Raw genomic sequence first — 60,948 nt, forward strand, 5'->3', positions numbered from 1 at the left:
TTTGGCATCAAAAGCTGCTAGAGTGGACCCCCAAACCAGGTTCATTTAAAAATCTTTTAATATAACCCCCTATGGTGCATCAATAAAGCACAATGAAAATTTTAGAGCTCTTATGTTGATTATTTCAATTATCTCCAACCTTACTATGGGTATCTCTTAATGTCTCTTGTTTCATTTTTCCACCATTACTTCTCACATTCATATTATCTTATTTTTCAATCCTGTTTTCAAACAACTGAAGCATGAAGTGATCAAAATGATCTACCTTAAGTAACAAAACAAGTCATTCACTGCAGAAACCTGCTAAAATACTGATTAATTAAAGAAAGGTTTTTAAATCCCTAGAACTTCATGAATTCACATATCCAGGAAAGAATATGCCTTTCTTTGGCTTCCTGCAAATGTTCCATCTTTATTTTCCAATTGTAAAAATTATTCAGACTCAAGAATATGAAAGGTGAGTACAAAATAATGAAACCAACTATCCTGTGGCTGGTATGCACTTAGCTTTGCAGAGGGATCATGGTTATACTTGGATAAAACTTAGAATAAAATCTATGTGACAAATAGCATTATGTCCAGTACCCCTGCCCCAGGCACAGCCACTCTTCCCCATGTTTCCTGACCACTCCGCTAGGCATTCAGTCTCCTTCCTGGTCCTCTCTCCTGCCAACTCCCCACTCCCTTGCATTCGACCTTGAGAAGGTATATAGTTGTCTACTTCCCCTTGGGTTGAGTGTTAAAGATCTAAGACCAAGGGAAAATCTGGAATTTGGGGTTTGTGAGTATATGCTGGGATTATCAGCAGGATTTCCATGTTGAAGGGAAGAAAGGGACATTCAGGGAAGAAGAGTGCAGCAATGTTGGCTCTGGATCCTTAGGATATGATGATTCTTGGGTACAAGGGATGGAAGGGGATGCAGTGGGACCAGTCAGTCCTTAAAAGGATAAGAGTCCAGCCTCACAAGCAGGCAAACCAATAATACTAATACTAATATTAATAAAATCTGTTTGGTGCTTCAGAACTTATATGTCTTCGAGAGTAAAGCATTTGTACCTCAGGAATAAAACAATTTCAAAGAAAGCTTCTGTGTTTTCTGAGTAAATTTCCACAAATCTTCCTGATAGAGCATGCAATTCCTTTAACACAGGAACAAACTGTTATTCCCACTACAATTAAAGATAAAAGGCTTGACAATGTAAATATGCAGAAAAGGTGACACACTGGTATTGATTTGCTTCAGTAATTGTACAAATGATAGCATCCGGAGCTTTCTTGGTTCCCTACTCTGCCCTGCTTCCTAAAATAAAGATTTAGTATTGTTTCGTATCTGTCCTTCCATATGTTCCCTTCTGAGCCGCCATCCATCAATAATCCCTCTGTTCTCCAGTATTATCAATATCATTTATTCAGCATCTTAAGTGATAAGCATTGTCCTAGACACTGGAGAAATCACAGTGGATAAAATGTCCTTGCCCCAAACAAAAAGATAAAGCAGGGAGGAGTAAGTGATGCATCAAGGAGAGAATGCTGCCATTTTAAATGGAGTGGTTGTTGCCACCCTGAGAAGGTGACATTTAAACAAAAACTTGAAGTAAGCGAGGGAGTAAGCATTCCAGGCAGGAGGAGCAAGTGCAAAGGCCCCGAGGTGTGACATGCTTAAAACAGCACATGTGCTCAAGGTATATCAAAGAGTCAATAAAAGGAGATGAGTGATGTTGTTAGTTCATAGGAACTGGCTTTTATTCTGAATGAGATGGAAAGCAACTGGAGGATTTTGACCAGAGGAGTGATAGGATCTGAATTACATTTTAATAGGAGCATCCTGGCTGGTGTGCTGAGAACAGAGTGAAGGACACAAGAGTAGAAACTGGGAGGCTGATGAGGCAAATCCAGGTAAAAGAGGACGGTGGCCTGGGGAGGCCCTAATAACTGGGCAGTTCACAGTGGATTTGGTAAGAAATGATGAAATTCTGGATATATATTGAAGGGGAGCCAACAGTACTTTCTAAGAAATCAGCCGTAGGGTCCAAAAACAAGAGAAGAGTCGAGGATAACTGTGAAGCACTGGGCCTTGGCAACGGTAAGAATGGAGCTGTTGTTCACTGGGATGAGGAAGATTTTGAAAGGATGAAGCACTGGGGTAGAATATTAGGGGCTCAGTTTTGAGTGCTCATTAGACATCCAAGTGGAGATGTTGAATATGCAGCTAGATAAACAGTCTGTAGTTCTGGGGGGGAGGTCCAGACTTTTATTTAAAGTGATGACATTAAGGTGAAATCACCAATGGCAGTGAGTATAGATAAAAAAAGACAAGAGGACTGCCCTGGCTGGCTTGGCTCAGTGGTTAGAGCATCAGCCCACAGACCAAAGGTTCTCTGGTTCGATTCCCGGTCAAGGGCACATACTTCAGTTGCAAGTTTGATCCCAGCCCTGGTCGGGAGGCAACCAACTGATGTGTCTCTCTCACATCAATATTTCTCTGTCTCTCTCTCCCTCCTCCCTCATTTCTACTCTCTCTAAAATTCAATAGAAAAAATATCCTTTGGTGAGGATTAAAAAAAAAAAGACAAGAGGACTGAGGACTGGAGGTCAAGCAAAGAGAGTATCTCTAGAGATAGGGGTGATCAAATGTGTCAAATGCTGTAGATAGGTCACAGAAAGTGAGCACTGTTTGTTGACCATTGAATTTAGCCACCCAAGGTCTTTGATAACCTTGACGGGTAATTTTCAAAGAATGATGGACACACCACTCCACCCCTCCACCACTCACTGGAGTTAATTGGGGAGAGAATGAGAGAGGAGAAATTAGGGATAACTAACACAGAAACCTCTTTCAAGGTGTTATGTTGAGAATGGAAGGGGGGAAATAGGCAATGACTTGAGAAAGTAAGTTTAAAAGATTTTATTTGTTTAAAAGATTTTGTTTTGATTTTTTGTTTTGTTTTCAAGATGACAGAAATCTTAGTGGATTTGTATGCTGATGGGAAAAATCAAGTAGAAAGGAAAAACTCATAAAGTAAGGGAGGGAGAGAAAATTACTGGAGCAATGTCCTTGAGTAGACAGAAATGATTGAATGGAAGTAAAGAGATTGGCCTAAGCTAGGAGTATGAACAACAGCCCATGCTTTCAACTACTTCCCTTTAGCCTCTTTGAGCAACTTTGGCTTCCCTGTTGCAAAACAAAAGAAGCTTAAATTGCATCTAGCTATGCCCTATATCTTTCCTTCCTTCCTCAATAGTCTAGTGTCTTTCAACATTGTTTACGCTTGCTCTGCTCCCTTAGCTTCAATCTGGCTCTGCCCACAGTGGCTCCTGAATTGCCTATTTCAATAGATTATCTTCTTTTTTTGTTGTGTTTTTGGTTTTTTAACTGAACCCCTCTGAATAATAACTGCTTCCCTTTTAGAAGCCCTACATCCTTTACTATGTGGCACACATCTACTCTTTTTCTTTTTAATCCTCACCAGAGGATATGTTGGGGTTTTTTATTGATTTTAGAAAGAGAGGAAGGGAGGAAGGGGGAGAGAGAGAAAGGAGAGAGGGAGAGAGAGAGGGAAACATCAGTTGCCTCCCATGCATGCCCCAATTGGGGACCAAACCCACAACATTTTAGTGTACAGGATGATACTCCAACCAGCTGAGCCACCCGGGGAGGGCCATACGTCTACTCTAGGCCTAGCCCCCTGGTGCTCTCCCAGACTCTTGTTCCTCTGACAAACACTTCAAATGCTAGTGTTCTTTTGGGTTTCCCAGCCTTCTTCTCGTTTGACAAAAGAGTATCACATCTTCAAACCCAGTGGAGATGCCAGAATTTCCCTACAGGGAGAGCTAAGAGCTTTGTCCTAAAGTTGAGTTTGTAGGGTATGCCAGCTACTTTTATTTGCAATCTCTCTTTGAGACAGCTTGTTGGGTGCTGATGTAGGTTCTAGGAGGACATAATCCTCCCCCCCGCTCCCCGCCTCCAGTCCCCTTACTCTTCAGGGGTCAAGTCTTCAACTGCCACTTACACAAGGGCTGTTTTACCTGGTAAGTATTAAAGTCATACTAAAAGTACCATATCTTTTCAAAGGCTAAAGAAATTTTTGAGAAAGCAAGGAAAGAAGGGAGGAAAAGAAAGAGGAAGGGAGGAGGGCTGAAAAATGAATTGAATAAATGTTTAATCAACTGCCTACAAATCATGTCAAATAGTCATCTGCAATTTAACTCATATGATTATCTATTCAATACGTTGTACATAAGATATTTTGGTATATTTTATATGATGTTAAGGGAGGAGCCTCCAAAAGTAGGAGTGCTTAGGGCCTACCAAAAAGAGTTATTTACTGAAAATCCAACCCAAAACTTCTTCCTGAGCTCCATACTCTCTTTCCCAATTGCTTAGTACATGCATTCACCTTAATGATCACAGGAATCTCAAACACAACATATTCCAAAATAAAATCTTTTTTCTTCCCAAATGTGCTTCTACATTTTACGCAATATAAATAGCATGGGCTTGAACACCAGCCAATTTTCTAGGTTCAAATTTCAACTCTTTAAGTTAGTCGTGTGTGGAAAACAAGAATTTAAAATAAGACTGTCACTTATTAAAAATTTCATTGCAGGAAGGCAAGGAAAACAGTGCTCACCAGGCAGAAATGTAAACACATGAGTGCAATAAACTTCGGTAGGGGCTGCGATAGAAGGCTGTCAGGATATAGTGAAAAACAGGTCAGAAGAGGTCAAGAATGTCTTCAGTGACGGAACAGGAGGGACTTCTCAGAGGGGGTAACACTGGGGCAGTGGGTAGAACAAGAAAGACTTGTGCAGCCCAGCACGTGGCTAAGGGGGGACAGGATTAGCATGAAATAACAGGTTTCTGAGCACAGCAGAGGGAGTTGGGAGAAGGGCTTGCATGGGATTGGGGATCCTTGTTTATCAGGAGCCAGATATGCGATTTAGTGCTGAGGATAATGGGAAGTCACAGAGGAAATTTAAGCAGGGGACAAATGTGATCCAATTTGCATTTGAGAGAAATAACTCTGGTAGCCATGACAAGGATAAATTAGGACCAGATTGGAAGTGAAGAGAATCCTAATAGAGGATTGCAAATATCCAGACCGGATGATGAAACTGAATTAATATAGAGCAGTTAGGAGGAAAGGAAGGGAGAACTAGGAAGGCATTAAAGGGTAAACCTGACCCCATGACTGGAGACTAAGCAACCAGGGGTTAGAAAAAAGGGGGTCTCTGTCTCAGAGGTTTGTCTTATTATTGAGAGGACTAGATGAAATCATAAATGCCTGGCACATGGTCAAAGGGAAATAAATATTATTTCCTCTCATTTTTCTCCCTTATCACTGGCACCATCACCTATCCAGTGACTGCGGCCAGAAACATGGGAGCAATTCTAGTCGCCTCTGTCCTTTACTCTCCACATTCAGAGTTACCCAAAGCTGATGCCACCAAGTGAGGAAATGAGAAGATTAGAGACCAAAAGAGGGAAACAATCCTCATGGAACTTACAGCCTACCTCTAACCTGGGGTTATGTTTTGGAGGAGTGGGCAAACAGGAGCTCTGGTGAAAGGTATTTTGTGACTTGCCCACCTTCAGCAGTTGCAGGAGGATGGGTGCTCCCGCTTCACTTCCGGTTCCCTTGCCATTGGCTAGCAGCTGGGACTAGAAATTAATCTGAAAGGTTATCCATGCTCTCCCCAAGGGAAATGGTTGATAAACTAGATTTTAAACAGAGCTGAATACAGCTTAAGTTTGTTTTTTGAGGAGGGAGTATCCTATTGTTATAAATAGTAAAGGCTGAAAAAGGCAAAACTATAGAGACAAAAAAAAACCAACAGGTCCATTGTTGCCAGGGTCTGGAGTTGGAAGGAAAGGGGCTGAGCGAACTTTTGGGGGCTGATAAAAGTGCTCTATAGCTTGATTGTGGGCTTGGTTACACAACTACCAAGTTTTTTCAAAAGGCATGGTACTAACTATACATTAAAAAGCATAAATTTGACTGTAAATTATACCTTAATAAACCCACCTTTAAATAAACAAATAAATAAATAAGCAAACAAATAAGTAGATGGTAAGAGTCAGTAAATGTTTGCTAAAGTGCTAATGATGGATGGTGATAAGGTGTATTAGCCATCAACGCAGCAGATTTTACTCCTTCTTTACATGTTTGCATTTTAACAGAGTATTCTTAAAGCTAGAAAAATCTTTAAGGCCCAAAGAACTTCATCTCTAATAGGATATTTTTTTTTCAAATGCGAAGTGTTTTATTACAATTTAGAGAGGGTGTTCTAGATGAAAGGAAAAAGCTGATTGGAGAGCCAGGAGGCAGGGAGTAGGGAGAACTTACCTGTCTCAAAATTTACAAACCACAGAAAGGAGATACTTTCTCTAAGTAAAGGCATCTTCCTCCACCATTTATCCAACATTTTCATCAGAGCCCTGACTTCCTTAGATTACTATTTTTGCCTATGATGTGGATTCTTATTGGAAGAAAAATCTGTATTTACTAGAGGTAGAAAGATTAACTACATTTAAGTTCAGGTTGGAGAATGAGAATCGTGCTTGGCAGCTGGAGCAGGAGCTATTTAAAGTCAACTCAGCCCTGCGGGGCATAGCTCAGTGGTTGAGCATTGACCTAGGATCCAGGAGATCGCAGTTCGATTCCAGGTCAGGGCACATGCCCAGGTTTCAGGCTCGATCCCCAGTCCAGGGGGCGCGCAGGATGCAGCCAATCAATGATGACCCTCTCACCATTGGTGTTTCTATCTCTCTCTCACCCTCTCCCTTCCTCTCTCTGAAATCAATAAAGATATATTAAAAAAAAAGTCAACCCAGACTGAAAGTTGTCCCTGCCTTACCCGACATGGACCAAGGCAAAAGGTGACTTTTGGCTGACCAACTTTCTAATGTCAGGTTGACCTTCCAGTCAGATGGCACTTGCCAGTAAGGTGCCAGAGGAGGAGAATTGATTTTAGTGTTGTTCTGCCACTCAGGTTCTGCTGATAACCTAAGGAACTACCCAAAGAGCTTTGAAAGGGAAATTCTGTTTTTTTCCTAAGGATTGTTATCAGTGTAGTGTCCTCTGTGCTTCCACTTGTTGCTGGTGGAAGCGGAGCTTTTGGGGTGCCATGGAGACAAGAATTTCCTGAGTCCCCCACAGGAGGATGAGGTATAATGAAAAGTTTTATATCTGTGGAATTAAACCCCTGAGTTTCCAAAGTCCCATCTTCCTCTGTCCCACCATGGAAAAAATCCCATTTTGTCTTCAGCAGAGTTAAGATCAGAGCCATTGCCCAGAGTTTCCTCTCCATATTTGCACAGTCCAGTCCAACATCTGGCTAGCTTGGCTTATGTCCCAGCTGCAGTTCATTGCTCATGGGGTCTGCATGGCCCTGGGCCAGGTGGCTTCTAGAGCCAAATGGTTGGCTAGCATGGTTCATGGAACAAGAGAGTGCAAGGGCAGGCAAGGGGGCAAGAGAGGGAAAGTTTCTTTGGGGATTTTAACTTTTTTCACGTGCTTGCAGTGGTTCCATCCCCTAGCCAATTCATTTTGTTCCCCAGGATAGACTAGAAGGCAAGCACCTTCCTTATGCTGCCCTGACTTCACTGTTTATGCATCCATCTTCCCCTTTGTTTGATTCCTTTCCCCAGTGATTTGCAGGAAATGGACTGGTGGTTCCCTGTGGAGGGCAAAGTTGCAGCTTCCTGGTGAAGCTGCTCAGATGGCCATGCTTACAATGCCTGGCCTCCCTTTGCTCCTTTCCTATTATTAATATTAGCTAGCTAGTTATGACAGTAACAGAATCACTCTGCAATCTTGTAATACCAAAACACTTGGCTTTTCTTTTTAATTCAAATTCCTTTATCTGAGATGACAAGGATCCTTTTGTATATACCATTCAGATAACTAATGTCTTTCTAAACAATTCAAAGTTCCAAATCACAAATTCTTGATTTTACTGCCACCTTGAAAAATTATCCCTGCCTCATTTCCCTTGAGTGCATGTGAACACCTGTTTGAACTGATGAGATAGCATCTGTTGTCCTTGGCAACCAAAAGTGGAGTAGCTGGAAGAGGAGGGGTATTACTACTGCTTGTCCCTGACACTCCACCTTGGTGACCCAGGAAGGGACGGAGTACTGCTCCTTCTTTGGGTTAAGTTCATAGTGTTGCCAGAACTATCTATTTCTCATCCTCCCTGGGTTGTAGGTTCAGGAGAAGGAGCCATTTGACCACTGTGTTGGAGAGGAAGTGACCAATGACAGAAGCCATGGTTGACTCCTCTTCTTTTCCCATGGGCCCAGGTGTCTGGAAGGCCCAAGAGCAACAGTAGTTCCCACATCCCATAATTGATGGCCCCTAAGATGGTTGTTACCTAGCTCTTTCCACTTCTGTCCCCAGACTGCCACTCTAAAATTGAACCCTCTCTTGCAACACTTGATTTGTTGCCTCCAACCCTGTATTTCCCTAGCACAGCCCTTTTGGGGATTTCTGAGCTTCTCCTCCCTCCCCACCCCCAACAACAACAAAACATAAGACCTAGTCTGTTATTTGCTTCCTTCTTACCATGAAGGCAGCTGGTGGACTATGCCTGCAGAAATTGTTCTAACTCAGGCCTGCAGAGTAGATAAAAGGGTTCTATTTCTTTTGAAGTTCAGTAGGAACTAACTTTTATTGAGTGCTCACCATTGGACCGGGTATTGTGCTAGTAATATCGGTTAATCTATGTATGGAAACTAAGCTGGGATTGAAACCCATGACTCACCCATAACCATTAAAACACTAAGTTTTGTGCACTAAACTGGGTCCCAAGTCCTCCCACTCGCAACCCCTGTCTGTTCTATTTGGAATTAAGCAGGACCTAATGATGAGAAACACCTAAGGTGCTTTACTAGTCTGAAGAATTTAGGGAACTCTTCCAGAAAGTTCTGTTGTCTGCCCAGTCAAGTGGACATAAAAATCAAGGAGATGAGTATGTATATGAAAGGGCCCAGGCAAGATTAAAAACTATCGAGCTCTGCTGAATAAGTCCTTTGTTTTTATTCTTTGAAGTCAGTAGAAATATAATGCTCTCAAAGTTTCATCATAATGTAAAAATTTGGCAGTATAATAACTATAGATATTGTGCAAGGTATGTTTAAAATAGTAATTTTTCTTGTTGTAAAATTTAAACATTCTCATTGCAGAAAATTTGGAAAATACAAAAGTATTAAAACAAAAATAAATCTTACATATATTTCTATCACCCATTGGTAACCTTAGTTAATATATTGGTGGATTTCCTTCCAGCTTCCTGAATATTATGTTAGCCAGGGTTTTTCCATGTAATTAATTGCTCTTGAAAATACCATTTAATGGCTGCACACTATTTAATAAACAATAATTTATTTAATCATCTTCCTAAAGTTAGGCTTTTGAGTTTTTCCCAATTTTTCATTATCATAAGAAATGCCATCTCATCCATTATTTTCTCAAGATTGTTTACTAAAAATGGAATTACTGAGTCAAGAGAACTTTTTAAAGTTCCTAAAACATTTTTCCTATCTACAATTTAATGATTCTTTCTAAGTTTTACTATAGTTCTTTATATGGTGGGCCAAAAGAAAATGTTGACTTTATACTAAATATGTCCCTGTTAACTTTTTATAGCTAAAGCCCTTTTAGTAAAATCATCACCTTGACTTGAATGACTAACTTTGAAAAAATAAGAAGAAAAGAAACTAGCCGGATATTATATCTATCTTTCTGGATAGTAGGTGTTTAAAGGCTAAAGAAAATCTTGAGTGAATTTGTTATGATTGAAAATAAAGTCTACAAGAATAAAAAAGAAAAGAAAGATTTTCCCCTAAAGTGAGCAATTTTAAGAAAAAGCAAGAAAATGTTGAATTTGAAGTGAATGTTAAATTTTAAGAGATTCTTGAGTCTTTGATTCATTACTGTCTAAGAGCTTTTTAAGATGTCAGCTTCCTACGTTCTCTGCTGCTGCAGGCCAGGTTAAATGTGGATGATAAAGACTGTTAGGAAGAACCGAGTGCTTCAATGAGTCACTCTACTTAACCTTCAATAGCTAGGGAGCCAATTATCTGAAACCTAAACTATGTAGACCCTTACTTTCTTTCCTTTTACTAATAGTTACCCAGATTTATGCTCATTTAACATCTCCTTAGGACTTAGAGCAAATGTGGGCAGAAGACATGAAAGAATATAAACCTGAACTCTATCAATTTTGTTATAGTCAATTCTAAGTGAAGCAGATGATCTGTATGACATGGGCAATGATGTTTAGTAGCACCTACTCCCCACCATTGGGTACTGGGGAGACAAATGAGCTTAGTAACTGTCAACTGGCCCAGGATACTGGGAGGTTGGGCCAGAGGAGGCATGGTATCCACAGCTGACATTGGAAACAGTAGTGATACTCACAATATACCTCACATTTAGGTAGTGCATTTTACAACTTTCAAAGGGTCTTCACATGCATGTGGTCATTTAAATCTCCTAACACTATAAAGAAATAATCACCCATATTCCAGAGACTGGGCACAGGCCCTCAGACAGCTTAAATGCCTCGCCCAATATCACAAAGCCTGTAAACAGCAAGACTAAATGGCAAAGCCAGGTGTTGTGATTGCAACACTTGTGAACTCATACACTGCCTTCTTACAACAAAATTTTATTGAGTACTACTAGGTGCCAGGTCCTCTACTGGAAAATAGAGGATGAGGGAAAAAGGTTGATGACTCAGCACAGGAATCCAGGTGGCTGCCCTCTGAGCTCTATCTTTAGATCCTGCAACCCTAGATTCTCCTCACACCACTCTAGTCCACTCTGCCCTCCCTCTGCTGGAGCCCAAGCACTTACAACCTTTTATTCTGTAGTTCCTGAGGAATTCCCACTGGTTTCTATCTGTATTCTACCCATAGTGCCTTAGCTACCTTGAATGGTCACTTCTGCCTTTCCAGTGACAAAATGGAGTGCTGTCTCTTAAAAACAAAAGCCATCATAAATGCATCTGAGATGGATATTCACAACATGCCTCCACCAGAAAAGGTTTCAGAGCTGAAAGAGAAAATAATATTAATGCATACTCACTTAAGTTCACTGATGAAAATGCTGAAGGAAGTGACTCCTGACCAGTCCAACCCAGAAAACTGATCTAGAACCAGAATTTGAGTATCAGGATCAGGCCTTACTGCCATCTTGAAAGACAGATGCTGTTTGATCATTTCTTGAGAAAGGTCAATTTCAAGAATGGACAGGAAATGTGGTTTATTATGTTTACATTCAGGTTGATTTTCCAAATGATATGTAAAGCTGTTTATAGAAGATGAGAAACCAAGGAGATTTCTATCCAGGTTTCATAGCTATTTGACTTCAGAAATTATTTTAGCTTTCTTATCAGTTTCATAGTAATTTCTGAAAACACATTTAACTGCATATTTAGGGATTAAGAGGCAATGGTACATTGCCATGAATGCTCTTATCTAAAGATGTATATGAAAATAAAGTTTATTTAATGTTGAAAAAAAGAAAAGAATAAAAAATGGTCTTATCTCAAAGAGTTCAAGAAACATCAAAAGGGACAGAAACAAACTGAAGCTAAAACACTAAATGATGGAATCCAGAACTGAGATTCACAGTGTAGGAAAGTGCTCTAGATTTCAAGTGTGGCCAAACTATCTTATGAGGAAGCCACCACCAATGTGGTGAGAAAGGACTTCAAACTTATCATATGCTTTCTCCCTTCTAGTTCTTGCCTTAAACTCCATAATTCCAGACTAATTCTTTTGACTGTAACAACATGGTGGGTTAAGAACTTAGGCTTTGGATCAGACAGGCTGGGGTTTTAAACCTAGCTCTGCCACTTACCAGCTCTTGAGCAAGTTGACTTTGAATAATTAACCTTAAGCAAAGTTGCTGACTGTTCTAAGCCACAGTGCCCTCCCCAGTCTAGTGGGAATGATAACAATAGTATCTACCATTTAATGTGGCTGTGAGCTAAATGAGATAATGCATTAGAAGTGCTTAATATCTTGCCAGGTGTACAGCAAGGACTTAAATATTAGGGTGATGATGATGATGATGTACCTTGATTATTGGAGAGGAGGAAGGAGGTTGGAGAAGAAGGAGGGTGATGGAGGCTTAAGAGAATTTTTATATAATTCATGCCTTGACGTTTTCAGGTAGACATCAAGGAATCTGCAACAAGCTGCGCAGCTACAGGTTTAAGGGGATGAAGGTTGAGCCTCAGTGTTCTTTAGTAGAAACAAAGCTGGGTCCCTGAAGTGTAGTAGGTTCCAAGGCAAGTTGAAGTCTCCTCATTGGGCAATAATGACATTACCAAACAGCCCAGTCACCCTGACTCTGTCCCCCAGAACAGACCAACATATTCTGAATATCCTCTCAGACCCTCCAGCCCTTCTCTGACACACCCATAGCCCCTCAGGGATTACTGACCAAATTGAAGTCCTCCCTTGAGTCTTAAGCCATATCTCCTTCCCCAGAACACCCAATCTGACTTTTCAATTCTAGAATTCTAATTTTCTTCCTATTATTTCCCTGTGGGATAATAAACTACAGTATTAAAGAGAATTGCTCCAGAATTTCTGAGTTCAAATTCTGGCTCTGTCATTTACTGGATGTTTAACCATGGTCAAGTTATCCTCTGAACCTCGGTATAAAATAGGAACAGAAATATTTATGACATAGGTTTTTGTGAAGATTAACTAAAAGCTTATAATAGGGGCTGGGACAGAATTTAAGTGCTTAATAAATGTTAACTGTGATTATGATTTTCTGCCTTGGTAAATGCCAATTCTGGTAAATGCTAAGTGGAGAAACATAACTATTATTCACATAAAATATGTTTGAATGATTATTTGAATATTTATTTAAATAATATGAATGATTACTTGAATATTTCAGTTATAATTTTTAATTCCATATTTTCTCAAGCATGGATAATTCTGTTTTGAAATTTTTATTTGTTTGAATTGGTTCGCCAAAATGGTACAAATTATGCCAGAATATCCATTAATAAAGAAGGGACATAATACACATTAATGACACTTTTTCTGGTTGCCAACTGTCCTAAACATCTCCAAAAGCCTAAAAGTTAAAAAATTTTAAGAAAAGGTGCATGTGTATGTGTTTCTGCCCTTTATAGCTGTCAGAGCTCCATATAAGAACATCTAGGTGAGATAAACAGAAAGGGATTTACTCAGCAGTAGCAGAATTGGATTGCTGAGGTTCAAACCAAGGAAGTCCTACTGTATGTGCTCTTGTCCAAACAGCCCCTCTGCTACTTGCTTATGTACAGTAGAAACTGGAAACTACTGTCTGCTCTGTGTTCTCTAAATGAACTTCCACATTTTTTATCATCATAAAAGTTACACTTGTGCACTGTAGAAAATGGGAAAATATAATTAAGGTAAAAGAAGAAAATAATCATCTATAATTACAAGTCTCAAAATAACCCAGTTTTAATATATTATTTATGTCATCCAGTCATTTTTCTGAATATTAGATATATGGTAACTTCTCAACATGGATATTGCTTCAAAAAGCAATTCTAGAGTTATAGAGGGATATTTCATAGTGATCAAAGGGTCAATCCACCAGAAAGACATCATAATTCTAAACCTGTAAGCACTTAATAACATAGCTTTAAAATGCATAAAGCAGAACACAATGAAACTAACAAAAACTTTCAAGTATCTTTCTCAATGGCTAGATAGTTTTTTAAAAGACAAATCTAGTAAGGATATTGAAGACCCAAACAACACAATTAAAAATCTTGGCCTAATTGACATAAATAGAATATTGCTTCCAGTAATGACAGATACACATTCTTTTCAAGAACAGCATGAGAAAAATTGATCATAAAGAAACCTCAACAAATTTCAAAGGATTAGAATTATGAAGAGAATATTCTCTAACATGAAACTAAGGTAAAATTAGTAACAAGAAGAACTAGACAATCTCAATTGCTTTGGAAGTAAGCCATACACTGGTAAATAAGGACAAACAAGAAATTACAACAAAAATTAGAAATATTTTTAACCAAATTAGAACTTGTGTGATATTCTGAACATATCAAAATTTATGGGATATAACTAAAGATGTGATAGAAAGAAATATATAGCTATGCTTAACACATATTTAATACATGTGTTAGAAAGTAAGAAAGACTAAAAGTTAATATTTTAAGTTTCTATATCATAAAGCTGGGGAAACACTAATCAAATGCCAACAAATGAGAAGGTAAAAAACAAAATAATAAGAACAGAAAACCATGAGATAAAGAACAAATGTGTATAGTGAAAATCAACAGAAGAAAAATTAGTTCTCTGAAAAAATTAATAAAATAGATAAATCTGTAGAAAACTGAGAGAAAAAAAGAATGAAAATACCAATTGCTAAAATCAAGAGTGAAAAAGTAGACATTGTCAACTTGATAGACATTAAAATAGTAAAGTATTCAAAATGTATTATATATTATGAAACACTTTATACCAATAATTTTGACAATTTGACATACAGAATAATTTTTTAAAACAAGTTACCAAAACTTATGGAGGAAGAACCAGAAAATCTTAAGTTCTTAAAAAACTTACAATTCAAAAACACACCAAAAACCCTAGGCCCAGAGGTTTTGCCTGTTAATTCTTCCAATTATTTATGTAAGAAATCACAGAAATTCTGCTCTAACTCTTCTAGAATATACAAAAGGACATTTTTATAAGACCAGCATAACCTTGGTTCTAAAACCTGATAGGACTCACAAACCATTTATTCTCAGGAACATGGGCCCAAAAATCCTAAACAAAATATTAGCAAATCAAATCCAGATATATAAAATGGTACTATATCACAAACAAGTAGGGTTATTCCAGGAATGCCAGCGTTGTTTAAATTTTAAAATTAATTAATGTAACTCATATTATTAACATATTAAAACAAAAAATATGATCATCTTGATAGATGTAGAAAAAAACCTTTGATAAAATCCAATGCCTGTTTGGGATAAAAATTTTAGCAAACTAGGAATTAATGAAACTTACTTTAATTTATAAAGAATATCTACAAAATGTCTACATAAACATAAAATTGAAATACCCATTATTAAAAACTTTCCTCCTCTAGTTGGAAATGAAAAGAAGGTGATTCAACATTTTTTTCAAGGTCATAGCCAGTAAAATACAAAAAAAATAAATAAAAGGCAAAGATCTGTGAAGACAAAAATACAGCTGTCATCACTGATAGATGACATGACTGCACATATAAAATCCAAAAAAATCTGCAAAGTATTAGAAACAATAAGTTTAAAAAGTTACATTTTTACATGTACAAAAATCAGTTGTATTTCTATATATCACCAAAAAAGGAAAAATATATTAAAACTAAATTTTTTACAGTTGTTTGGAATCAATCTAAAAAATGTATAAAACACCTATATTAAAAACTACAGAACATTATTGAGAGAAATTTTAAAAGTTCTAAGTTAATTTTAGGATATCTCATTGAAATATGAAATTGAATTGAAGTCAATACAATTATGAATTGAAATTGTGACTATGACAACTCTCTCCAAAATTAATCTATAGATTAAGACAACCCCAATCTCAATTCCTGTAGAGATTTTGTGTGTGTGTGTAAATTGACAAACTGATTCTAAAATTGATAGAGAAGTGTAAAAATTTGAGAACATCAAGATAATCTTGAAACAGAAGAACAAAGCTAAGGGACTTATACTAAAAGATATCAAAACTTATTTTAAAGTTCTAGTAACTGAAACAGTGTGGTATTGGTACAAGGATAGGCAAAGTCCAGTGAAAAAGAGTAGAATCCAGAAACATAAAAAGTTACCTAACTAAAATAAAGATGACTTTCTACTGCAGTGCAGAAAAGATAATTCATTTTCTAATGGGGCTGGGTCAGTTGGATATCCATATGGGGGAAAAAATGAATTTTGACTACTATCTACTATGTTGTATTATACCACAAAAAATATCAATTCCAGATGCATTATAGACCTGCCAAACAATTTAAATTTTAGAAGAAAATATAGAAAAACATCATCATGATAAAGAAAACATTTATTTTTAATTTATCTTTATTGTTGAAAGTATTACAGGTGTCTTATTTTTCCCCCCAAATTGAAACCCCTCCACCTCGCTCCTACCCCCACCCCAGGCCTTCACCTCGTTATTGTCTGTGTCCATGGGTTATGCATATATGCATATAACTTCTTTGGTTAATCTCTTTCCACCCTCCATCGCCCCCCCCCCCGAAATATGACCACCTGATGCACGCTTCAATGTCTCTGGATCTATTTAGTTTGTCAGATTCTTTTGTTCATTAGCTTCTTCTTAAAAAAGACCCTTCAACATTTCATGTAGTGCTGGTCTGGTGGTGATGAACTCCTTTAGCTTTTTCTTATCTGTGAAGCTCTTTGTCTGACCTTCAGTTCTAAATGACAGCTTTGCTGGGTAGAGTAATCTTGGTTGTAGTTCCATGTTTTTCATCACTTTGAATATTTCTTGCCACTCCCTTCTGGCCTGCAAGGTTTCTGTTGAGAAATCAGCTAGCAGTCCTATGGGTGCTCCCTTGAAGGAAACTAACTGCTTTTCTTTTGCTGCTTTTAAAATTCTCTCTTGTCTTTAATTATGTTAATTATGGTGTGTCTCGGTGTGGGCCTCTTTGGGTTCCTCTTGTTTGGGACCCCCTGTGCTTCCTGGACTTGTATATCTATTTCTTTCACCAGGTAGGGGAAGTTTTCTGTCATTATTTTTTCAGATAGGTTTTCAATTTCTTGCTCTCTTTGTTCACCTCCTGGCACCCCAATAATTCGAGTGTGGGGCTGCTTGAGATTGTCCCAGAGACTCCTTACACTATCTTCATATTTCTGTATTCTTTTTTCTTTTTGCTCTGGTTGGGTGTTTTTTGTTTCCTCATATTCCAAAGTGCTGATTTGATTCTCAACGTCCTCTACTCTACTGTTGAGTCCCTGTAAATTATTATTTATTTCAGTTTGTGTAGCCTTCATTTCTGATTGGTACTTTATTATGTCATTGATGGTCTCACTTGTTTTCTTAATAGTCTTACTAATAGCCCGGCCTGGCATGGCTCAGTGGTTGAGCGTCGACCTAGGATTGAGGCAATCGGGGTTCGATTCCCTGTAAGGGCACATGCCTGGGTTGCGGTCTCGATCCCCAGTCAGGGGTGTGCTGGAGGCAGCCGATCAATGACTCTCTCATCATTGATGTTTATCTCTTTCTCCCTCTCCTTTCCTCTCTCTGAAATCAATAAAGATATATATTTTAAAAATAGCCTTACTAATATCCTTGAGCATTCTTATAACCATAATTCTGAATTCTGTATCTAGTTGCTTGCTTGACTCTATTTCATTTAGATCCTTTTATTGAGATTCCTTTTGTTCTTTCCTTTGTGACATGATTCTTTGCCTCCACATTTTGGCTGCTTCCAGGTTTTTGTCTCTATGTATTAGGTAGAGCTGCTATGTCTCCTGGAATTTGTAGAGTGGCTTTGTGTAGTAGGTGTCCTGTAGGGTTCAGTGGCTCAGCCTCCCCAGTCACCTGAGCTGGGCCTGCTACCTGCTCCCCTATGTGGGCTGTGTACTCTCACCTGTTGTAGGTGAGCCTTGGTTGCTGTTGGTGTCACTGGGAGGAACTGACCCCCAGACCAATCAGCTTTGAGGACCAGCTGCAACTACAGCCAGAGAGCTGGTGTGCTGGAGACACCCCTATGGAGCAAGATTTACTTCAGTGGAGCTTTGGTGTTCACCAAGTGCACCCCTTGAGTGTGTCACTCCTGGATGTGGTGGGGTTGTAATCCAGTGTGGTGGAGTCTGACCACCAGGTGCACTGTCTCTGGGGCCTCCCGGGAGGTGCAAAGTCAGCCTGTGCCAGTGCCTTGTCCAGGGCCACCCAGCATGAGCTACACAGCAAACCGTAGTTGGCTGCTACTTGTGCTGGGCTTGGAGGTGTCCAGGAGAGGCCAAGCTATGAGCCAATGCAGGCTGCCGCTAGTGCCAGGCCTGGGGCCACTTATCAAGCCATATGGGCCCGCTGCTGCTTGTTTGAGAGATTTTAGGAAAGTCTCAAGCCTGAGGCTCGAGAGGCCACTTGCATAGAAAAGCCACTGAAAATGGCCTGGATGAGCCTGCAGGTGGGGAGGGGTGGGGTCTCCGGGAATCACCAGGGCAGGGCCAAAGGTGTGAGTCAGGTGCTGAAGAGTCAAATATGGCTCCTGCCTTCGGGTTCTGTGCGGGGAGGACTCGCCAAAGGAGCCGTGGTCTCTGCCAGCTCTTCTGTCTGGAGAAAGCTGCTCCTCCGCCTCTCGTCCCAAGCTCAGGAAGGTTAGTTCCTCCCCAAGTGTCCCAGGTCCTTTCAAGCTGCTGCCCGGTGCTGGAGCTCAGAGGGAGCGCGTCTGAGTGAGTCCGGGCGCCGGCCCTTTAAGAGGAGCTGCTGGGGCTCCTGCAGCCTCCGTGACCCTCAGGGACAGTCCCCTTGGTTTTCACGGCCCGAAGCTGTGAAAACAGCTTCCCAGCCCTAGAACCCTGGGCTGGGGGCCTGATGTGGGGCTGGGACCCCTACTCCTCCAGGAACCCTCCACCACCGAGATGTCCCTCCCGTGTTTAAAGGGTCTAAACCGCGTCACTGGGTGTGGGCCCGCGGCCAGGTCTCTGGGATTCAGCCCCGATCCGCCCGAGTCTCCGCCCCTCCTACCAGTCTCGGTCCTTCTTCAGCTCCCTGGTTGTAGGGCTTCTGTTCAGCCAGATTTCAGGGGCTCTGAGCGATGGCTGTTTTGTAGTTTAGTTGTAATTTTGATGTGGTTGTGGGAGGCGGTGGGTACGCGGTTCCCTGAGCCTCCATCTTATTGTAAGAAAATGTTTCTTAAGTAGGGCTTAAGGAACACTAGCCACAAAGGAAAAAAATAAGTTGAACTAGTTGCAAGAACAATGGGCCATTGAGATCTAAAGTGTTGGATCAGAGTGAGAATGTTGATGGCTCAGTTGGTGGGAGATTTACCAGGAAGCTAAGCTGTATAACCCTCCTTTGCACAGGCCCTTTCCAATGCCCTGGTAATCTGTTCATGTGGTCATATGTTTTTATTAAATTATACAAATATTAGACTTCATAAGTCCTGGTCCTGTCCCAGGCAAGATGGTTGCTGTCCCTCTTCCTACCTGATAGCATTCTGTCCCACCAGGCCAGACCCAGACTCTGTTCACCCTGAGCCCCTGGTAGCCACTGCTGATCAAGCAGAGCTGAAATCTATTTGCCATCCTTTGTGATTCCTTGGCCCAGAGTTGGGACTGGTGCAGAGAATGGGGACTGTTAAGCAGGTATGGGTTAAATGGCTCAGAGAGAACTGTGGCAGGGGAAAGATGATGGGCTACAGGGGGTGGCTAACTATAAATATAGGTGATCCCTCCTTTACCAACTTTTTTATCAGGCTCCTGGAGCCCTTTTCTGGATTAGATCCCAACCACTGGATTCTGTGTCCATCAGCCAGTTTTAGCAAAAATCCTGCTAAGTCAGTTTAGCAAGAATCCCCACCCTCAATATCTGATCAAATTCCTCATCCCTGACCCTGGCCTGCCTTCAGCAAGCACCTTATCAAGTTGCTTTAGGCAGAATCCCTCTTTACTCTTGATTTTCCTTCTTAGTGATCCCCTGAACCCCCACCCAGCTGTTTGGCTATAAATCCCCTCTTGCCCATGCTGTACTCAGAATTGAGCCCAGTTCTACCTTGGAGACTCTTTTCCCCTATTGCAAATTTTGTGGGGTTTTTAAAATATAATTTATCTTCACTCTTTTAACTAGTGTCCAACTCTGGTTCTCTTTGACAGGGGTGAAAAGACCTGACACCCGCCAGAATTCTAGAAACATATGTTTTGGCTGTGACAAAACAGACTCATATATGGGACTGAGAACCACATATACCTATTTATCATTCAGCACAGTAACAATTACATATATTCTTATTAAACATGTATCCAGTTAACTTTGATGACAACCTTCAGCTCCATTGACGAGTGGGCCCTCTTCATAGTGTTACTCTCTCAGTTTGCTAATTCAGTGCTACTTTAAAAACTCAGAGGATGTTGCTTTCAAGCTACACTAAGTAAGCTGTGTTACTACAGTGTCACAGATCCCACAGAGGGCTGGAAGTGACTCATTTTCTCCTTAACATGTGCTATATATATTTTAGAAAAATGAGTTGGCATTTCTAAGAATACTTGATAAAAAAGAACAGAACTATTTCTTTTTCTTCCTGTCATCTGAAACTCTTGAATCATAGACAGTGCAATGTGCAGGGTGCAAAAATATGTACTCCTCCTCAAAAGCAGCAAGTATAGCAGCCCCACCCCCAACCTAGTATCAAATAGGTTCTCTAACTCTAAAAAAATTTTTTTAATAAAAATATAACAGTGGTTAGATAGCTTTCATCATGCAAACCAGCAAAGAACTATTAAATACCTAAAAAAAAAAAAAAAAAAATTACAGTTTGTTTCTTCTTTTTCCTGAAGCTTTTGATCCTTTGATGGAAAATTTGGGCTAGATAAAAAGGAAGCACAGAACTATAAGTCATCACCCACAAAATATTTTATTCTCTCACCTCACAGCTCTGGATATGCCTGGGGAAGATGAAGAGAAATAGATAAAAGAGTGACTATGCATTGTAAAAATCCATTCATTTAAGTAATCTGAGATAAATAAAAATACACGCATATTAAGATATAATTTACATCTGAAAGTGTCCCCTTTATGGAAATTGGAATTATGGAAGGATCAATGGTAAAGCCTTATGGGGGTCCTTTTGGTTGATTTAAGTTTTGAGTACAGCAGAGTTACTGGGGTGAAACTGGGTTTATTGGCCAGGAAAGAGCTGTATTACTTGTTTCCACTTCTCCCTAGAATAGAGGCAGGAAACAGGAAGCAAGAAGGAAACAGAATAACAAAAATACATTTTACAAAACAGATTCAAAAGAAATTACTCATGTAAATTACTCAAAAGAAATAAATCCTCACTCCCTCCCTGCAAGTATCTCTTAGAAGTTTATTTATTTACTCATTGGTTTATTTATTTATTTTTATTGGTTGATTTCAGACAGAGGAAAGGGGAGAGAGAAAGAGAGAGAGAGAGAAACATCAACTTGCTGTTCCACTTATCTATGCATTCATTAGATGATACTTGTATGTGCCCTGACTGTAGATCAAACCCACAACCTTGGCGTATTGGGACAACGCTCTAACCAACTGAGCGACCCAGCCTGGCCAGAAGTTTATTTTTGATTTATTGAAGCAAGATGGACCGTTTCCCAGCCCAAAGAAGATCAGAAGCTGAGGAGAGGGCCAGGATGGGAGGAACACTGCTAAGAGGAGATACACTACCCATCTTAAAAAGGGGGCTAAGAACCCAAGATGGAGAAAAGAGATATAAAAACAAATGCATAAATAAATAAATAAATAAATAAATAAATAAATAAATAAATAAATAAATAGAAGAGCTCGAAACCATAATAGTCCAGGTCATTTGGGGTGGGGAAAAGGTCCCAGTAGCGTCACAACTACGTCAAAGCAGAAATCTCTGACAATAACAACAATGACCTTAGATCCACAGGATATCAATATATGTTGCTAAAACAAAGTGTTCTGTGTAAAGTAAGTATGAAAAGTACTAGGTTAAATTAAACTGGTTTCTTTACAATTTCTCCTGAGCCTTAAGATGCTCAACCATGACTTTCTAAGAGGGAACTATGACATGCTGTGTTTCTTAAACTTTATCTGACCACAAAACTGTCCTGTTTATTTTTGGGAACACCTCCTAGGATTTGGTTAACTAGAAACAAACTCTAGGAAACACTGCAGTAAGTTTTCAAGAAAAGATAATATCTTATGTCTCAGTCAGAAACAGAAATAAATTTTAGGAGACTTCCTTCTGTATAAACATAGTTGACTGTACACTAAACATTTGCACTTGGTGTGGAGTTGTCATGGGAAGTGGCTACCCAGTCAGTGACTATATTTCTGACCCACCTTTGCAGTTAGATGCAGCTGTTGCTGGAGGATTGGGTTGGTGGGATTCCTCCATTGCTAGTGGGAGTGGGGAGACTCTTGTGATATCTTCAGAAAAGGAAATTTTTAAGACTCACATGGGAGAATGAATGGTTTTTATTTGCATGGAATTATATTTCTCAGATTGCAAAGTCCCATTGTCTTTAAACCAGTCTTGGAAAATGTGTATCTGGGGCTCCAACAGAGCCAAAAGTAGGGCCAGTGTCCAGAGTTTCTGTTCTATGGTGGAGTTCAGTCCAATGTAGCATCAGGCTAGATTCAGTCCATTAGTCCATTGTGTAGGTCCCGCATGGCCATGAGCCACACGGGTGAATGCAGGAGAGCATGCCCTCTGCAACAGGAGTCCCAAGAGAGCAAGATGGCCAAGAATGCAAGAAAGCAGGAGAGAACTCTTTGTTCAGGAGTTTAAATATCAAATCTTCACCCGGATGAGTGTGGCTCAGCACCTGAGCATCGACCTAGGATCCAGGAGATTGCAGTTTGATTCCCTGTCAGGGCACATGCCCGGGTTACGGGCTTGATCCCCAGTTGGGGGCATGCAGGAGGCAGCCGATCAATAGCGACTCTCTCATCATTGATGTTTCTATCTCTCTCTCTCCCTCTCCCTTCCTCTCTCTGAAATCAATAAAGATATATTTAAAAAAGTAATAATAAATAAATATCAAATCTTCCCACACGTGCAGTGGCCATACCTATTTTCGCCATTGACTTGTTCCCAGGTGTGGCTGACAGGTAAGGGTCTTCCCACGACTCCCAGACCTTATTGGGCATGCACCTATTGTCCAGTCCCTTCCCCCAGTGATCTTCGGGGAACAGACTTGGAGAATGTTAACTGCAGTTTCCTGACAAAGCTGTATAAATGGCATGCCTATATTATTTAGTTTTCCCTTTACTCCTTTCCTGTTATTTAATAACCAGGTTAGTTATAATGGTATCACAGCCAAGTAATTAAATCCTAGCCAAAGGAAGCTGAGTGGAAGTGATGTTCACCAAGTTGGGGCTCCCATTCACAATCCTTCATGTTTTCACTCCTTAGCTACCTGAATGCTGACATTCAGGTGACCTTGGAAACCTAGCGATGAAGATGGCAAAGCCTGCATCAGACTGAGCACCCCCTGGCCCCCTCTCTCCAACACATACATACACACACATCCCACCACCTCTACTTGACCTACAACTGCAGTGAATTATGTGAACATAAAATAAACTATTATTGTTAAATCCTGAAATGACTAAAGTAAAACGAGGATGGAGTTCTAAATGGTAAATTCCAGCTGGATCCATCCCTTGGCAGTGCCGTGGACACAGCTGCCATAGGCCCCATTGACTTGCTGCACCTTACACTTCTATTTTGGAACATTATTAAAATTCAATTTTAAAATTTCTCTTTTGAATAAACATAACCCAAGGGGCCTATGAAAGATGCTGACAGTGACTACTTTTAAGTGCTATTGATTATCTTAGGAATCTATGCTGACTGACTTGCCCAAGGCCCTTCATCCTTTAGAAAGGCCCTGACTTAAGTTATTTGGAAAACCCATTCTCTGGAGGTGCCAGATTTATTCACTTTTCAGTACACATGCCTATTAATTTTGTATTTGTGCAAATTCCTTGATCTCTGGGAATCCTGTTTGAGCTACATTTGACTCAGCAAATGTTGATTAAGCACCCACTGTGCATCAAGTGCTGGCAGCTAAGATAGGTTTTGCTGCAGAGTAGCTATAATCAAACACCAAATAAGCAAGGGACTTGAAAGCCACATTCATCATTAGTGCATAGCACTTCTATCTTGAACCATGGCTGTCTCTACTCACAAAATGATAGCCTTTCAAAAACAGTGCCCAATGCTCTAGATCAGTGGTTCTCAAAATGTGACCCCCAAACCAGCAGCGTCAAGATCACCTGGGAACTTTTTAGAAATGAAAGTTCTCAGGGCCTATCTCAGGCCTGCTGATTCAGAAGCTCTGGGGATGGGGCCCATTAACCTAAGGCCACCAGGTGATTCCATTACGTGCTAAAGTTTGCTCCATACTATCAACTCTCTCTTTTCTTCCTTGGAATGTAATCTCCTTCCACCAATGCCACCCGTACTCCTCTCTGCTAAAACAACTAACCAAATGCTTATATTAATTGATGACAATTGTTAAAATACTGGCTCTCTCAGTTAATAGGTATTTTGAAGGCCAGAATTTTAACACATGGGTGAGAATTTCTGCCTGGACCTTGTCTTGGAGATTCACCCTTGTGTCTCTGAAGCAGGAATGTTGAGCCATCATTCCTGTCTCTTGGCTCTCTTCCAGCCCTGGACAAGGCCTGCACTTTTATGAGACTCCAGGCCCTTCTGCATTGAAGAGCAAAGGTTTAGCCTGACACTTCCCCACAGTTGTAGAGGTAACACCTGGACATCAAGTCGTGGCAGCCCAAGCTAGCTGGGGTCTGGTGAGGCTGTCTCCAGGATGAGCCTACTTATCACTTGCCAGACATGAAACACTTTTTTATATAACAGCCACTGTTACCTGATAACCAGAAATGTTCAACTTTAAACCAAGATGATATTAATAATAGTAAAAATATGCAGCATTTGTTGAGAGCTCTTTGTGTGCCAAACATTTTGTGAAATGCACAACAACCTCATGAAAGAAGTGCTTTCATATTGTCCCATTTTACAAAAATGGAAACTGAGAAGTAGAGATAATTAATACTTGGAATCTTCCCTCCCACTTTGATATATAAAGCCTCCTTTCTAACATAATGTTAGATGTGGGTAATCCTGGCTGCCATAGGTAAATAGAGTAGTAAATGAGAAATATCAGCAGAGTAAAGCTTAGAACAAACCTTTCAAACCCATGTCCTAGGGTATGCCAGCCCAGACTCTCCTAACTTTTGCAAGGCTTGAAGATACATAAGGTACAAGTAGAGTCCCACTTACCATATGTCTAAATATTTTTAAATTATAAATCAAACTAGCAAACTTAAATAAAAAGTACCATACTACCTTTGCAGATATACTTTCATAACAACTTGAAAGGCCAAGTTCAAATTTAGGATTCCGAGACTCCACAGCATTCCGCATTGGGATTTGATCATGGAAGGTGAAACTGTTCCCAGCCATCTCCCTTCTCTTCCCATCTTTAGCCCCAGATCACACAAAGAGAGGCCTCATTTGTGGATACAATAGTGCACAGATCCAAGCTCTGTACCCACCCCCCTCTAAACAGCTGCCACTTGGCCATCTCTTGGCTTGGGTGGAAGGGAGTCCACTTTCAGGACAAACTAGAATAGCAACACATTCAGGCTCAGAGCAAGATGTATAGGGGTGAACCATGATTCTGGGTGAGAATATCCCCATGGTCCTGTAGAAGGGGGCACAGGCGGTGGAAGGTCATATTGGGGCCTCTAAAGCATAGAGCTCATGGCAGGAGACTTTCTTGACTTATCTAAGGACAGTTCTGCCCACATCATCCCCCAGGTGCTCTGAGAAAAAGGATTTCTAATCAAATAAATTTGAGAAACAACTATCTTAGAACTATATAGTGAACATTATTATCATAGTAAACATTGGTGTATTTGTCAGCTCAGGCTACCATAACAAAAAAACATAGACTGAGTAACTTAAACAACAGGAATTAATTTATCACAGTTCTGGAGGTGGGGAAGTTCAAAGTCAAGGTGTCAGCCAATTCAGATCCCTCATGAAGGCTCTCTTCTTGGCTCACAGACTTTTCACTGTGTCCTAAATGCAGAAGAAAGCTCTGGTCTCTCTTCCTCTTCTTATAAGGACCTTAATCCCATTGTAGGGTCCCCACCCTTATGATCACATCTAAACTTAATTATCTCCCAAAGGTCCCACCTCCAAATACTGTCATATTGGGAGTTAGGGCTTTGACACATGAACTTGGTAAGACACCCCAAGAAGGTCTGATGTAAATAAATATGTATGACTTTAACTCATATTCATGAAAGAAAAATTTTCCAATTTGGTGGATCAGTTATGCCAAGGAAAATCATAGTATTTACCCTAAATCACAAGTACCTTAAATCAGTCACCATCTGTGGTTCTACCATCTTGGCCACAGTCTATTTCACCAAAATGGCACCTCACTTTAGTCTATGACCTTATATCTACAAGTGATAAACAGGATCAATAAACCATGTATCTAGATTTCCTTGCTTTTATTTTCAGACCGATTCTCCTCTGTTTTAACAATTTGAACAATTTTTGGAGTACCAGTCAAGCATATTTTACCCACATTTACTAGAGTAATATCTGCAATATCACCCCAACTCAACAAGCAAGCAGGTGATGTTATGACTGACTTTTAAATGCAATCAATAAGCAAGTGGTTAAGATTCTGACTTCATTTCTGAGATCTAATGTACATCATGTTGATTTATAGTTAATTTTACTATTGTATACTTGAAACTTGCTAAGAACTCCCATCACATGCAAACACACACACACAAATAATGACTATGTGAAGTGATGGATATGTTAATTAGTTTGACTATGGTACTCATTTCACAATGTATACATATATCAAAACATCATATTGTATGCCTTAAATATATACAGTTTGTATTTGCCAATTTTAGCACATTGTACACCTAAAATATAAACCATTTTTATTTGCCAATTTACCTCAGTAAATCCGGGGAGGGGAACAAAGTTATTTTCTATTGAGCCTAATCATACATAATTGTGTTTAGAGCTGCATAAAAATAAATTGGCCAACACAATGTATTTTTCAGTAACAACTGAAAAATTCAGTTTTCATTTGCATTTCTAAACACTAATCTATTGGGAAAAAATGCTGCTTATTGTTATATAATTCTGAACTCACTTCACAATTAAATCTTGCTTACCTCCCTCTTTTCAGCAATAGGCCATTATGGAAAATTATGAACACGCGGCTAAATTGTGTGATAAAGCACTTCTGACTGTTTCCCAGTCTTTGGTTCCTGATGTGAATTTAAGCTTCATCATTTTGATTTTAGTATTGGTAAATTCATAGTGTGAGAAGTTTTGTTAAAAAAAAAAAAAAAAGACTGACTTCATAGACTAGATTCAAAAAAACTCTTCAAGTTCACTGTTTTTCTTTCTTTAGCATCTTTGTCTTTCTTTCCATTTGGTGATAAGTGCAGCCTGTTAGGTAGAAAATAAAGGGAAAATTCATAAATGCAAAATTCAAAATGAGGTAAAACCTATGTTTTTCTGTAGCCTAAAACAAATTCTTCACTTTTCCCCCTTTTTATCCTCCCTTTACATTGGGGACTATTATGAAGATTTACTTAGCATTTCTAAAATCCAAAAGACTAAAAAGAGTAGAAGTGTTGCATAAAAGTCAAGAGAAGCATTTCATGTTGAAGAGCAATCACAGTGCATACTTATGTTTACCAGAAAAAACATAAAGGATTCCCAGCAGGCTAATCCTAGAAGTCACTATCAAGTCATGTTGAAGCCATCATCATCGCTTCCCTTATTCCTCAGCAGAAAGCTCCCAAGGGTTTCAGCCACATGGTTGCTGTGGTGACTGCCGCAACCACTTGCTCATTTCAGCAGAAAACATATTCAGGTCGTCAGCCTGTGCCACCGGATGATTTGGGCTCCAAACACTGAGGTCACTGACTTTGCCTTCTTGAAGCATGTTATCAATCCAACATGCTATAATAAAAGAAAGTTGAGACAGAGTTGTCATCTAGGCTGGGAGCCAGTTGGGGTCTCAAGGGCTGACAATGTCCTTGGTCATCTCATTTAAAGTCTAGCCCTCAAGTTTATGTCTAGAGGGTGAGTCTGTTGGTATGCCTAGAGACAGTTGGATTCTAGGGTGCCAATTAACTTTAATCAAATTCATAAAAGAAAAATATATAAACTGGAATGTCTATTACTTTTCATCAAGAAATATAATCACCAAGAATACTGTAGTTCCAATGCCCATTGGTCAGTAAATTCTTTGTGTGGTACCTAGAAAACCAAATTCAAGCGAGAAGATTTTTCTGTTGTCTAGGAACCAAAGCCAAGGGAATAAGTGAGATGATTTTCACGGCTGTTATTATCAAACTCAACAACTCTGCTTCAACCCTTTTCTAAATTCATTGCAGTGCATCTCCCTGTATAAATCATCTTCCTTTACACAGTTCAAAAACCAATTAACTTGCCTACATCTTTAGACAGACTAATATGAGTATACTCTTCTGAGTTTATACTTTGAATACCTTAATTTAACATTGGGTATTTCCCAAACTTTTTGGGTTCCCATTTATAAATCATTGCTTAGGTTGTGTCAGTTCTACAGATGGCTGATGTCAGGTTGACTTTTCCTAATGTAACCTTATGTTTAGTTTTGGAGAAGCCTATACCAAATACAGAATACACAGTTCATTGTTTTGAATCTTAGAAGGAAAAACAGGAAGAAGGAAGACACTATAGAATAAAGACTTGGTACCAATTTAATACATGATCTCTAGAGTGAGATTTAAATTTTTATTTTTATTAATTTTAAATATGCTCTGAAACCATTTGTGGTAGGTAGAATTCTAAGATTCCTACCCCCTGATATATAAGTCTAATATAATCCCCCCTCCCAACCTTGTGTATGGGCAAAATCAGTGAATATACTGGAATATCACTACTGTGATTAGAATCCTAATCCGTTGACACTGAGTTAATTAAAAGAGAAAATACCCTTGGTGGCCCTGACCTAATCTGACAAGCTGTTTAACAGAAGGTGAAGCAGCAGAGAAATGCTCTACTGCTGGGCTGGAAGAAAGCAAACAGCCATGTGGTTAGCTGCCTATGGAGAGGTCATGAAATATACTGTTACTTCAACAACCATGCCTCCTCAGATTTCATCTGTATATATCTGTTGTAGGCAGAGGGAACAGGAACTGGAGTTAGAACAGTGGAGTCAGACTGGACCTGGGTTCAGACGGGACCTGGGTTCTGGCTAGGAAAGAATCCAGAGCCAAGACTTCAACTATAAGAGAACATTTATTTATAAAGTCACAGAGGTAGACAAAGTAACTCTGGAAGAAATGGGCTTGGAAAACAAGTTATAGAGGTAAAGGAAGGGGCCTTGGAGCTTGAGAGTAAGAAAGCTAAGGGTAACACGTTGGGGGGGAGAAGAGAAAGGGAGAGGGAAAGGGGAGAGGGAGAGGGAAAGGGGAGAGGGAGAGGGAGAGGGAGAGGGAGAGGGAGAGGGAGAGGGAGAGGGAGAGGGAGAGGGAGAGGGAGAGGGAGAGGGAGAGGGAGAGGGAGAGGGAGAGGGAGAGGGAGAGGGAGAGGGAGAGGGAGAGGGAGAGGCAAGGGCGTGCTCCCAGGAGGGAGAGTGCACTGGGTCCTCCATCCTAAGGGTTTTAAGGGTAGAGGTTTTAGAGGAAGTCCCAGGGGAAGATCTCAATAGAATATTCAGCAGTTTTCCAGGTGTGTCCTTTCCAGGTCTAGGTCTCTGCTGATTAATTGGCTGGACCAGGGCAGGGGGTCATTATTCCGTGCAGCTGGTCCTGCGGTCAGCTTTGGCATGGCTTGTCTGGTTTTGTCACTTTTCTGGGCCTGGAGCCCAGAAATACAACTGAGGCCCAGATGTTAAATCTAGAGAGGAAAGGTCAGGGGGTCCAAACCACATGACCAGTGATATGCTAGGGTAGGAAAGGTCACCCTGAGGGTGAGGTCCCACCCTATAATTGTCCTTTGCTAGGCACCCAGAGCTTTCCATGCTGGTGACCTTCTGTACCTGGCTTATCATCCTTGCTCTGCTCATGCCTGTCTAACTGCCTACCACACATTCTTCCAAAAAAACTTACACTCTGTATGACACAAGAAAACCAATAAGTCTCTGTGTCACTGGAAACACTAAATATATAGATGTTCTGAAAACATGTTTGTTTTCTTTTTTAATGCTATACTTTATCATATTTCCTTCAAAAAACTGCTGAATACAGAGAAAGTTCAGGCCTTACTCTAGGGTTGTATCTTTATAAATAAGCCAAGTTAAGACAGCAATCTATAAAGGATGCTGCTCCCAGGTATTGCCCAAGCAGAAACAAGCGGTTTTCTGAAGACAAGCAGAGTATTTGTTGATAATGACTGAAGCCACAATGAAAATGAAATATAGTGCACTCTAACTACTTATATGTGTATGTTTATGAATAACCATAACTTGGGAGGAGTAATGTTGATCTCAAGTTCCCTCAGGGCTTGGCTGAGGGAATAATTTAGTCCAGAATGGAAACCTCTTGTTCTGATCTCAAAGAGCCCCTGCATGTGTCTCATTCACACTATCTTGTCGTGTGCCACACGGGCTGACTGGAATACCCACTTCTTATTTCAGAGATTGTAATGCTAAATTTGTAGTCTTTGCTTATGGAATTGGCCAAGATATCATTTTTAAGAGCTGAATCTTTGTCAGTGGATTTCTGGGGATTTCTTAAGGTCCTCTTAAGAAGTATTAGGTTTTCTACCAATATGTTTTATGAAATACTGACTTCCTTTATCCTTGTGTGATAAAAATGTAAAACCACTTCTGCCTCCCTAGGGGCATTGAAGTGGCATATTCATCTCAAAGGAAAGATAAATTCCTGCCTTTCTACTCCCTTCCATGTACAGAGATGCAAGAGAAAGGAAACTACACTTAAGTCTTAATCCTATTAAAGGGAAGAACACAATGGTGCTTTGAGAATCAGGACACATGAATTTGGCTGAGCAGCTTAATGAAATATTTCTCCCAGCTATCTGATATGAGGCCCAGAGATGAGTTTTGGTATAGGGACAAGAAAGAACCAAGTTGCCTAGAATAATAAAGTGAGGGCAGTTGAGCTTTCGGGGTAAGAAGAGAGTTCAACAAGATGGAGAAAACCCAAGGTGTATGGAGAACAGAGCCAGTGGGAAATTTACTGGAGCAGGAATGACCCAAGGACTTGTAAGTTCAAGATGAATTAATAACTGTTTTAAGTTGTCTCCCTCATCTGGGCCTTTGCACCTTGGTGACTTTCTGTACCTGGCCCATCGTCCTTGCTCTGCTCATGTCTGTCTAACTGCCTACCACAGAACTGCTTTGTAAGAATGCAAGCTGAAAACAAAACCTTGGTGCAAGACCAAGGATGCCATTTCACTGCCTAAATACCACATTGAACATGCCCCTGACTGCAGATTAGAAGCAGCTAGGGTATTCCAATTCAGTGTTCAATTCCTGCAGACCCATCAATGAAGCAAGTTAGACTTCATCAAATTGGTAAGAAGCTCCTCTAGGGGCAGAGGAGAGGAGGGCCCACTGTGACCTGGAGGTCCATGCAAGACATTTTAAAACTCCCTTCATGCTCTCATCTCAGGTAATGAATGATGCCAATGTGAATTCATTGCTCTCATCTAAGTGGGTGGGTCAAGCCTTATTATAACAAGGTCTGTTTTAACAATACCTCATACAATATCAAACTCCTCCCCCATAAGATTTCCATGATTATATTTTTTGTGCATTGACCCTATATGATCATGTATTTTAAAAACAAAAACAAACTCAGATGCAGATAATAAAATCACAGAACCTCTCCTGAATGATCTCAAACGTGCATAAAGCAGACTCAATAGTAAACTTCATAAAGGCAGAAACTTTAGGTGTGTTTGGTTCACCATTATCTCCCAGAATCTAGCACAGTGCCTGGCAAATAACAGGCCCTCCATGACATGGTTCTTTTACTATTCCTAAATGTCAGGCTTCATTTGCATGGTCTGGCTCCCATCTTCAAGTACCACAATTCACTTCATCCAGGCAGCTGGCTGCCTCTCTCCCTGAAGACTTGCAGGACAAGAGGCTATTTAGCCTCTTTGACTGCTGAGTCATCTTCCTACCAGGAAATTGTTTCTGCCTTAGCTTAATAGGTAAGCAACTTCCTGCCTATTTCAAACATAAAACCTAAATTTAAAAAAGGTTAAGTAAATAGCTCACAGTTATACGCAGACTCTGGCCTAGTTAGGAATAGAACCCAAGTGGTTCCTAATATTCAGTCCTACAGTTTCAATCCTGTTCGTTTTGCAGAGGAACCTATCTTTATAATATACAGATATTGTTCCCAAATCACTCACTAGAAATTCTGCCTAAATATTGAAAGTAAAACAGCTTCATGTCTCCAATAAAGATAGAATATATATAAAAAGGGAATTTCCCACATGAGGAATGAATCACTGTAAAGAACCTTGGTTCAGTCGTTTCATTATAAAATAAGAGCATTCTTCCCTGCTGCCACAAAATCCAAATGCTCCATTTTGTTACTGAACAATCCTCTTAACACCAAGCCCAAAATAAGTCACAATGTTAATGCAAACATCTTGCAAGCCAAATAAAAGGGCTTGTGCCAAATTTATCAGAGAGAAATTGTGTTGGATCTGTCTATGAGAAAATTTCTATTAGGTCACCAGTCAATAGGGTACCAGCATCTGCGGATGCCTACTGAAAGACATGAGTAACAACAGACAGCTTTGGAATACATTTTTCTTCCATAGTTAGTGACACATGACTCACTAGAACTCTCCAGACACTATACCGCATGAATGACTCAAAAGTCTACCGAGGACAGGGTACAACCTGTTCTCTGCTCCTGCATCAGGATGTCTCCTTTCAATTATCATTCGTTAGCTGACTTTATTATTGTTTGTTAGCTGACTTTATTACCATTTGTTAGCTTACTTTAACGGCAGAAAAATTTGGTCCACTCCCCCTTCCTCTTTTAAAAACAGGGGTACGATTTTTAATTTAAAAACAAATATTGAAGTGCAGCAAGAAAACAGAAATTAAACATTATAGTGAATGCTGAAAGCAACCTTCAACTGACCCAACTCCCACCATTTGAGAGGCCATGTTGAACAATGACCAGAGGTAATTTCCTTCTGGAATATTGGCCAGTAAGTAGATATTATTGAGAAATACCTTATTGTTACAGAACAATGACCTACCTATCCAAATCTTCAGTAGCTGATAAAAGTACCAAAGATATTTTGAGAAATAGTTTAGTAGTTACTCTCCATGACAGAGGCCTCGATTTCCCACAAATAACTGTTGTCTTCAATAATCACAGTAGGTCCATACTTCCAGGCTCTTTCCTTTTCATTCCATCTGGCATTCCAACTCCAGATTAATTTTTCTGAAGGATTGTTCTGATTATGACATTAGCTTAGCATGGTCACAAAGAGTCCAAGTCCTGGAATTAGAGTACCTGACTTCAAATCCTGGATTCCCCAATTATTTGTTAACCTCTCTGTGCGTCAGTTTTCCCATGTTTGACATGAAGTTTGTAAGATGCTTGCATAACTTTTATTTTAACTTTGTGATAAAAATGAGTATGTAAGAAAATATTAAAGTATTCATGGTAAAGAAGATAGACTTTCTCTGGAGTCATACCTGGGGTTAAAATTCTGGTTCTTCCATTGAACTATCTAATCCTGTATTATAAATTACCCAAAAATTTACTGGCTTAAAACAGCAATAATCATTTTTTTTATCTTCCATAGTTCTGTAAGTCAGAAATTTGGGAGTGGCTTAGGTAGGTGGTTCTGGCACAAGCTCTCTTCACGAGGTTGCAGTCAGATGTTGGCTGGGGCTGCAGTCAGCTGAAGACTAGACTGAGGATGGGAACTTACTCACATGGTAAGTAGGTACAGGCTCTTGGCAGGGAGACTCATTTCCTTTCCATGTGGGATCCACAGACTGCTTGAATGTTCTGATGATGTAGCAGCTGGCTTACTCCAGAGTGAGTAATCCAAGAGAGCAAGGCAGAGGCTACAGTGATTTTATGACCTCTCCTTGGAAGTTACATACCATCACCTCTGTCATTTTCTACTGGCCACACTGGTTAGCCCTGATTCAATGTAGGAGGGAATTACACACAGGGCACTAACACCAGAAGGTGAGGGTCACTGGCAGTAATCTTGGGAAATGACTATGACAAAGACCTTGGACAAAGTTTTTTAAGTTCTTTAAACCTTAGTGTCCTTATTTACCTAATACAGAAAATAATACTCTATTGCATAGGGTTGTTAGGAAAATTGGATGAGATGATGCATGTAAAGCATTTGGTTACATAGTAAATGTTCAAAATGGATTATTTAGTATTATTATAATCTAGTAATAATTAAACTATTCCAGGGACTCTCCTAAGGAAAAATATTATATATAATATTAATATAATATTAGTAAATCATTTTATTATATACAAAAATTTCTAGCTAATAAAATATCAGAAAATACCAGATTGAAAGCCTTGTAAGAGACCACCTAGTCCATGTTAAAAACCCTATGATTATTAATAATTTTCCACAGCAATCACATAGAAGTACTGACAGGCTGCTGAATGAATGGATTAAGTAAACTCCTGTACATCCCAAAGCTTTATCCATTCACCATGACATTTATTCAAGCATGTATTTTGTGCTTGCACTGTCCTAACTGATGAGTATACAGTGGTGAACAAGACAGACATAAGTCCCACCTTCCATAGAACTTACATTTTAGTTAAGGAGAAACATGAAATAAATAAATGAACACCATAAGCTGAGGCAATGTGGTAAAGTGACTGAGGAGTAGGAGGACTGATTTAACCAAGACGGTCAAGGAGATGATATTTGAGCTGAGATGTAAACAATGAGAAAAAACAAGCCATATAAGGAACTGAGAGAGGGATTCATAGACATGTATTAACATGGAACTATTAAAAGAAACTCATTCCAATGGAAGTCTCATTATTCATTATAGTCTTTGAAATTTAGTTTGAATAAGCCTACCCAGAATAGGCCTATGCACCTTTGATTATTTATCTGCTTAGGGAGATTTGACTAAAATTGCTGACCAGAATCAAGCTTTCTAGCTATATAAACAAATAAATAAATAAATAAATTAGTTAATTAATTAATAATAAATAAATGAGATGGAAACTAAGAAACTTCCCCAAAGTACACAGTCAATGGCTGTAGGCAGCCTCTTCACATGGCAATAGAAGTGGGGAGGGGTTCCTTAATTTCCATACAACTTCAGCTTCATATATTGTTAGCAAGGACCTCTCCATTCTGAATTCAAGGAATGATCCACCCCAGATCCCCTTCTTAGCAAGTAAAATGCCTTAATCTAAAGAATGTTCTTCTAAAACCTCTTATCTCTGGAATAGCAATAATGATAGATTTCTTTTACGAAGCACATTTTAAATATTATTTTTAATTAATCTTTCTTTTCTAGCTCATTTTTTCCTTTCTTTGTTTCTTTCTTTCTCTTTCTTTCTTCCCTTCTTTCCTTCCTTCCTTCTTTCCTTCCTTCCTTCTTTCCTTCCTTCCACAAATATCTATTGATTGCTGGGGATGTACTAATAAGCAAGGTGGATACAGTCTTTGTTTTAAGGAGCTAAGAGTATAAGAGGAAAATAAATAATTAAACAAGTCTTTGCAATATACTTGATAAGTGTTATATGAGGGGAGGTTCAGGGCATTATGGAACTGCTAAGCAGGGGCACATAACCTGGCCCAGAGGAGGATGGGAATGAGGGAAGGCTCCTGAAGGAAATGGTATTTAAGCAGAAGACAGAAAGGGTGTGGTGTAGCCTGAGCATTTCAGGCAAAGAGAACCACCCATTCAAAGGTCAAGGGTAAAGCAAGTCCATGATACATATCAAGGACTAAAAGCAGCTCAGTGAAATTGCATATAAGATACAAGGGGGCAAGTGGTGGGAGATGAGAGATCTGGACAGAAAGATATCAGTAGCTTAGACTAGTATGGTTACAATGAGGAGGGAGAGAAGTGGAGAGATACTTAGAGGATAAACTGATAAGACATAATAATGAACCAAAAATGGAATGAGGCAGAAGATGAAGTCAGGATGCTGCCCAAACTCTGGCTTAGGGGACTGGGTAGAAGGGGCACACATTCACCAATCTAGGAAAACTGCAGGAAGAGCAATGTTTTGTTTTATTGGGGGTAGGGGTGAGGGTGAGTTTGGTTTTGTACAAAATGAATTTGAGTTTCCCATTAAATACCTACATAGTGTCCTATAGGCAATTGAACATCAGGATAAGGAGATTAGAAGAGAGATCTGGGCTGATATATAGATTTATGAGTCTTCAACATATTACTTCCTGCTTTTAAATGATGAATCTGAGACACAGAAATGTGAAGGAACTTGGCCAGGGTCATACTAGTAGATGCAGAACAGAGATTTAAGCCCTAGTCTTCATGATTCCCATGCCTGTGCCCTTTCCATGGAGAGTTGCTGCTGTAATTATGTGCTTTGATGAGAACTGTTAGGAAGGCATTGCAGCACAGTCATGCTCTTTAATTTCCATTGCATATTTCTAGAATATACAGAGGATTATAAACACAGGTCTAATGTGTGTGGCTATATACATTCTGCAACTTGTGTGGCCACCAAACTGCCTACCGACAAGCAATTAGCTACTCACCCTGTCCTTTGGATATATTTCCAACAAGAAATCTCCGTTGAACTGAGAGAAATCCAGTTCACAGCTTCTGCAAATTTCCTTCCTTGCTCCTATAATCCATGGCTGTTCTCTGTGCAACCCAAGGAGTCTGTGTTGAAGGAAACAGCAGGCATCAGTGTGTCAGTTGCACCATGACTGGGAGCCCAACCAGTTATTCGTGCAGCCATAAAGTGGAAGCTGCAGCCTCTGAGATTGCTAAGAGAGTGGATTGAATGCTTTTAAAATAGATACACTGAGTACCAAACAATGAACAGAAAAGACCTCTGGGTGAATTAATCATTTCAGCTGCATTATTTTATGGTCTGCAGGACACAATGAAAAGCAATAGGATATCCACAACCATAAATTAAAACTCTAGGGATACTACCAAGAGCTTTCCAGTCACATGGAAAGTGGCCCACAGTTCAACCTTCTTTTGTTCAACAAGAATTTCCTGAGGACCTTCGAAGAAGCCAGCCTCTCCCTACTGTTCTTTTTGGTCCTGTCTTTTCTGTTCCTCTGCCTCAAGATGAACTTTTCTCCAGACCTCTCAATTTTAATTTACAACTTGAAGGGTAAGAAATTTAGCATTATTAACCACTCCATTCCTCTTATGATTCAGCTACCCTGCTTTCCCTGATAATCACATTAGTCTTATTTCCTACCTCTCTGACAGCTTCTTCTCTACCCCTGTCATTGGCAGCCCTTCTTCTCTATGTCCTCTGAATAGTGGTACATTTCCTAAGGTTCTTACCTTGGGTCTATTTTCTGAAATCCTTACTCTTAATTCCTTATTGCCTCACCAACTTCTCACTTCCCCAACCAGGCTTTAACTATTTTAGATGACTTTCACATCTCCAGTCCTGAACTTAAAGGCACATATTTCCAAATGCCTGGCAAATATTTCTCCATAGAAATCCTACCAGCTCCTCTAACTCAGAGGTTCCTTTGGGTTTTGTTTTTTCTTTTGTTTTTTTGTGGGTTGTTGTTGTTTTTCTTCTTTTCTATTATTAGACCACTAGCCTTTGAACCACCCAGACTTTGAAAACTTGGAGTCATGGCTCCATTCACTCTAATCTTCTTAATCTCCTGAGCTCACTGTCTAAAGTCTAAAATCAGATGACATTTATAGCTCTACACAATTTAGTCCCAACCTATCTTTCTAACTTTATCACTCACATTTCTCTCCTCCTACCTACCCTAATACTTCTATTTTGCTCTTTCACTTTTCTTGTACCCTGGATTATATTACTCCTATAATTTGCATTTCCATTTTGTCCCCCACCTTAAAGGCCATTTCTCATCATGAGCCTCATATTTAACTCTTAGGATAGAACCCATTCTCAGGCCCATCTCAAGTACCATTTTCCAGAATATAGTATGTTTCCTCCAGCAGGCATCCACCTGTGAGAGACCAGTCATCCTTGATATTCAAATATCCTCTCTTTCACTCTCCATATTTAATCAACCACCAACCTGAGAAATTCTACTCTCTCAATCTTTTTTGAATCCATCCATTTTTCTTTATTTTACTATAATACTTTTGTCCAAATCACCACCATTTTTCACATGGTCTTCTAGAAGACCTCTAGGTCCTCTGCTGAATGCCTCCAGTTTGTGCCTCACAATACACATAGAGTAGTTTTTCAGGATTCCTATTCAGTCAAATCTCCCCTTCAGTGCCTTCCCATAGTGCCCAACCCTGCAGGCCCTTGGTACTCTGGATTCTGCCTGTGTCTCCAGATTCTCTGGATCTCTTTCAGTCTATACCTTGCTCTCTCCACTATGGAGCCCTTACATTTCTTATTCCCTCTACCTAAAATTCTCTTCTCCATCAACCCTGCTCTCTTACCTTCAGAACTCATCTCAAATGTCCCTCCTTCATAAGAGCCTTCCCTGACTGTGTCCCCCAGTTGTCAGTGGTATTGTGTGTGAACTTTTCCTTCATGACACTTTTTGCTGTTGGTTATTTTACTATATATTTCTATTGTTTGGTCATGCCTGCCCCTTCCACTAGATGCTTACCATTTTATTTGTTTTATTTCAAGTTTACAACAAAACCTGGACATAGTAGGAGATATTCAATAGATAATTGTTCATTGAATGAGTGAGTTGTTACTATCTGCCCTCAGATTTCCTCATTAAAAGGGTATCTCTACTTCTTCACACCTATTTTTCTCTGGTAATGTTGACTATGTTTTTCTGAAAATTAAAGTGATAAAATTTAATCCACTTTGTTTTACAGGGCCTATGTAACAGCAGGCATAATTTTATATTCTAGCTTTTTAAAAAATGATTAATGGGTACAAGAACTGCTAACGAGAGGGAAAATATAGGTGGGTGTGAATGAGGTTAAGGGAGGTTCATGTTCTGGCACCACGGTAGACCAAAGTAATTTATATGTCTTTCTTTCATCCCACACACCACTAGTTTTCAGAAATTGGAACCAAGCTACGCACTAATAAATGTGATGTTCACAGGTCATAATGAAAAATTTTTAAATTCTTTTTTCCTCCAGTCGACTAATTTATTTTAAAGCTCTTACCAATTTACATTCGGTTTTAAAACTAGAAAGTTTCAAAATATTTTTATCTCTGACATTTCTGTGAAAACTAAAGATGAGAGTGAGAGTGACACTGAGCTGGCAAAAACATTCAAAGCAAATACAAATGCACTATCTGTTCTTTCATCTGGCCCAATGAGGTACATGTTCAAAAATCTACTTTTAAACATTCCTATTCCACTGAATTGAGTTCTACTGATGAGGACTGAGAGGACAAAAGGTAGTAAAGACTTATAGAGAAATGGAAAGTACATTAGACTAGGTAACAGAAAAACAGAATTCTAATTTTCAGCTCTGCCACTTAATAATCATTTGACAAAGCATTTAATCCCTCCATGTCCAATTTTCAGGAACTGTACAATGGTAACAATCAAGTTTTGGTTCAGAAAGGCAGACTACACTCATGCAGTTAGCTCACTCTCCTCCCAGACATCACATAGATCAACAATAAAGATGTATGAGAGGAGACACATCTATAACAGTGGTGGGAATTGAAGACTTTGAAATGGCTTGTGTTGAGAGAAGAAGTCCCAGCCCAGAACCCACACAGGAGACTGCAACAGAGCCAGTGGTTGGAGAAATTCTTCCCTGTAAGACCAGGAGAGATTCCAAGCCAATATGAGAGCAGGAGTGGCCTGAGGATGACAATAAGCGTAATTAATTAAACATTTGCTATTGAAACAGATTGATTTTCTCCCTCTCCATGAAGTGAACTCAGCAGAGGAAAGTTGTACCAGTTCCCCATAATAATAACCTGGTACTTTATTCAAAAATAAACATGGAAAGCTAATGATTCCTCAAATTTGAGGGGAAAAACCAACAGCCCAAAAGAGAGGGACCAAGATGAAGGTGAAATTATTAAAACCTCCTAGAAAGTAAAGCATAATTTTAAAAAAGAAAAAAAAAAAAGGAGACTAAGAGAACAAAAAGTGAAAAAATATGGACAATAAATCTAAGAGAGCCATTATGCATCTAATAGGAATTCCAGAAAGAGAGTAGAGAAAACAAAGGAGCTTTAACAATTAAGAAATAATTCAAGAAAATTTCCTGGAGCTGAAGAAAGACTGAAGTTGGCACTGAAAAAGTCCACTGAGTGTCCAAATGGATAAAATTTCACAAAACCTAAAGGAAAAAAAGCTAAAATCTTTGGGGACAAATAATAAATTTCCTACCCCTCCCCTCAGCCTCCACCCCCAAAGAATCAGACTGACATTGGATACTTCATCAGCAACTTTAGAAACAAGAATACAATGTGGAATTGCCTTTAAAGGGATGAAGGAAAATTATTTTAAAGCTAAAATGTGGCTAAATTGTCAATCATAAAGTTAGTAAAAACAGATTTTCAGACTTGTTATAACTCATAAAATTTACCCCTCATCCAACTTTTGTGACAATTGCTTGAAATTTTATTGTAATGTTTTTTGGTTTCTGTTCTTTTATTTAATTCTCACCCAAAGATATGTTTCTTGAGGGGTTTTTTTGGTTTTTTATTTTAGAGAGAGAGGAAGGGAGAGAGAGAGAGAGAGAGAGAGAGAGAGAGAGAGAGAGAGAGAGAGAGAGAGAGAGAAACGCCAATGTGAGAGAGAAATATCAACCAGCTGCCTCCCATACATGCCCTGATTGGGGATCAAACCCACAACGTAGGTGTGTACCCTGACCAGTAATTGAACCTGAAACCTCTTTGGTGTAGAGGACAGCACTCCAACCAACTGAGCCACCTGGCCAGCTCAAGGAGTGTAATGTTTTTAATACAAAAGAGAACCCAAGAATGAGGAAGATGTATGATACAAATATTAGGGTTCCCAATCCAGGTGTGAAGTAATTAAAAAAATTTCAATGTTTTAGATGCATAGTATACCTAGAAAGCAACTGATCCAAACTTCATCAGGAAGTCCAGAGAAATCTTAGAAAAATGTACTCAAAAAGAAAATAGATATCTTCAAAAAACAGTAAGGTAAAAAAAAGTAACCATTAGTGATTTGGTGAAGACTTGTGATTATCTATCAACAAATGTCTTAAGTTGGGTTTCCTAGCTGTCTTCATAAGCTCAAGGTATTATAACAAAATATCATAGACTAGGTGGCTTAAACAATAGACATTTATTCCTCACAGTTCTGGAGGCTGGGAAGTCCAAGATTAAGGTGCCAGCACATTTAGTGTCTAGTGAGAGCCCTCTTCCTGGTTTGCAGACAGTGGACTTCTTGCCATGTGCTCACACTGCATGGAGAAAGAGGAAGGGCTTTGGTCTCTTTTCCTCTTCTTACAAAAACATTACTCCCATCATGAGGGTGGAGCCCTCATGACCTTATCTAAACTTATCTCCCAAAGGCCCCACTATTACACTGGGGGTTAGGGCTTCAAAATATGAATATTGGGGAGACAGAACATTCAATCCATAACACTAGTAGAGCCTAAGATGAGGATTCTTTTACGAGTGATTTAATGAGGAAGTGTAATTTGGAGAAGAGATGATGGAAACAATACATGGCAAGGAAAAAGCTAAGCAAGAATGTGGCTCAGCTGAATATGAGCTGTACGCTGACTCCACAGGAAGATAGGAATCAAATTGCACCAGAGAATGGGTCCCATGTTGAAGCAAGCTGGTCTATTGCACCCTGTGTCAGTCAGTCAGTCAGTCAATCAGCTACAGGCCTGTGAGGGAAGAAGTAACTACCCTGATGAGGAAACTTCCATTAGGCCAAAGGCAGTTTTCTGGAAAAGTGGGCAGCTGTAAGCTATTAGAAGCCAACTCTGATTGCAGCTGAGGCATAGCTGTTAAGTGAACCAATAGTGTAGAGGGGAAAATGATAGGCAATTTAAAATTCCAGGAAAAATGAAAAGCTGTATAAGAAAGCCATAGATCCAAATGTGAAGAAAATTGCAACACTGTAGTATAATTTTGAATAATCAACATTACATAAGTTTCATTTAACTTTGATGCTTAAAACATTCTCCTTTGAATTACATAGGTTTAGTTATAAGATGACATTTCCTCCTTTGTGAAACTAATCACTAATTAGACTTGTGGTAAATAATATTGTAATAATCATTCTAACATCGGTATCATGTTTTAATTTTTTAAATTGGGTGGACAAAAAGGGGCCACATGCTAACCTGACTAGCTCAGAGAAGGCCTGTGTGGCAGCCTTACAAACTCAGAGTACTAAAGTAACCACAAAGGACGGTCTGAATTAAAACTTTTAAACTCCATAATTTTTTAACTCCATAAAAAGGAGTTTATGGTGGGTAGTCATGTCCTAGGTCAGTATCTTCCCTGACAAAGGTCTATCTTTACCTTAACTGAGCCTGTCTATTGTCTTTTTGCATCTATGATAACATATCATTGGAGCACCAAAGTAATTTTCCTTTTTCAAGACCCCTTGAAGCACAGGCACCTCTCTGCAGAGACCACAAATCTCCTCATTGTTACTGAGTTAATTGTTGACTATTAACTATCCTGCACCCACCTAAGTAAAAGAATTGTGTGTCTATCATTTTACTTCTTGTCCAATCCCAGAGGTTTCCCCACTTTGCTTCCTCCTGCCTCCCTAATCCATCACCAATGGAACTCATGTAACCCACTTACATCTCCTCTTTTGATTTTAATGTATAAAATAAGATCCAAAACTTCCATTCTCTGGAGCATTATCTCAATCCGTTGAGATTCTGCTTTCTGGGCATTTGTCAACAGTTTGGCTCAAATAAACTCACAGAAATTCTTCCCAGGTTTGAATGTTTCTTACGTTAACAAACTCAACTTGTAAACAAAACATGTAAGACGTAATTATAGTTACAGAACAGAAGGTACAAGATTAAAACCTTAACAGTATAAAAGTAATGGTAGAACTGATAGAAGTTAGAAATAAAAGGGCAGGGGGAGATGAGGCAAAGGGAAGTATAAGAATAAAAACTCATCTTCTATAATTGAAGTTAGTATATTTTTTTCTAAGTTAAGATATGAAGAAATACAGATTTAAGCACTATGTTATTTAATATTATAAGGATATGTAATGAAATAACTAAAAATAAATACATAACTAACAAAAATTTGAAGGAAAGAGGAAGGTAATATAAATAAGCTAAATTTCTCATCTTTTTTTTTTTTTTAAAAAAAAAAAAAGCAATTTTAATATGTTCTTTCGCCCATCTATCCATAGAAAGGAATCAGGGGATTGTACTTAAGGCTAATAAATCAAGAAATGACCAGATAATATCATTTGGAGTTATAGAAATAAATACCAGGAGAGTTGAAAATAAAAACAGTTGAAAATTATTATCTCTGAGGAGTGATGTGGAGGAGAGTAGAGAAGCAGTAAATTTTCTTTTTAATTTTATAACCATCTGCATTATTGGAATTTTTCTTGTCCTCCACATGTATTGCTTTTGTAGCACTGATAAAAATGGCAATAAGAATACATTCCAGCCTATCCCATCAAGTAATTAAGAGAATTAATTAAGATAATGTGTAGGAAAGCACTTTGAAAACCCTCAAGGGCTGAGATAAATGTGAAGTATTATTAAGAGGGTAGTCTTAGGCAGTTCAAGGTTGAGGAAGGAACATAGCACTTTCCTTGATCAAGCCACTTTTTAAGGAGCCAAAATCCAAATTAAAAATGAAGCTGTCTCTAAAAGTCTGACTGTAAAATATCTGAGAGAAATAATTTGGAAGAATGACAAGAAGAAAACTTAAATAGTAAATGTTGAGACAGAATTATTGGGTTTCATCAAATTCTTTCTCTATACCAAAAACACTTTGAGGAACTAAATAGCAACAGCGGTGCTATCATCTTCGAAAATACCACGGCATAAACATTTCTTGTTAAAACATAGACTTATCATGCCCTTACATCTGAAACCATTTTCAGGTACTTTCGTAAACATTCTCATAATTAGCATTCCAAACATTTTGGAACATCATTTTTAAAACTTTTTATTTATTTATTCATTTATTTTGTTGTTCAAAATATTACAGATGTCCTTTTTTTCTCCCCAGTGACCCATTCCACCCTGTCCCAAGCCCCTCCCCAGTCCCTCTCTACATCCTTGCCCTTGTCCTTGGGTTATGTATATATGCATATAAGTTCTTTGGTTACTCTCTCCCCAACCACCCAACCACCCCCCTCCATCCCTCTGAAATTCGTCAGTCTAATCCATGTTTCCATGTCATTGAATCATTTCTGTTCATCAGTTTATTAAGTTCTTTAGATTCCACATAAAAGTGAGATCATGTGATGTTTGTCTTTCTCTGCCTGGCTTATTTCACTTAGCATAGTATTCTCCAGGTCCTTCCATACTGTCCCAAAGGATATGAGATCCTTCTTCTTTACAGCTGCATAGTATTCCATGGTGTAAATGTCCCACAGCTTTTTTATCCACTCATCTACTTCTTAAGTAGGCAGATAGATCCGACCAATAGTACTGTTAGGGCTTGGGGGGAAAAAGTTGTTTCATGTTTCTGCCTCCTTTGCAAGAGAGGGACTTTCTCGAAACAAGGAACTATGTCTTAAACACTTTGTTCTACCATTAGTGCCTGTCTCAGGGCCTCCTAGAACATAATAGGTGCTCAATGAAGGTTTGCTAAAAGGACATATGGGTGAAAGAACATATTTTTTAAGAAACTTTAATGGAATTAGATTACAGTTTGTCCCCATATACAAAAATTAACTCAAAATGGATCAAAGATCTAATTATAAGACATGAAACAATAAATTACACAGAAGAAAACATAGGTACTAAACATATGTTCTTGGTCTTAGAGAAGATTTCATTAACTTAACCCCAAAGGCAAGGGAAGTTAAGGCAAAAATAAATGAATAGAACTATATTAAACTAAAAAGCTTCTGCACAGCAAAAGAAACCACCAACAAACAAAAAGGCAACCAATCAAATGGGAAAAGACGTTTGCAAACAACAGCTCCAACAAGGGGTTAATATCCCAAATATATAAAGAATTCATACAATTCAACACCAAACAAACAATCCATTAAAAAATGGGCAGAGGACCTGAAAAGACACTTCTCCCAAGAAGACATACAAATGGACAACAGATATATGAAAAGATGCTCAACTTCACTGGCTATTAGGGAAATGCAAATCAAAACTACAATGAGGTACCACCTCACACCTGTTAGAAAGGCTATTATCAGCAAGACAGGTAATAACAAGTGCTGGAGAGGTTGTAGAGAAAAAGGAACCCTCATTCAATGCTGGTGGGAATGTACTGGTACAGCCACTATGGAAAATTGTATGGAGGCTCCTCAAAAAATTAAGAATAAAGTTACCATATGACTCTATTCTTTATTTGGAAGTTACCTCTTCTGGGTAAAGGAGATCAAACATATGGTGACAAAAAAATGATTTGATTTTGGGTGGTGGGCACACAATGCAATATACAGATCATAGAAATGTATACTTGAAACCTATTAACAAATGTCACCCCAGTAAATTTAATTTTTAAAAATGTTTTTATTATATACCCTTCGTTTGATGTGCAGCAAAAATCTAGGACTATCTCTGAGCAACTCTGATTGTGTGAATTACGGAGAGTGTGTTAGAACATCCTTTCTCTTGAGTTCATTTCGGAGCCAGCCTTGGGGTTGAATGTGACCACGTTCTTCCCATCTCTGATTGGCATGCTTCATTCAGATCCTCGTCACACAGCACAATATCTATGTCTCCTGATTGGTCAGCACCCCCACTGATTAAATAGTAAGGATTATTTCTCCTGGCCCTGTAATGATTTTACAGGAAAGGGCAGAATTGATTTCAGAGCTGTGACTCAAGACTGGTAAAATATTGTCCGAGAAGTGGACGTAAGCAGCCATTGGCATTCTGGAGATTTCTGTTCCTTGTTAGCACCTGAAACTATTCATGTAACCAATTATGCTAATTTAAAGAAAACTTCTAAGTTATTTGACTACTTAGAGCTTTCTTCTTCAGAATCTTTAAAGGATTAAGTAGTTTGCTATATCAATACTCTTCTTTCAGTCATTTGTGGGGGGGAGTGGTCTGGTATAATTAATAAAACAAGCCTACTATATATCCACCACTGCATTGAGGGGTAAAAAGAAGAAGCATTAAGAACTGACTTGTGCCTTCCAGCAGTTTATAGTCTAGCTCAGGGGGCTGGAAACAGTTCTTTCAAGGTTACCAGTGCCCCAGGGGCTCAAGATTGGAAGTTTCAGTGTATTCCGTGGTGTGGGAGGGGAAGGAGCAGGGACAAGTAGTGGAGAAGAGACTTCATGCCCACCAAGTACACACCATACTGAGTCACCCAAACCACCGGTACTTCTGCTGTGTGCCCCTGTCACTGTCATCTCCAAGGATGCGAGGGGGGATCTTGAGAACTTTTTTTTGCTACAGAACCTCTAGCTCCCCACTCTTCCTTTCTTCAGTCATGTGGAAGGAGCAGATGCTTTTCCACTTTGGGCTGCAACACAGGATATAACTCAGGAATCACAAGCTGGTCCTCCCCCACACCTCACTGACCACATGTGATGCCCTAAACATGCATTGGAGAGTCTCAGTAACTTGGCCCAGCCTACCTTTCCCTATGTTCTTCCCAAAAAATCCTTCCCAATTCTTGTGCACCTCAGAGCCAGATTCTTAAAACCTGCTCTGTGCTTTCTTCACTCTATGATTTTGTGCTTACTGCTTTTTACACAGAAGAGACTTTCTTGCCATTTTCCCCTGTTGAAATCATATTTATCCAAAAATCCCAATTTCAATACTCTTTCTTCACAAACTCTTCCCTAACTCAGTCTCTCAGCCACTGATTACCCAACTAAAATAATTGCACTCCACCCACTGTACCAACAGCATTTTCACTCTCCACATTATACCTCGACCTGACTTTTCTGTGAGCATCCTTCTTCCCCAACAGACTCTTTAAGGGGCAAGAACATATCTTTTATGTCTCTATGCTTACCCCAATTTCCTGCATGTTTCTACCATAAAGTACTAAATAAATATTTGTTGCATGGCCCTAAGTTAGTCAACATAAGAGACTGAGCAATGGAGAACAATCCAGAAAGAGGTGGGAAAGGAGACTCTGGTCTTGGGCAGCATGTTCAGAAGTGGCTGTGCCAAGACTTCAGTGACTCATTGTAATTTAAGATACTGCTTTCCAGCATCTTTCACATTAACCATGATTTTTTAATATAAACATATGGTAGTCAATTATAAACAAGGTTTTGAAAATGCTTTAAATTTTCATTTAAAATTAAATGGAGAACTGTCTGGTTTAATGTGACCCTTCCTCTAGGACACTGCCCATCTCCTAGGCTCACCTATGTGCCCACCACAGCCCCAAGCTTAGAATTGGCCCAGAGGGCAGGAACAAGGCTCGGGCACCTATATCTTTCCCTAGCCCTGCCAAGCTGATTACTTGAGGTAAGAAGGATAGACAGTTTACAAAATTTTTTTTCAGTTTTAAAAAAACGCAAACATGTAAGTACATACTAATGATTTTAAGTAATATTTAGTAAAACGATAAAACTTTGCAAGGAATTAACGGAGTTGGATAGCAGACTACTTTGGGTTATAGCCACGCCTTTTAAAAGAAAATTTTAACTACTTTAGGTGGCAATCTTTCTAAAATTAATTATAAACTGCTTTCTAAGAAAGAGCACACAGCCCAGCTGGGCATAGCTCAGCGGTTGAGCATCGATCTAGGATCCAGGCGATTGGGGTTCGATTCCCGGTCAGGGCACATGCCCGGGTTTCAGGCTTGGTCCCCAGTAGGGGGTGTGCAGGAGGCAGCCAATCAATGACTCTCTCATCATTGATGTTTCTATCTCTCTCTCTCTCCCTCTCCTTTCTTCTCTCTGAAATCAATAAAGATCTATTTTTTAAAAAAGAAAGAGTGAGCACACAACTGAATTTCATCTCCTTTGTAAATGACCCATTAACATCATTATGAACAACAAATGCAATTAGTTAACTGTGCAGATCTGGTCAACTTATTTGCCTTCTTGTTCAATGTTCCTGGACAACTCTGACTGGAGCTTCTGAGGCTACTGCTAGTTTTCCTGACTCCTTGCTTACTCAGCCTTCTAGCCATTACTTCTTCCTACTTCTAGTAACCCTGCCTGAAAGAGCCCCAAACCCAAAGCCTTCCCTGCTCCCATCCCATGTGACTGCCCCTGATTTGCCTCATTAGGATGATGTCCATGATATTAAGAAAGAAGCTCTGACTGAATGATTCTTCAATAAGCAGAGAAATTTAGCAGCAAAACTTTTGGCTGCTCAGAGACCCATGTTCACTTATTACTTAGTGTTCACCTATGTTCTCATGTGATGGGAACTCTAGCTAACTTGGATCTAGATAGGAAAAAGCTTACTTTGACATCATTAGTCAGGGTCATATATATCATGATAAAGAAGGAATTCTTTCTCTTTGATAATTCTTGATGATGTTCATTTTGTACCAGCAGATCTTTTTTCTTCTTCTAGAAAAACTAAAAGTTTATGTGTTGTTTCTGTTGCCTAAAAGTTTCTTCCCCTGCCTGGCAAAATCCTACTTATCTTTTAACACCCAAATCCACATGACTCCTTCTTTAAGATATCTTCCCTGATTCTCCCTGGCAAAATTATCTTTTCTGACCTTTTTACTCTCAAAAAGTGGAAGTATCTGACCAAACAGACTGTGAGCTATTTGAGATCAAGAAGTTCATCTTGACCATCTTTGGACACCCAGGACCTAACACGGGCATTGACATTTAGTTCTTAAAACATCAGTGTATAAATGTGTGTATTTTAGACTATTCCATTCCATTTTGTGACCGTCTTAAAGTGTTAGAAAGATGTATAAATAGTTGAGGATGGTACCAGGAAAACACGGGTGTGAAAGAGGAACAGGCAAGAAAGCGAGGGAATGAAAGGGAGAAAGAGCACATGTGAGTAACTGAGGGGGATGTGGTGAGGGGTACAAGATTTGACAGGTATGAGAGTGTTGGATTGCGCACTATTTGTTTAAGCCATACACTTCAGAGTCTGCTTTCTTTCTTACCTGTCCTCCAGGATACTAATTAGCTTTCAAGACATTGTTCATCATATTTAATTTTTCCTAACTTAACTCTTAAAGTTTCAAGGCTATTATTTCATCACCCCTACTCTCCTGACTCAGAATTTCAAGTCTCTGAACCCACTCCCTCTGTATTACCAGAAAATATGGCCAGAGTGCAAGAGACATTTTGTCATCAGAATATTTTAGATAGGATGAGAAGGATCATTGTTTAAGAACCTATGACTTATCCTTGATTGGAAGAAATGTGTTATGACCATCACCAGAGGAAAAGAAGTCTCACTTAATTCTTGGGACTGTCTTCAGTATTTAACAAGTTACCCCTTTACTTGAGAGGAGAGAAAGAAAAGGGTGGAGACAAGGATGCACAGAGCTTGTTTGAGATGATCTGTGAAATCAAAAGGCAAACAGCAGGGAGTCATAGATAGCGCTGTGAGATTTAAAGAAGAAAATATCAAACTTCTGAATCCCATGGTTTCAAAACTAATTTATTCACCGTGAACCAGTCATGCAGTTCATTAGCTCCATTCCAGAGACAAGACTGAATGTCAACTATCTTCCTGACCTATATATAATAGGTGCCACTTGCTTAGAAATGAAACTTAGAGTATAATAACAAAGTGAATCAATATGGTTGTTACAAAGCTAAAAACAACAGTCAAAAAAAACCCAAAAACAAAACAGGCTAAGCCCTGAATCTTTGGGGAGAGGAGAAGATTCTCATTCTTTGCTCTTTATGAAAAAAAATATTTTTTTTTTGATAAATTACCTTGTAGCAACACTAAATTTAAGCCAAAAATTAGTCTAAGAATTAGAGATGAAAAGGCACACTGTTCAATCATTAATTTAACCCGAATGAATAGCTGAAACAATGCTATTACCTCATAGGTGAATAAAGATGGTGTGCAGTTAAGTCTGTGAAGACTAAGTTCTTAACAATGGAGTGTGAGTAGAATGTGTGTCACTTCCAGACCTGGCTCTAAAAAGCCTGCCATGCACATTTCTCCATGCTCTTTTTTCATTCCTACTGATGGGAGTGAAGATGACTAAGGTGACAAGAAGCCACTTGTTCAATATGGCAGAACGTCCGTCAGCCTGAGCCCCTAAATGACTGCATGGAGTAGAGCCCCCACCCACCAGCCTGGAACCTGCAGTCTGCTCTGTTACATAAGAACTAAACCTTTAGTTAGTTCTTCAGGCCACTACATTTTGGACTTTTATTTGTCAGAGCAGCCTATATATATAGGCTTTTATTTCATCTTTAAATGTTTTTAATAAAAAATAAGTCATTGAAGAATAAAGTATTATAAATACAAATAAACCCAAAAAAGAGGAATTAAAAATCTATAATTACTCAACATAATAAGATCTACTGTTATAAAACAAGGATCATACTTTACTTACTGTTTTGTAAGGCACTTTTTTCACTTAAAAAGTATCGTGAATATCTTTCCTTCTGTTTCATTCAATAGTATTCTGCTATATAATTTTTAATGGATATATGATAAAATTTACACAGACCATTGGAAAATCGCAATTGAATGAATAGCAATATTTCTGTTCACAAACAAATAATGAACCTAGAACATTTCTAAGCAACAGTTGTTCTCAGAATGCTTAGATCCTGGATTAATAGGTGACCACTTGGAAATTATATTTGAAACTGGCCAGGCGTGGCTCAGTGCTTGAGCGCTGACCTATGATCCAGGCGATCAGGGATCGATTCCCGGTCAGGGCACATGCCTGGGTTGCAGGCTCGATCAATGACTCCCTCATCATTGATGTTTTTATCTCTCTTCCTCTCCTTTCCTCTCTCTGAAATCAATAAAGAGATATTTTTTTTAAAAAAAGAAAATTATATTTGGTTCTGGTACATAACTAATGAAACACTTGGTATTATGGTAGAAGTTAAGCTACTGTAACCAAAAAAATAAATCTTTGTCAGAATACAGGGAACACTTTTATCATCAGAATACTTAAGATGGGGTGAGAAGAAGTAGTTGTTTAAGAACTATGACTTACCCTTGATCAGAAAAAAAAATGTTATCACAGTCCAACAGGTCCAGGCCAGTTGGCAGCTCTGTTTTCCCCGACAGGAAGAAGAGAAGTCCAGGGAAGCAAGTTTTGACAGAAGTTGTAGGCAATCACTCTGCTCACATTCCAGCCAAATCTAGACTCCAGGGCATCATAAATGAAATCCAAGCAGAGTAGCCTTGTATCACCCAAAACTCAGTGATATGAAAGAAGAAGAGAACAGATTTGAGGACAGAGATAGCCACCAGCCACATCCTCCAAAGTTAGCACAGAGCACAGTGTTTAAGAACAGGAACTCTGCCTCAGGAGTTCTGTAACATGGACTCCTACCTTGGCTAATTATTAGCTGTCTGACGTAGGACTGCTACTTAACCTCAGTTTGCATATTGGAGATATTAAAGTTTACACCTGTTATGGGAATTAAATGATTTAATTCTTACAAAGTGCTTATAAAATGTTGATTATAATTACTATGTATCAAGAACCAACAGACAATTGACAGCATGTGTCCAGAAGAGAAAAGTGAACATAATACACCAAGGAAGCAAACCCTAAACTACACTAACTATAGCGTAGTGGTTAAAGGCATAACTCTAGAGTCGGGCTGCCAAGATTTGACTACTTGGAAAGTTAGGTTACCTCTGTGCCTCAGTTTCCTCTGTAAAGTGGAGATTATCATTAGTATCTACCTCATAGGGTTGCTGTGATGATTAAATGAGTTAATTTGGAAAGTGTGTAGCACAGAGCCTCACATAGCAAGCACTGTCTGTGAGCGTCTATACATCTTTAGTATTGCCAAAGAAAATTAATGGGTATTTTTTACAAAGTCCGTATATTCACCTGACTCTTTGCAAGTGACTTAGAGCTCCACACACACTAACAATCACACTAAATAGCATACCATTTCTGTTCCTACTCCCTGGTACTAAGGTCTCTGTGCTTTCCAAAATCAATATGTTGGTATTCTATATCATAGGAGATGGGAAAACATTAATCACCCAAATTGGACAGGAATCACATCTGTGTCCAATTTCATTTCCTTTTGGAGAGCCATGCATGTTCACATACATCTTCCTTGGTTCTGTAAGACAAGCTTCTAAATGAACAAAATTGTTCTTTCCGATAATGAATTTGCCCAAAGATTGTCCTTATTGATTCTGACTTTAGGAAAGTTATTGAGACTAAATTCCAGAATTATATGAGGCCTTGTCTTCATTATTTTTAATCACTGCATTCTTTTTTTTTTATCTTTATTGTTGAAAGTATTACAGGTGTCCCATTTTTTCCCCCCAATTGACCCCCTCCACCTCCCTCCCACCTCCTCCCCAGGCCTTCACCCTGTCATTGTCTGTGTCCATGGGTTATGCATATATGCATGTAACTTCTTTGGTTAATCTCTTCCCACCCTCCACCCTCCTTCCCTCTTTCCTCTGAAATATGATTGTCTGTTACAAGCATCAATGTCTCTGGATCTATTTATTTTGTCAGATTCTTTTGTTAATTAGCTTCTTCTTAAAGAAGACCTTTCAACATTTCCTGTAGTGCTGGTCTGGTGGTGATGAACTCCTTTAGCTTTTCCTTGTCTGAGAAGCTCTTTATCTGACCTTCAATTCTAAATGATAGCTTTGCTGGGTAGAGTAATCTTGGTTGTAGTTCCATGTTTTTCATCACTTTGAATATTTCTTGCCACTCCCTTCTGGCCTGCAAAGTTTCTGTTGAGAAATCAGCTGCCAGTAGTATGGGTGCTCCCTTGTAGGTAATTAACTGCTTTTCTCTTGCTGCTTTTAAGATTCTCTCTTTGTCTTCAACCTTTGGCATTTTAATTATGATGTGTCTTGCTGTGGGCCTCTTTGGGTTCCTCTTGTTTGGGACTCTGTGCTTCCTGGACTTGTAAGTCTATTTCTTTCCCCAGGTAGGGGAAGTTTTCTGTAATTATTTTTTCAAATAGCCTTTCAATTTCTTCCTCTCTTTTCTCTCCTTCTGGCATCCCAATAATATGAATGTTGGGCCTCTTGAAGTTGTCCCAGAGGCTCCTTACACTTTCTTCATATTTCTGTATTCTTTTTTGTTTTTGCTCTTCTGGTTGGGTGTTTTTTGTTTCTTCATGTTCCAAATTGCTGATTTCATTCTCAGCGTCCTCTACTCTACTGTTAATTCCCTGTAAATAATTCTTCATTTCAGTTCATGTAGTCTTCATTTCAAATTGGTACTTTATTATGTCATTGATTTTCTCAGTTGTTTTCGTAATACTCTTACTAATATGCTTGAGCATCCTTATAAACAAAATTCTGAACTCTGTATCTGTTAGCTTGCTTGGATCTATTTCATTTAGTTCCTTTTCTAGAGATTTCTTCTGTTCTATCCCTTGTGACATGTTTCTTTGCCTCCACATTTTGGCTGCTTCCAGGTGTTTGTTTCTATGTATTAGGTAAAGCTGCTATATCTCCTGAATTTGTAGAGTGGCTTTGTGTAGTAGGTGTCCTGTAGGGTTTAGTGGCTCAGCCTCCCCAGTCACCTGAGCTGGACCTTCTAGGTGCTCCCCTGTGTGGGCTGTGTGCACTTTCCTGTTGTAGTTGAGCCTTGGTTGTTGTTGGTGTCACTGGGAGGAACTGGCCCCCAGACCAATCAGCTTTGAGGACCAGCTGCAACTACAGCCAGAGAGCTGGTGTGCTGGAGACACCTCTGTGGAGCAAGATTTACTTCAGTGGAGCTTTGGTGTTCACCAAGTGCACCCCTTGAGTGTGTCACTCGTGGATGTGGTAGGGTTGTAGTCCAGCATGGTCAAGGCTGACCACCAGCTACACTGTCTCTGAGGCCTCCCGGGAGGTGCAAAGTCAGCCTCTGCTAGTGCCTTGCCCAGGGCCACCCAGCATGAGCTACACAGCAAACCGTAGTTGGCTGATACTTGTGCTGGGCTTGGAGGTGTCCAGGAGAGGCCAAGCTATGAGCCAATGCAGGCTGCCGCTAGTGCCAGGCCTGGGGCCACTTATCAAGCCATATGGGGCATGTTGCTGCTTGTTTGAGAGATTTTAGGAAAGTCTCAAGCATGAGGCTCGAGAGGCCACTTGCATAGAAAAGCCCCTGGAAATGGCCTGGATGAGCCTGCAGGTGGGGAGGGGCAGGGCCTCCGGGAATCACAGGGCGGGACCAAAGGTGTGAGTCAGGTGCTGGAGATTCAAATATGGCGCCTGCCTGCCGGCTGTGTGCCGGGAGGACTCGCCAAAGGAGCAATGGCCTTTGCCAGCTCCTCTGCCTGGGAGAAAGCTGCCCCTCCACCTCTCGCCCCTACTTCAGGCAGGTTAGTTCCTCCCCAAGTGTCCCAGGTTCCTTTCAGGCTGCTGCCCGGCGCTGGGCTCAGAGGGAGGGCGTCCGAGTGAGTCCATGCGCAGGCCCTTTAAAAGGAGCTGCTAGGGCTCCCGGAGCCTCCACGACCCTCCGGGACAGTCCCCACTGGTTTCACAGCCAGGAGTTGTGGGGACTTCTCTTCCTGGCCCTGGAGCCCTGGGCTGGGGGCCTGCTGTGGGGCTGGGACCCCCTCACTCCTCCAGGAAACCCCCACCGCCGAGATTCCCTCCCAGGTTTAACCTGCAGCACCAGGTGTGGGCCGGTCACCGTGTCTCTGTGATTCAGCCCCGATCCTCCCGCGTCTCCTCCCCTCCTACCGGTATTGATGCTCCTTCGGCTCCCTGGTTGTGGGGCTTCTGTTCAGTCAGATCTCAGGAGGCTCTGAGTGATGGTGGTTCTGTATTTTAGTTGTAATTCTGATGTGGTTGTGGGAGGCTGCGGGTGTAGCTATTACCTACACCGCCCTCTTGTTTCCTCTCTCACTGCATTCTTGAATAATGATATATGCCAAAAAGCTCTTTGGTACAATGGTTACATATTAGCTGCAATTAAACTTACCCATTTAAATACATGATAATTTGTAATCAGGGAAAAAAAAACCCAGATGGCAAGAACACCTCCCTGAAAGTCAGATTCTATCAGTCTGATAAATGTGATTAGTTTGTGGACCATCTCACTTTTGTAGAGGATTGTTTTTTTGGAAAAGGTATCATAAATCACAATTATGTAGTTGAAAATTTTATTTCCACAGATTTAAAGTCAGATTTGGAGTTAAATTTCTAATCAAATGTTGAATGTCCAGCTTTTTATTGAAATAGACCTAAAGACTATATTTAGTTGATTATAAATTATATACCTAATATATGCTACAAAATATTTAAAGTCATATACCAAATTTTTATCTTCTGCATAATTTCTGCCTTATTTAAGAGCATAAATTTAGCCCAGCCTGGTGTGGCTCAGCGGTTGAGCATCGACCTAGGATCCAGGAGATCAGGGTTCGATTCCCGGTCAGGGCACATGCCCGGGTTGCGGGCTGCAGCCGATCAATGACTCTCTCATCATTGATGTTTCTCTCTCTCTCCCTCTCCCTTCCTCTCTCTGAAATCAATAAAGATATATTTTAAAAAAACAAAAGCATAAATTTAAGTGAAAGAATACTGTCATAGTATTCAGAAGGGCTCTTCCTTTTCTAACGTTTTTATTTTGAGATAACTTTAGACCTACAAGAAAGTTACAAAAATATTACATGGATTTCCACATCCTTTTCACTCAATTTTTCCTAATTTTATCATTTTACATAATCATAGTACAATTGTTAAAACCAGAAAATTAACATTAGATTTTATTTAAATTTCACCAGTTGTTCTATTAACATCATTTTCTGGTACAGGATAAAATTCAGGACCCCTTTTCACATTTAGTTATCATATCTCCGAGTCTCTTCAATTTAGAACAGTTAGTCTTTTAAGAAGAGTACAGGTCAGCCCTGGTCAAATGGCCCAATTGGTTGTAGTGTCTTCCGGTACACCAAAAGGGTGTGGGTTCGATTCCTGGTCAGGGCACATACTTAGGTTGCAGGTTTGATCTCTAGTTGGGGTACATACAGAAGGCAACCAATTGACCTTTCTCTCTCTCCCCTCCTCTCTCTCTAAAATCAATAAAACATAACCTGGGGTGAAAATTTTTTTAAAAAGAAGAGTATAGGCCAGTTATTTTGTAGAGAATGTCTCTCAGAATTTGGCTGATTTCTTCTCATGATTAGTTGAAATTATGAATTTTTGGCAAGAATAACACAGAAACTCAACCATCTTGGTGTATCAAGGCGGGAGGTATGTAATATCTATGTGTCTTATTTTGGTTATGTTAACTTTGATCACTTGGCTAAAGGGATGTTTTCTGAGTTTCTACTCTATAAATCTACTGTTTCCCCTTTATAATTAATCTTATCTTGAAGGGAATATATTTTACAACTATACAAATACCAGTTTCTCATACCTTCACCCATAAATTTAGCATCCACTGATGGCACCTGTAAAAACTGTTACAGTGATCTCTGGCAAAGAGTGATTTTCCTATTTCAATCATTTCTTCTACATTTTTCAATTGGTATTCTAATGTAAAAAAGAATGGTCTTTCATTTGTTATTTATTTAATTATTTATTTACATCAATATGGATTCTTGGATATTTATTTTATTTTATGGTTTATAATCAATTACTATTGTTATTTATTTTGTTGTTCTAAATGTCCTAATTTGGCCATGGGAAGCTCTAGCAGGGCATAAGGGTTTCACAGTTGTCCCTGAGGAGACCTAAGTCCACTGAGGGCTTTTTGAGAAATAATCAAGGGATGTGTTTTGTCATTCTCTTAATCATTATAAAAATTTACTGTAGCAACCATGGGTACTAGACATAAAGTTTTTGGACTCTATTCAAAGTTGCCTGGGAGACAGACATTCAATTATGTGTTTATTACCACAAATCCAGGAATTATTAACACAGTTGATATCCTCTGGAGTTCCTCCATTCAAACATACAACAAAATTACTTCATCCTTTTGGGGAAGTCAGGCTCTTCTGAGTGTCCAGTCATATTTTTTTATAAGCTCCTACTCAAAGGGAAGGAGAATCACCAGTATGATTAGAGACTAAATACTGGTTAGACTATGATTTACTACTGAGAGAGCTTACCTGTGCCTTACACAGCCATGCTCTGCTTTTTCCGTTGCTGTACCTGACATGTAAGCTAGCCTGCAAGGCTTGCCTCTGGGGCAGCCTAGCCAAGGCCTCTCTCAGGTCCATTCTTTCCTTTTCCAAATAAACAGACACTGCCTTTCTATTTTCAAGCAGAAATGAATCAAAAGCCTTGTTGTAGCCTCCCAGCCTAAGCCATATTTGAAAATACAGCTTTTTTACTGGAGAACACTGCTTTGGAGAGTGTTGGGTGCTTACCTTCTGTTAATAAGCAGTACTTTGTCTTTCTTTGGGCAATGCATGCTTCTGGGAAAAATTCTTCTCTAAATCCCAATTTCCCAGGATAAACAGGTGATTACTTCTGTGCCACCCATTCCTCATCCTTCCACATTCACTTGCTCATCATGATGATCACCTTCACAAGGGTCACCTGTGGTTTGGATCGATCAGCCAATCCTAAGAAAGAGGGAGAACTCACTAGATGATCTGTGGCCCAGAATCATATGCTAAAAGTGCAGATTTCTGGGCTACATCCCAAATGGAATTACCAGGATGGTAAGCTACAGGAATCTACATTTTTTGTAAGCAGATGTCCCAGGTGTTTTCTATGTGCATTAACTTTGAAAATCACAGTTCTGTTGGTCGGGCATAAATTTTAATCATTTCCTCTAGAGCAGGCGGTCCAATCAGGACTGCAGGGCCCGTCAGGTATCTTCAAACTGTCTTTCTTCTTGTTAACCAGTCTGGGATATTCCATGTTCTTCATGTAGCTTCCAAACCTTTAGCATTCCATACCACCAGAATAAGTTTATCTAAAAGACTTAGACTTTCTAACAAAACCCCTTTCCTCTTTAGTACCTCTTCTTGTCCTGTGTCATACTCTGCCCCAGTCTAGATGGAGGCATAACCCTGAACCCCAGGGCTCTTGGGGACCAGATCCTACCCCTTGCCTCACATGCTGTGGTCTATAAACAGGTCTTCCAGAATCATACCACACAATCTGCCTGACTCCCAAGCATCCCACCATTTCATGAATATATCCAGTGCTGACACATAACCATAACCCAAATCCCAGGATACCACCTTTAGATCTGGGACTAGATACCCTAAACCTTCCTTATTGTATCTGGAAAATCCATTGCTACCTACTCCATGTCAGTTCTGTCACCCCCATCCTTTCTTACACCTCCTTCAACCTACTCCCCACTAGCTCCATTTGGCTGAGATCTCAATCTACTGTTTGCCCTCCCCCAACATATGCACAGGAAAAAAGACCAAACTCTGATGTGTAGGAGTTACCCTGTCCTCTCCTACTTTCTAGGATCAAGTCACATTATTTTTTTACAACCCCATAATATTCAGCATTCTGCTTTGACATTTACAATTCTAGCCTGTATTGAGAGGTTCAAGAGAAACTATCATATGCCACCTGTCTTTTCTACTGAATACAGCTACAGAATGCATATGGCAGCTATTTGAGGATTCTGTAAAGTAAACAGTAGTAGGCTGATTGGGGGAAAAGACAAATTTCAAAGTATGATCACACCCACAGAGCTTATTATACTTTTCCCCCTCCAGTATCCCCTGGCCTGGACTCAAGGCAGTCCAAAACCTGGACGTGGGCACTGGTGTGGACAGAGAGAGCTTCTGGGAGAAGCCCTGTAGTTCAGTCTCAAGGAGGAGTCAAGGATCTCTTGGCAATGACAACAGAGGTAGTAGAGGCCCACAAGGCCTGGTATATGGTTGGTGCTGAATTGAATAATAATAATAATGATAATGATGATGGCAATAACAACAACAGCTAGTATTTATTAAGGTCTTGCTCTGAGTCAAGAATTCTTCTAATCACATTGTTCATTCTCATAAAAAAATACCACGAAGTAGGTAATATTACTATTCTACTTCTGGGGTCTGCAAGTTTTTTCTGTAAAAGGTAAAATGGTAAATATTTTCAACTATGTGAACTATATGGTTTCTGTTGTAACCACTCAACTCTGTTGTAATGTGAAAGCAGCAGCCAAAGATAATATGTAAATAAATGGCATGACTGTGTTCCAATTAACCTTTGTGTGTAAAAACAGACAGCAGGATGGGTTTGGCCCAAAGGCCATAATTTGTTGACCCCTTTTCTATTTTAAAAATGGAGAAATTGAAACCCAGGGAAGTTAAGTAACTTGCCCAAGATCACAGAGCTGATAAATGGCAGCATCAAGGTTAAAACTTGGTTCTTGAGTTTGATTCTTAATCACTACACTACATCCACTTTTTTTTTTTTTGAGCCAATGAATGAAATGATGATATAAAGATGGACCCAAGTGATATATTTGACATGAAAATTTTCAGAATCCACAGGTAGATGATGAATGTCAGAATGTGCCAAAGAAGGTAAAATTACAGTCCTGAGTAAGACTGTATTAGTTTCCTATTGCTGCTGTAACACATTGCCAAAAACTTAATGGTTCAAAACAACACAAATTTATCTTAAAGTTCTGGAGGACATAGCTCTCACTAAGCTGAAATTAAGGCATTGGCAGGGCTGCATTCCTTCTAGAGGCTGCAAAGGATAATCTGCTTTTTTGTTATTTTTTGCACTTCTAAGGCCTCCTGCATCCCTTGGCTGTGGCTCCTTCTTCCATCTTTAAAATCAGCAGTATAGCACCTTCAAATCTCTTTCTCTGACTGGACCCTCTTGCCTCCAATAAAACTCTGGCAGTTACATTGGTTCACCTGGATAATCTCCCCATTTTAGGATTCTTGACCCAAGTACATCTGCAAAGTCCCTTTTACCATGTAAGGTAACATTCACAGGTTCCAGGGATTAGGACATGGACATTGTGGAGGGGATATTTCTTCTGCCTACCACAAAGGCCTTCAAGATAAATAGCATTGACCCGGAAAGCTTTTCCCTCTAATGTCTGCTCACAACATGTCTTACAATTTGAGCTAACACAGAACTGACACTGCAATATGCCTTCATGCCTTTATGCATAAGTGTACACAGCACACGCCACAGTCAGAGAAAAAATAAGACACTTCAGGACCTGAGATAAAGGGAAAATAAAAGGCTAGGTCACCTTATCCAGGTCTAGCCACCAATATAAATAAAACCTTAAGATTTTCTTTTAACAAAATGGTGACGTTAAAGTTTTTATTTTCTCAGCAAAAACTTCAGCCTTGACAATGATGCAAATACTCATTAGAGGAGATGCTTGTAAAGCATTAAGGGACAAAGGGACAGGAAAAGGCTGGGAGATATCTGAGAAAAGAGAGGAGGAAGGAGGGAGTATTGTGTAGAAAGATCCTTCAGCTCCAGTACAGCTTTGGGAAAGTCTTGGCCAGGCCAGTGAGGAGCTCCAGACAAAAGGCTGCTCTTTAGAAGAATGGCCAGACTCTATTTCCCCCACTGTGCTCAGTCACTGACTAGGAGCAACCCAGGGAGAATATGGCCTTGGTGTGAATGCTGTGCCAGATTCCAAAGGTGTGGAAAAGCTGGAGGCTGCCCACTAAATACTTTTTTCACAACAGATTCTCTCTTGAAGGGAGGTCTAGTGGCACACCTCTATGACCACCATAATACATCACAACTTTTGTGGCTATAATAATTATGAGAGAAATTTGCCTATCTTCAACTTTAAACATACTAACTGCAGGGTGTATAATCTAAGTAATAATTGTGGGGGTTTTTCCTTTAAATATTGGGTTTTTAATATCCAGTAAGCTGATTCTTTTAGA

General features: G+C 39.5%; 1 long non-coding RNA gene across 1 annotated transcript; it reads right to left on the reverse strand.

Moving 5' to 3' along the window:
• Window positions 1-26,268: 26,268 nt before the first annotated feature.
• Window positions 26,269-55,011, reverse strand: LOC308553874. Its single transcript, XR_013998303.1, has 3 exons — window positions 54,839-55,011; window positions 36,538-36,664; window positions 26,269-27,252 (listed from the first exon to the last, which is right to left on the reverse strand). It is a non-coding gene; the product is annotated as an uncharacterized lncRNA (long non-coding RNA).
• Window positions 55,012-60,948: the final 5,937 nt, after the last annotated feature.

Source organism: Miniopterus schreibersii, assembly GCF_964146895.1.
Source record: "Miniopterus schreibersii genome assembly, chromosome: 2".
Classification (NCBI taxonomy): domain Eukaryota; kingdom Metazoa; phylum Chordata; class Mammalia; order Chiroptera; family Miniopteridae; genus Miniopterus; species Miniopterus schreibersii.